Source organism: Haliotis rufescens, unplaced genomic scaffold (genome assembly GCF_023055435.1).
Source record: "Haliotis rufescens isolate VD_foot unplaced genomic scaffold, xgHalRufe1.0.p SCAF_17, whole genome shotgun sequence".
Lineage (NCBI taxonomy): Eukaryota > Metazoa > Mollusca > Gastropoda > Lepetellida > Haliotidae > Haliotis > Haliotis rufescens.
Genome location: NW_025963857.1, coordinates 6,715,419 through 6,785,851, shown reverse-complemented (window position 1 = coordinate 6,785,851; position 70,433 = coordinate 6,715,419). Strand labels below are relative to the sequence as shown.

The window sequence follows — 70,433 nt, the reverse complement described above, 5'->3', positions numbered from 1 at the left end:
AGTAATTCAACAATGTGGATTCAAGCAAGGACAACTGTATATTTCGAAACGTCGCTATTACAGTAAAATTGAGGTTTTGATCGATAAATTGTGCCTGTTTTCTAAATCCAATCTCTTTTATGTGAGTGAGAAGGTGGTTATGGTTTTTACGCCGCTTTTAGCAATATTCCAGCAATGTCACGGCGGGGGACACCAGAAGTGGGCTTCACACATTGTAGTGAGTGAGTGAGTATGGTTGTTAAAAGAGGCGCGAAACCCTTTTACTCACTCACTCAGATAAGACGAAATTTGGTGACATGGTGACAAGGGTGGCCGCAGGGTGGCTGAACATGTTCCTCGTCACGCGTATGTCCCGCTTCGATTGCCAACATGAGGACAAAGTGTGAAGCCTGCATGATGGGGACACGATGGGGACACTTCGGTTTTATTGCTCTGTCGAACACAGATTATACGACTGTTGTACATATCCAACTTAATAGCCACTTGTCATTGCAGAATGATTCATATATCAGGCCATATAACAAGTGAATTATAGAAGAAATACAGCAAGCCCATGGGCCAACGTCATCACGACAATGTTTAAAACATTGTTCAACTGTCAAGTACGTTTTTATCATCGAAAGCTGCGGTGTGCGTCTAAATGCCTGGTGAAGGGTCCTTAGACGCAACAAATATATAGATTTTACGGCATTCGTTGTAATTTATTATAAACATAAGCGTGGCAAATGCAATTTTATGGAAAGAATGAAAGTCTTCTTCAACTCGTGCAAATATGTTTTTCAGACTTCACTCATCAGATATGCGTCGTCAGCATGACATGGTCTCTATGTTGTTTGTTGGTCTGAGAGGAAACTATGCTTGTAATTTCTTACGTCATGTATACACCATGGCCCACTTGCACAAAGCGATCTTAGCGCTAAGACTATTGTAAGCCTATGTTAAAGTATGGGAGTTACGATCATCTTAGCGCTAAGATCGCTTTTTGCAAGAGGGCCAATATCGTTTGAACTTCTGCGGAAGGAGGCCACGAATGCGGCCTTACGGCACACTAGAAAGTGCCCCCAAACTCAACATGACCATGTTGCCGCTTGGTGTTGAAATTACAAGGCACATTATATACTTGGGTCAGGCCACAGGAGCTTAATAAACATTCTAAATTACATAACCAAGGCTGCTGAATATTGGAGTTTACGTTAGCATCCATCTTAATACACTGATATATTAGAGTCGCAAACTTCTTTTGTTGAGATCGGGGGGGGGGGGGGGGGGGGGGGGGGGGGGGGGGGTCCTGCCTAATTCGCCATAGACCATAAAAGATTGAGTTGATAATGTTAAACCAGCCGCTAATGTAAGGGATTTATAATGGACTTTTTCAACCATGTTCAAACATTCAAATCCCCACACTTCCGCGCCGTACAATAAGATTGGTAACACCATAACAACAAATGCTTTAATAATACAATCGAGTGGGAAATTGATATTGCGGGATTTCCTCAGGAGACAGTACATACATTTTGTGCCATTCTCGATTAAAGTTTTGACGGCATGTCCAAATTACCTATTTTTATTGAATTTTATGCCTATATAATCATAGAAGTCTACCGTTTCTAATTCGTTATTGTCGAAAATGAAGGGGGCGAGTTTTCTCTTTGTAGTACCACTGCCAAAAACAACAACTTTAGTTTTAGATATGTTAACCGTTAGTTTCCATTTTCGACAGTATAATAAGAATGCGTTTAAAGACGTTTGTAGAGATCCCGGGTCGGTACCAAATAGAACTACGGCATCAGTGTACAGCAGTAACAGGAGTTGTACACAGAGAGTAAATGTTTCCTCTGACGGCGTTAACTTGACACCTCGATAACAGTTTTCTATCAACCACCCCTCGAAGTCGATATGGAATATCGAAAATAGTAGGGGAGATATATTTTCTCCCTGGCGAACTCCAGTGTAACTTGGGGAGAAGTTAGAAGTATGTTTGCCTATTTGAACACATGACTTAATGTCACTATACATGTTTTTAACTAATGTTAAAAATTTACCCGTAATTCCAGAATTTAACGATTTTGACCACAGACATACCCTCCAGACATTATCAAAAGCTTTTGAATAGTCAAGGAATACACAAAATAATTTCTCTTTATTATTTTTAGTAATACTGTATATTTTTTATCATATTTAATACAAAAATATTGTCAATTGTAGAAAAATCCCTTATGAAATCCAGCTTGGGCTGGCGATAATATGTTATTCACATTTAAATAGTTAGTTAATCTAGTGTAAAATACCAGTAAATAAACTCAGTATTGTGACAGGTAAATAAGAAGCAGGGTCTAGCGGGTCACTCTTTCTCTTGTATATAGACTTAATAATACCAGTGTATGGGAATAATACCCGTGGTGAATACAAGATTGAATAGCGATGTGAGTAGGGGCAATAACAACTCAAATGCGTCAAATAAATAATTATTATCTATCAAATCTAACCCACAGGCTTTATTTCGTTTCAAAGATCTAATTCCCTCTTTTATTTCTTCTGATGATATAACTTTATTCAGTACAGTTATGTCATAGTTATCTGGTTCAGTAACGTCTATTAACTCATCATCATCATATCTTGTAGAATTGATGTCCTTAAAAAATTCGTAAAATCTGTCTACATCCGGGATAGGTCCATCATTAGTGTTGTCTGTCCCGTTCAATATTTTCCATAACTCTTTTGGGGAAGCTTCAGCTTTTCTCCTTAGTTGGGTGCTAATTTCCTTTTTGTGTTCATTAATTTGTCTTGTGAGACACTTTTTATAAATCTTTGCGACTTGACGATATTGTAATCTAGTCCTTTCGGTTCCAAATTTCCTTGCGAGTTTTCTGATTTTTGGAGTAGTTTTTACGCATTAATCTGCGGCGAGTGCTGATTCAGCGAGTTAAGTTATAGCGTCTATTTGATCTGCATCTATGTGTCTACAGAATACCTCTGCTTTATCTTCACCATACCAGAACCAGCATGAGCGTGAACAAAACTCCCGCTACAATGTCCCTTTACACTGCTGGTTACACTGCTGTAGGCGATTCTTTCAGCCTGGTTGCATGTGCACTGGTGTCAGGGTAACTTGTTACATCTATATTTAGGAAACCAGTTTCTTTAACACATAATGAATGCAGCAGCAGGTTAGCAGGTAAGGCAAATCATTTAAATAATGTAGATGTTTGCCAGGCATGAATGAACACTGAATCTACACGGGGACACCCAGTGTAACAAAGTATTCATTGTATCAAGAAGCTATGTTTTGAGAAGGCAAATATGGCAAACTACATATCAGCAAATATTACTTCAGTTTGTCTGGTATCTGGCCATGGATTATATACGCAATCGAAATATTCAATACAGTGCTGAATAGGCTATAGAACACTATGGGATTCAACAGGTGACAAATGTATGGGATTTTGTTTTTGGAAACAGGATATTTTTTGGCCACCGATTCAAACCACTCATTTCTCTCTCTCTGGAGGGTGAAGACGAACAATTAAAGCTTCTTTTCCTAAAACATTGTTTTTGGACATTACGCATGTCCAGCGATGAATTGTATAAAAACCTTATAATTATATATTTGGCTTTTGTGTGGGTGCATGCGTGCATGCGTGCGTGCGTGCGTGCGTGCGTGCGTGCGTGCGTGCGTGCGTGTGTCCGTGCATGTGTGCGTGCGCGCGCGTGTGTGTGTCCGTGCATGTGTGCGTGCGTGCGTGTGTATCCGTGCATGTGTGCGTGCGTGCGCGCGTGTGTGTGTGAAGGTGTGAAGGGCAGTGTGATTAAACAAAAAAGTCCCTACAAATCCGTACATACCACGTTTGGCAACGTTATGGTCAATCACATTAAAATCAGACCTTAGTTCTCGCTATCGCTAAACAAAGATCTGAGGACATCCCATTACGGGTCATGTCAGAACGACCTTTCATCCGATCAGTCAAAGCGTCGCTTACCAGATCATGAAAGTGACAGTCGGAATGTGTTTTCTAATCATTCAACCTCGAAAACATTAACACGGGGTATTCCGAACGACAGTTATGGCCCGTACGACGGATTCCGTCAAAATCATGATCTTTCTCTCACTTCCGTGGGATAAACATTTGAACGGAAGATACGGGGAAAGCACTGCCATACAATCTCAACCATATATTAGACATTACGGAATGTTTTGTTTGTTCAGTTTTCAAAAATTTAATTGAGAGCTGTGTCATTACATTTTTCAAGCGTAGTCTGAAATGGAAGTCGCCTGGTTGAAACGAGTGTCGCAAAGCCCGAGAAAGCTGCTTTCTAATTGGCTGATGACATCTCGTTAGTAATTTCAGTGGTGGGTCAAAGTTCGCGAAAGTTCGTTCCGACGTGACCCGTTATGGGATGTCCTCAGGTCTTTGTGTAGCGGCAGCGAGAACTTAGATTTAATTTTGATGAGATTGCGTTATGGTGGAACCGAAGTGATGATACATATGGCATAACCTATACTATTTGAGTGAGTGAGTGAGTGAGTTGGGTTTAAAGCCGCTTTTAACAGTATTACAGTTATATCACGGCGTGTCAGCTTAATGTTGGAGGAAAGCCCGAAGTGATGCAGGTCTCAGACGTTTACCACTTCGGTGAAACCCACGAGCACGGGTATGGTGCTGACTAACCTAGAAACATAATCGGGGTGAACCGGGATTCGAACCCACAATCATAGGTTTCTGGCGTGCCCAAGGGACGCAACTCTGCACAGCGAATCGCGGCGCCTTAGACGACTGGGCCACCCGTGCCCCCTATACTATTTGAAAACGCAAGCGTAAATCACGTTCTTCCTGTTTTGATCTTTAAAAGGGTTAACATGAACCCAGGATGGGAAGTTTGAGATATATGTTTCAGTTGACACCAACATCAAGGGAAGAAGTGGGCACGGGTGACCCAGGCGTCTAAGGCGCAGAGTTGCGTCCATTGGGCACGCCAGAAACCTATGACTGTAGAATGCAATCCCAGTTCGCCCCGATTAAGCTTCTAGATTTGTCAGCACAAGAGCCGTGCTCATGGGTTTCACCAACGTCTGAGAACTGCAGCACGTCGGGCTCCCACGTTAAGCTGACACGCCGTGATATAACTGGATTACTTTTCAAAGCGGCGTTAAAACTCAACTCACTCAATTTGCGACGAGAGCCCAAACATCCTCGAACAGCCCAACCCTCATAAACATGACATTTGTCATACAAAAGCTTTACTAAGTTTTACTATTATGTTAAATAATGTAAAATATCATTAAAGATTTTGGTAAAACCTTATTTAAAAGGCCATTTTGTGTTTCATAGTGTGTTCGGCTTGTAAATACCATCACACATTTAGCATACATGATTTTAATGTGCTAAGCATAGTTATATAAAGACAGTTATTAGATGACTCGACCAGCATGGTATGACAATATTTAAAAATACTTGTCTTTCACCAAATTTTACTTACGATGATAGGTACGTCACAGTTTAATTTAAATTTTCACTTTCATTTCCTAACCATTTAAACCTGAATACACATTAATCACTCACTCACACATGAAAATAAGTGTTATACAGAAGTTTTCCATTTGCAAAATCACGAAAGGCGTTACTAACCCTAAAAACAGGTTATTTAAAAAATGGAACTTCACCCTGAAAAATAATAATATAAATGAGAAAGAGGATCGAACATTGACCCATTACTGTTAGTCGGTAACGAGGTAGCGAGGTGTTGTTCGTGGCCTGAACAATCAACGCTGTTGAAATGACTTCGATAAGGTCGTCGGTAATCCAATAAGGCTAACTTTGTCGTGTCATTGTGCTTTGTGGGCCAGATTGGTTTCACCGCGTCTCTTGAATCCATGCGCGAAATTCTATGATACTTTTGTCAATCCAACACGCTACATATCGTACTTGTGGTTTAGTGTCACCGCCGCCGCCTTCGTGACACCTGGGTCCACTTGCACAAAGCAACATTAGCGCTAAGATGATCGTAACTCCCATACACTAACATAGGCTTACGTTAGTTAGCGCTAAGATCGCTTTGTACAAGTGGGCCCTGTTGTATATTATCCTCGGCAGATAGCGGTTAATGCCCCTCCACGCATGATAAAATACATTTTAAAGGAGTACTTCACTGTGGACTGTTTTTTTCTAATTATTTATTACCATAGACGCCATCATCCGAATAGACACGGGGCAGGGTCCAACACTGGTTACGCCAAGACAGTTGATACGCGCTTGTTATGCACAGTGTTTGTCTTGTAATCTGACGGTAGGAGTGGTACTACCGCTGATTATGCCCCAGTGTATTCAAATCATTCACTGAGCATTAGGCATCTTCCTGAAGCAAGGGAGTTAACAGACTTTAAAAGTCCAGTTTCCACCCTTGCCGAACTAGGCTGTAATTCCTGGGCTCGATCGTAGCGCCACCAGTGGTAATTACGAGTCATGTCCCTTGTGAGCCTCTCCTATGGACCAATCAGATTCCACCTCTGTTATCACTTGCATTTGTATCAAACAAAATGGCGGCGCCCAGTCTAGACGATTTGATCGATAATCAAGTTCTATAGTGTTATAAAACGGGTCTTACATCGCGAAGTGCATCAAATTGCGTGAGCACCTTAATTAAAAACATGAGAAGATTTGGAAAATATTTGTTGACAGCGAGATGGCGGTGTACATGCTTTGCAAAACCTGCAATCGACTGAAATATGCACTACAGATTACTGACCGGATTTCGATTTCGTTGCACGATTTTTATTGGACTATGCATAGACTCGTTAGTCCAGCTAAATACTCCATAATACCAGCCTAGTTCGGCAAGTGTGGAAACTGGACTTTAATAGTCAGTTAACTCTCATGCCTCGGGAAGATGAGCATTAGGTTAATGACGACAAATACACAGGTGTAGCGTTATACCATGAAGCGTGGATGACAAAAAAGTGCCAGGGTTGTTGTATAATGTCAGCATATTGGCATCCATGATTTGACCTAGACAAAGTATAGTATTACAGTCATCTAATGATATGGTATTTTTATTCATTAAGAATTAATGAATAAATGCGTATTGCACCTTCATGTGTCTGTATTTAACAAACCCATATACTACTCAAAGCTTGCTAAGGATCACCATATTAAAAGGTAATAAGTCAAATTGTGTGCATCTGTTGAAATAGCCAAAGGCAATATAGCATGAAGACATGTTAAATAACAAAAGTCCGTTGGCATGTGCCACACAATGCCGACAAATAAAATGTGACCCATAAAATCACGTCAAAATGAGAGCCAAAACCAAAACCAAAATCGTGAAAAAATCACGAAAACCAATTCATTGTCCAAAAAACAAATCTCAGTATATATGATCCACGTGATGGTACCACGCCTGGTACCAACGTCACAAGCTCCCAATAAGTGTCTGGATGGATGCGCAAGGGACAATATGTCAATGAGTGTGGTGGCAGGCACGATGTGATGACGTCTCGCTTCCTTCAGGAGAAACCTGTCTTCCCGCTGTGTGATTGAACGCTGTCGACCACCTGCATGTCGCTGGGTAGCTTGGCCCACTTGCACAAAGCCATCTTAGCGCTAAGATGAGCGTAACTCCCATGCTTTAACATAGGCTTACAATAGTCGTAGCGCTAAGATCCCTTTGTGCAAGTGGGCCCTGATCCAAACGTCTGGTATCGATTCAATGCCCTTCTGGTAACACATTGGTTGACACCAAGGATGTTTTGAAAGTGACGTTATGTTAACCCAGTTCCAAGCATGGCTTTGCATCTGCAAATTCTTGGGTGGTCGAACGACGTCTTTGACGCTGACGGGGCATAAGTGCATTCAGTTTATTTTTTTTATAGTTAGTTGGTAATTCAATTTGCTTCTATTTGTGAGGGCGGGCGGGTAGCCTAGTGGTTAAAGCGTTCGCTCGCCACGCCGAAGACCCGGGTTCGATACCCTACATGGGTACAATGTGTGAAGCCCATTTCTGGTGTCCCCCGCCGTGATATTGCTGGAATATTGCTAAAAGCGGCGTAAAACCATACTCACTCACTCACTCACTCTATTTGTGAGCAGTGCTCCTTTAATAAATACGTTTACAAACGAATTAAAGTGAAGATTGTATTGCATGTGTCAACAGCGGGGTAGGCCGGGATGTACGAGCTGCATGAGCTTGTACGCCACGTGACCGGAGGTCAATAACGAATTTATCAAAACAAGCTATAAAGAATTATTCTTCTGAAATATGTGTCCCCGCTTTCGGAAACTCGTAATGCGAACAGGGTCAATGTTCCCCTACCCCCACCGTCTATACTACTCTATGACGTCATAATATCCGTGCGGGTTATTACAAGACCGCGACTGGCCAATGAAGTACAGTAAACTACGGTTCGTTATAAACGTGGTTTACTGTACTTCATTGGCCAGTCGTGGTCTTGTAATATTTTTTAAAGCAAATTGGCAAAGGTGGGTTATCACAGTATAACGACTCAGTTGGGAATCGACCCCCGTTATTCTGTGTAACCAGCGAACACCTTACCCTGTATGCCACATCACCAACCCGACCCGTGAAGATCCGGGTTAGAATAGGTCTTCAGCAACCCATGCTTCTCATAAGAGGCGGCTATGCTAGTCGTAAGATGCGACTAACGGGATCGGTTGATCAACCTCGCTGACTTGATTGATGCATGTCATCGTATCCCAAATGCGTGGATCGATGCTCAAGATGTCAGTCACTGGATTGTCTGGTCCAGACAAGGTTTACAGACCGCTGTCATATAGCTGGAATATTGCTGAGTGCGGCGTTAAACAACAACCAAACTTACAAACAAACCATCACCAGCCCGGTGAGAGTGTGACGTCACGCTTAATCTGTTCAGGTAAATCAGGGATCCCCATATAGTGTTCATTGGACCTCAGATGACATTCCCAGACAGGCCACATTCCATGACAAACGTATATTGAGCGAGAACAAGAGTAGTATCATCGTTAACTGGTAGTGCTGTCCCTGCTATTCTCACAAACTTTTTTGTTTTGTTTTGTGAAATCTGAAGCCACATATTTTTGTATCCTATGATCTACTTCAAGGGTAGTAGAATTTGTGGGACGGTGTACTTTACAAACGTGAATGTTTCGTTGTACTTGACTGTTATAGAAGGCGGTTGGAAGTACAAGTAAGGCGGTCCCCGTGAAGATTCCGGGGTAGAACAGGTCTTCAGCAACCCATGCTTGCCGTAAAAGGTGACTCTGCTTGTCGTAAAAGGCGACTAACGGGATCAGGTGGTCAGGCTCGCTGACTTGGTTGATGCATGTCATTGTATCCCAATTGCGTGGATCGATGCTCATGATATCAGTCACAGGAATGTCTGGTCCAGACTTGATTATTTACAGACCGCCGTCATATAGCTGGAATATTGTTGAGTGCGGCGTTAAACAACAAATCAACCAACCAACCAACCAAGTAAGGCGGAGCCGAGTTTTCTATTTACAGGGCAGTACATTAATACCCAGATAATATACAAACATCGATGTTGATATGTTTGTTACAAATAATCATATATTAAAAGTATCGACGACATATACCCTTAAATGGTAGACGAAGACAATGGTGAATCTGTGTTATAGTGTGGGAGTTACGCCAATCGTAACCTTGAGATCACTTTGTGGAACACGGCCCCCAAAAAACAGTTGAGGTGTGACTAGGGCTAGTTCAGGTCATAACCTTCAATGTCAACCAATGTAGCCATAAATATCATTAGATCCGGTGTAGAATAGGTCTTCAGTGAAAGCTTGCTGTAAAAGGCGACTATGCTTGTCGTAAGAGGCGACTAAGGGGTGGTCAAGCTCACTGACTTGGTTGATGCATGTCATCGTATCCTAATTACGTGGATCGATGCTCATTATATCAATCACTGGATTGTCCGGTCCAAACCGCCGTCATATAGCTGAGTTCGGCGTTAAAACAACAACCAAACGTACGTAATTGAACCACTGGCCTTATCGGATCTAACTTCATCCTGCAACATCCCAGACGACGACTCCCTCAATGTAAGCAATCACAGAACTCAATCTTTGCCGGGGCTTTCACCTGAAGATTACAGTTACATATCGTGCAACTTGAGAAAGTTAAATAACATTGAAATTAAGAATAGTTATACCTATGTGTCCAGCTCAACCATAGGGACCGAGCATTTGATACACTAGGAGGCTGAGTACCTTTGTTTATAAACAGCTTGCAACAATGTATGTTTTTTGTGTGGCATACCAGAATATCAAATGGACGGTCCCTTAGAAGCCTTCGACATCCTGAACTCAGAATTAACTCATTAAATTACGGGTCAAAAAAGGTTTCGTGAACTGAAACAACTTCACAATGTATGCGACAATCTTGGGCAATATGCTTTGGCCAAGGACGACCAAGGAGTCACCAGCACCTTCTTATGCTATTTATAAAAACCTGAAGTGTCCATTCCAAAGATTCCAGCGGCAGCACATTGAGGGACATAGCTTAAGAACAGTCCATGAAACAGAACATTTGGCTGAATATGACCAAACTGTCTTCTGGAGAATATTATTAACTCCAAAAGAAAATCCCCGACTCCAAGAGCTGGATCGGATATTTCATTTGATAGCGTATCAACCCTGCATGATCCATAGGACATTGCCATTTCTTGGGGGAACTACTTTGATGCCTTGTGGCAGTAGGTGATTCATCCTTTGATTCTGAACACAAATGGTCTGTTGAAAAGGTAAAACGTTTGCAGTGAGCGAGTTGGGTTTCACGCCGCTTTTGACAGTATTCCAGTTATGTCACGGCGCGTCAGTTTAATGTAAGAGGAATTCCGAGGTGATGCGGGTCTTAGACATTTACCGCTTTGGTGAAATGGTACTGACAAACCTAGAAGCATAATCGGGGCAAACCGTAGCTACGGCACTGGATAGTGGACACATTTGATGGGGATACAGATGCTATGCTTGGTAACATGGATCCTGAGGATCTGACTGTGTACTTTCTCCATGGTCACCCGTAGGACATTGACCACTAGTCACTCTATGTGACTGTCGGATACTTTCTTCTTTCCATATAAACGTAACTATTAAAAGTTATATTTTAAATAATTGTATTGTTAATTTTCTGTGGTGCTTTGTATTCTTATATCTCTTAATCTGTTGAAGAATATAAAACTCTCACTCGCTCATCTCTAAAGAGTACTGCTATTTAAACGGAACACACATTTCATGATTATTGTACTTGACAACTATATGACTGCGCATGGTGCAATATGAAGGATTATATTAAGCCTGTTGCCATTATAGTTGAGCGTATCATTTCTTAGTCGCTGGTGCAGGAAAGTAGTATCAAATCACTGATCTATTACGATTACTTCCGTCACATACAGATACAACTCTGCACTCGAAATATTGGCTAACATATTATCCTTCACAACGAATATATAATCATAAACGAAAAGATGACATAAACGAATACTGTGGACACTGTTGACATGGCACTCTGCTATTTTCCAGCTATATGAAGGTGTCCTATTAATAATCGAGTCTGGACCAGACAGTCCAGTGATTGATATCATGAGCATCGATCTACGTAGTTGGGATACAATGACATGCATCAACCAAATCAAGGAGGCTGACTATCTGATCCCATTAGTTGCCTCTTGCAGGGGTTGCTGACCATCTATTCTGACCCGGATCTTCACGGGCGACCCGTGTCTCCAGGAGAGAGCATATTGGAGTTTATGCTCAGATTATCAAACCTTGTAAAAACAACAAAAACTCAGATTAAATAAACTTGTTTTCTTTTCCAAGAGAACCCTGACGATCCCATTGTGATCCCTCTAAACATGAACAAAATAAGGGAATACATTCAGATATACTTTTCTGGTTATTGTGTAAATATAGCAGGTATACATTTTGATTCTTTATCATGAACGGAAACACTGACTACACGTAACAGGACATGAGATCTTCTTACATACCATTCATAACATGAAATACACACTGAATCTGATTAATACATTGTCTGGTTACTCTACCTGTTCCATCTCTGATGACAATATAGTTACCGTATCCACCCTAGTTAGGGCCCCGTTCCACAAAGCGATCTTAGGGCTAAGTTGATTGTAACTCACTAAGTATGCGATCTTAAATTTTTGTTACGATCAGCCGCCCGTTCCACAAAGCAATCTTAACTAAGAGAGTTGTAAGTTAAGATCAAAATGCTAAGTTGCCCCGGACCAACTTAGGATTGCTAAAATCGATCTTAAATATTGTACCATAACAACAAAGATGGCGACTTTTATTATGGTGTGCAAGGAAATGCGTCGTCTGCTAAACATGACCAAGGGAAAATTTCGTATCTTTATGGCTGAAGATTCCGATCTTTGTTAAGATCGGCTACTTAAGAACTTGTAAAGTTACAATCACCCTAAGATCGCTTTGTGGAACGGTTGTAAACTTTAGCTAAGACAATGAACATGTTGTTTATGCCTAGGTCACACTGATTGGAGGCATTTGTGAACCTGGAAAAATGGACGACTATTAAAACAATGTGCGGGATTGAAGGTGATGGGAAAAGCTACACAAGACCTCTTGAATGCAACCAGTTGTTTAAGCCATGCACATGCAATACATGACAAGTACGTCAGCATCAATTGCTTCATTCCAGATGCAAATGAACTGCACTCTTGGAAGTACTAATGTTTTTTAAATATATTTATCTCGTATTATCCGCTGACCCGTCAATAATGTGGCTGAGTAAATATAGTACTGAGTATATTATATAAGTGATTCTGTCTTCTGTAAAAACAACTATGTATTAACACACACACCATAATGTAACGTTTTGTCTTAACAGGGGACACTTTTATACAAACATGACTTAAATTATGAGTTGGTTGGGGGTGGGGTGATTATCAGAGCAGGGTACAAATATTTTGAGTATTTTCAGAAGGTATCCTCTAGTGTTAAATTTACGGAAGACTCAACACTCTCATGTAATATGTGATTACATAACATAATAGCTGTTCGTAAAGATGTGAACAACAGTCAAAAAGGAATATGAACACAATGTTATTTAGAAAGTGGTCAAATGTACCAAATGTTACATTTGGGACAACACTTTCTCAGTAAAGTACAGGTTCTCGTACTTTTGGGGGTTGAGTCCGATCCAGGATACGAACCCACACTGCCAGAGTGAGGCACCAAATCACCAGCGATCTAACCCACCCAGCCACCGAGACTTCTACAATAATGAAAGTCCGACAACTGGTAGTCATATCTTCAACTGACATAAACCAGAGTACCAGAGATACAGACCTTCACCTTACATGGGGGAGTTAACATCTGAGAGAGAGTTTTACCCCAAGCAAAATAATGGATGCAAATAATTCCCATTGCAATTCCAGGAGTACCCATAAACGTACACCTTAATCCGAATGGTAGAATGCATGTTACAACACAAACTTCTATTCCGATAGCCTCACAAAGTGAGTGGGTAAGTGAGTTGGGTTTAACGTCACTTTTAACAGTATTCCAGTTATATCACGCCCAAAGTGCAGTCGTAAGACTGTGCTAAAGTATGTGAGTGACGTCATCTTCCGGGAGGCCCGTCGCCCTTGGTGCTGAATATCACTCTCCAGAGTTCAATTTAGAGGTATTTTAACATTATATTTGGATATTGCAATAACATAAAACAAAGGCTTAAGCACTAAGTACTCTTCCTTCTTATTGGTCCTCAGTAAAACATGAAATTCAATCAGTCAGGCTGAGGAATCAAATTATATAAGGTAATCAGTGACACAAAGACATCAAATTAGTGTGTATATATAACTATAACTATAACACTTATTTGATGTATATATGTATTAACATGAATTGGAAATTAATCATTCCAATTTGGGAATTTTTATAATATTTTCTGCAGACTTGGGGCCGAATATCAGCCTTGGACCAAGTTTCAAAATTCAGACAGAGCGAATTTCGGCGCCTTAGACGACTGGGCCACCCGTGCCCCTACACGCCAAAGGCTTGTGAGTGTAGGCAATGACATCGATAAAACTCTTGTAGATCACGTGAAGCATGGCCCATGTCACCAGCCTTGGACTACATTATGTATTATTGAGATTACACAGGACACGAAAGTAGATAGATGATAAGATCTAGCTAAATCCCTGATGAACCAATGTACTTTAAAAAATATATTTGAACATATTAGATTTATCTACACACAAATCTAAACATTTATATTAAAAACATAAATTTCACAAGTCAACAACATGCTGACATTATATGAGTGCTTCCTACAATATTTGACACATTTCACGTTCATGATTTCAGAATGTTCAGTCTTAATAAAAAGTCCTATGGAAATTTCAAATCAGCGTGTCATTGTTCATCTTCCAGAGGCAAGGGAGTCAACTGTCTATAAAAGTCCAGTTTCCACTTTTAAAGTCAGTTAACTCACTTTCCCCAGGAAGATGGTCTTTGTTGTAAAGGCAATATTTATAACTAAACATAGCTATGTTGTTTTAAAAAAGAAAACAACTATATCATTGCAGCCAAGGACACAACACGAATGAGCAAGTCAAAATTTTACATCGCATCAGCAATATTGCAGCAATACCGGACACAACGCTAGATGTCAAAACATGAGTGAGTGAGGTAAACATCATCTAAAGAGTATTGAAAATGTCACAATTTTAATTTTTATTTGGAGATGGAACGTTTCAAAATTTTATAAAAAAAAGAAGTTACATACGATGGCAGGGTAAGCAAAATATGATACAGTCCTCAGGCCAATCACACCGCCCTCCTCCCCTAAATTGGTTTACCAGTCCCAGATGGTGAAATATTGCACGAAGTTTATAAACATTACAAATTTACCCATCAGACAGTTTTCACATCCTATGGGTTTTCAGATCTAAGGGCTCAGTCACGCATTCAGGGTTTTTACGGCCGTCCTTGATAGGACCATTTCCGATTAAATTAGTCAAAAGTCTGATCCAGATCCTGTGATTCCTGGCGGGAAATTCACAAACAATCCGATATTGTTCAGGAAGTGTCCCGATTCAGCCGTTTCCAGTCGAATTCGTCTCAATTTACCCATTCTTAATCCGAATCTGATCCGATTTTTATCTTCCGCATGGTAAAAAAACGACCGAATCTGTCCCGACAGCGTCCCGATTCTCCTGAAAGCGATCTGCCAGAGATCAGATAGTGACCGGAGAGTGAACCGACAAAGACGGTTCGCATTCGGCAAAATCTGGACGCAGTCTGGACTCAATCGACAAGAAACGGCAATGAACAATACATGCCTGTTCATCACGACAGCGTCCCGATCCACAGGACACCGTCCAGGCAACACAGGACATTGTTACGATTTTGATCCCATACAGCAGAATCTGTCACGACATTCACGATTGTAATCCGACTAGACAAAATCGGCTGAGTTTCCCGAATGTTACGGGGCGCACCATACTGTCGGGAGTGCTTGGCCGACCTCTCTGGACCTTTCCTGATCTGTAGGACTCTGTTACGAACGTATACGACTGTGTTTAGACAATGATAGGACATTCCAGATCATTGAGGATAGTTCACTGTTCGTGTCGTAGCGCTGTCTGATCTCAAAAGGGAGCCATAATTGGCACTGTGTGAACCTGGCCTAACTCCAGTCTCCAGTAGAAACTATTATAAATTGTAGCAGGATCCCGTAGGTTGTATACCACAAGCTGAGGGACAAAAAAAACCCCATGTACCCCTCGTGATCCTGCTACAACGAATTTATCTTACCGACATGTTTTAATGTGACACTGCAAAGGAATCAGAAAGGAATAGAAAACAGCTGTTCCATTGAGCTGAGGTAAACTTGTGCTGTCACGTGACTTCCACATGCGGCTTTTCACTTTGAAGCGGGGTATAAGGGATTTATTCTGCCTGTCAGAAATCCACGTGCAGCCTGTATTGCTCGTGGCGGGGTATAAGGGATATATTCTACCCCTGAGAAATTTATTACCCTTCAAGGTGATGTACAAAGTATTTTATCTAGGTCACATGGACCAATCAGATCTCATCATTCTGACATGGAGGTATGATAAGTTGCATTATTGTACAACAGACAGACAACTGCACAGCTGAACAAAATATGATGTCATCATGAGAAGAAGCATTCAGGCCATCATTCAGCTTCCTCAGTCCTAGATAATGAACGAGACCATGACGGATGCTGCACAAACAGGCCACAACATAAGCTGACTCCACATTCAGACAGGTGAGGTACCTACAAATGGTAATGGAGGGAGACAGGATTGCCGACCTGAAGAAGTTCTCTGCAGTTTGGGGTTTTATCAGCATATATACTTGGTGAACAGTTCTTGGTTACAAACAACCCATTCATGATATATCTCGAAATCTGATTATCAAAACGCCTTCATCATGTGATACACATTGTGCATTTTCAGTTGCATTAATAATGGGGAATTTCACCTTGATCAGATGGCATTAGTTAGAATTTGGAAAACTATTCTTGGCCATGAATAGTTCAGAAGAATGTGGGTGTCAAATCCTATTTTTAACCATTTTTTCATCCCAAAACATCCATTTTTAAAACACTGTATTATGTGTGGCAATAAAAATCACACACATTCCTAAGGAAAGACAGATGTACTGAGAAATGCACTGGAGAAACCACTGGCTCTCATTTACCTTAAATATTTGGATTTTTCAGTCTGACTGATTTAATTTCATGTTTTGAAAACAGGATCAATTAGGAAAAAGAGTTTTTAGTTCTTTGTTTGATATTATTGCACTGAATGCAATCTCCAAATATATAGTTAAAATACCCATTAATTGAAGAAAGTAAGAACTTTAAAGAAATCCCTATTTAGAACAAAATTTAAAATCCCAATGTTTCTGTCAGGGGCAGTTGGTGCAGAATTGCTGATACATCCCTAGTGGTGTCAGGACTGTATCAAACCATCACAAGTCTACACCTGATCAGGGCCCCTGCTCGACAAAGTGACTGTATAGCGCTACGACTGTCTGTTGTAAGGCTGCGTTAAAGTATGTGAGATATGATCATTTTCCGGGGGGGCCCCAGTCGCCGCAAATCAGTCTACAGAGGTATTTTAACATTATATATGGAGATTGCAATAATATAAAACAGAGCACTAAGTACTCTTCCTTGTTATTGGTCTTCAGTAAAACATGAAATTCGGTCAGTCAGGTTGAAGGATCAACGTAAATAACATAATCAGTGACGTACAGGCTGCCTCCACAGAGACCTCAAATTAAATTAAAATTATATTTACATTAACTTTCTAATTCCAATTTGGGAATTTTTATAATATTTGTTGCAGACTTGGGGCGATTATTGGCCTTGGAAGGGGTCTAGATGGGCCCCTGCACCCCTATCATCAGTGGAAATATACACAAGGACATTGAGCAGAGGCACTTTGACTGCACATCACCCTTGTCAGTGTAATTGATATAAATTCATACAAACTGAGTAGTTCATTCAATGAAATGAGATTTTCAGCATAAAAGCCTAGAAATGACACCTCAGTGAAACGAGAAAGTGGAAGGATTTCTAGTATTTGCGCCTGTAAGTTATGAAGATTCTTGGGCCATCCTGTACTCGTGGACACTGCCCTTGAGGACGGCCTTCTGACTGGGAGGGCCTTGTGTTGTTGTGGTCCCCTCCGTCCGGGATCCATCACTTGCAGAGTCAGTACCAGGTGTGCCATAGCCTCCTCCTCCTGGTGTCTCCAGGTGAAACACGTCCTGCAAATAGGACACGTTTTTGTTGCAACATTGATATAATTTGGATATAAGTCTAGAGTGATTTAGTGAGGGTGATTGAATGTGAGTGAGTGAGTGAGTGAGTGAGTGAGTGAGTGAGTGAGTGAGTGAGTGAGTGAGCGAAATATATTTGTGTGACAATATGAAATATGCCTTACGACCGCTCATTATGCCGACATCACATAAAACACAATGATGTCATGATGTCTGCACATGCCATCCGATCGACTTGTACAGGTTTTTACAAGACAAGATTTTATTACGATAAGTGATAATGAGTGAGTTTATGATGGACACACTTCCGCTGTCTAACGGTGACCTGGATGTGGTTCAAGACTGGACCAGGCATACTGGTGGTTCATAGCAAAACAAGGATCCACTCTACTGGCCTGTTGCCAAGTATATTGACCCTTACCACTCCTGATCACCCTACAAGCCTCCCACATCATCAATACGGGTTTGTATACACCAAATGCCTCCATCCCATGTGAATACATACAACCATTATGAGGTGCATCTTCCTGAGGCAAGGGAATTAACTGACTGTTAAATTCCAGTTCCACCCTTGACGAACCATGCTGGAATTTCTGGGCTCGATCATAGCGCCAGTGGCAATAATGAGTTTTGTCCCTTTCATGTCCCTCCTATATCTCTTATATCACTTGCATTTGCCTCAAATAAAATGTTGTCGCACAGTGAAGATGATCTGATCAATAATCAAGATGTATTTTGTGATAAAATGGGTCTTACTTCACACAGTACATCAAATCACGTGAGTACCTTGATTGAAAACATGAAAAGATTTGGAAAGTATCTGTTGACCCAAAGTCGACGGTGCACATGTTTTGCAAATCCTGCAGTTTACGAACCGTAAACTGTTCGCCAAGGGTGGAAACTGAACTTTTATAGTTAACTCCCTTGCCTCAGGAAGATGTTTGAGGTATAGTTATGAGACAACAATGCAACAAAGGCCATACTGGTGGCTGCTTGCTCTTCACATAGCTTTGGTAGGGTTGACATGAAATAGAGCTCATTTGAATTCTATGACTATAAATGGCCTCATTTCATTAGCTTGCTACAATTTGACACACATCACTACTACACTGCACAGCAGTCCTATGTGTTCACGGATGATGGAGGGAGGTAGTGTATACAGATCCATGAAGTATTCAGCATGCGCCTCCCAGGGTGCTAGAAGTAACCCTGACAGTAACATGACACTCACCCCAGGGCCGACATTGGCAGAGTTCTTGCCTCCTAGGCTTACCACCCGACCATCAGCATAGAACAGCAGGTTCAAACCAGTTCTTCCATCATCCCCACCTGCAGGAAACACATTTGGATTCATCTTCCTGATTTTCACTCATTCATTAAAAACTTGATAATGGAGTGAACAAAGTGGGAAAGGCATAAGGGTTATGACAGCATCGAGGCTTCTGAATACTCAGTACGCGTGAACAAAGCATTTAAAGAAGCATATTATATTTTGAAAACACACATAAACAGACAATTCCAAATGAAAATAAGAAAAGTCATGCTGTATATGTTGTGGATATTTTACACTCTCATTTCTGAGTGCCATGGCACTTAAAGGAACATTTGTCCTCTGTGTGGGGTTTCTTATTTTAGCGAGACTGAAATTTCTAAATCAAGGGGTTAAAACAAATAAAGAAATGCTCCAGAAAGGTTCCATCTTATTGGCTAACAAACCAAAACATTTTGATTGGGCGTTCAAAAGTTGCTAAAGGCTCGCCTGTTTTGACCTCCTGGAGGTATTGTATGACAGTAATAGATCATTTTTGAACGAATTTACGATGCTATCATCAATATTCCAGCAACATTGTGTAGAAAATCAGGAACTGTGATTGAGTGCTTTAACCACCAGGCGGACTAACTGACCCTGAAATTAGTTTAAAATATTACAAAAGTAAACTGACCACACAAGCCGTAAGGCCTGAACACCCTCCTCTCAGTCAACACAGAAAGTGTCAAGTCCTTGCGGAACAGGAATTCTCGCACCACCCCATCCCCTCCCGTGTGGCGCCCCCTACCGCCCGTGCCACGGTTCAGATGGAAGCAGCGGACAACGATGGGGTATCTGGAAGAAAACAAACACACATTTATCACGTTCACATTGTTATTTACTGATGGAACAATATATTTTAAGTAAATGAAGATAGCACCTCATTAAATCAGACAGCACGTCACAAAACAAAGATCTGTGGACATCCGATTACGGGTCATATCACGTCTTCTTAAGAACTTGATGAAAAGTTGACATTAGCCAATCAGAAAGCAGCTTTCTCCAGCATTACAGCACTAGTTTCAAACTGGTGACTTCCATTCCAGACTATGCTTTGAAAAATATTTCTAAAAAATCTTTCAAACTTAAAAACTGATCAAAAGAACATTCTGGAAATTGTAATAGATGGCTGAGATTGTATGGCAGTATTTATCACGGGCTATGTGAAATATTTTTCTTTTAAATGTTTATACCATATTGAGGCAAGAGATTTTGACAGAGTGTCATTCTGAATACTCTGCATTAACCTTTTCGAGGCTGCATGATTAGAAAACAAACTCCAACTGTCACTTCCTGATCAGATAAGTGATGCTCTGATGACCGGCAACGGGATGTCCTCTGATCTTTGCTTAGCGGTAGTGAGAACTAAGATCTGATCTAAGGAGACCATGGTGTCAGTGCCATTACACAACACTCACTCACTCACTGATGGTCTGCACCCCACTCATAACATAAAACATATTCACCATTAGCCATGAGACCAAAGTCTGAATTCAGTAAATGCCTCTTGCACTTGTAAGCTAAGCCTTTGCTATAGCTCAAATGGATAGAATTACAACACGCCCCACAAATTATCAAGCAAAATGTCACTGTAATATGATAATGCCCTCATTTTCCTTAATCACTGGCCATTATGAATCAGGTGTCCATATGACGTCGTAGCTGCATACCATTACTGCCTATAATACATTGGTTGTTTTTGTTGGGTTGTTTAACCTTTAGCCTGCTGAATTATTTTCACACTTCTTACCCCTGCCTGCTGGATTAATTTTAGCATAAGGCGCTCTAAAGAGGGTGGGTGATTTCAAACAGTCGGTGCCTCATTAAACAAGGGCCAATTGAAGAAATATTTTGCACATTTATTCCTGATAGAAAACTACACAATTCTATATAAAAATATCCTGATGTTTTCAATCATACCAAGGTTAAGATCTAAGCGAACACAAAATTTGTAAATTTTCTTGAACTTACCTGAATTGCGTTATTGATGGTGGTTTGCATTTCATGCTAGGAACCTTTTAATATCGTAACATTTGTGCAAATTGATTTCAATAATCATATCTCCGATATCTTAATTTTAATTCAGTAAAAATTCAGGTTTTATAATCAGCATATATCAGCGCGATGGTAAATTATGAACCATTTCAGTGAATTTATTATCTAAACGTTAAACAGAAAAATAACTTAATTTTCGAGGTCATCATGTCGGTTGGAGAAATATGAATATTCGGGTTAATCTGACGTGTCATGTTATAAAATTTGCAGGAAACAATTAATGACTTATAAATATTCACTTATCCTAATTTCAAGCGTTTTGGTTGAATATTTACGATATACAAAAATAAACAACCCGTGTCATGATGCTAGCAGACGTCCTAAAATCAAACATGGCGCGCTTCGCCTGACCTCCGCATAACTTATTGCTATTTTAATATCAACAAAGTTTACATTGCCTTTATAAATCAGATGCACGGGGATGGACACCTCTGTCGAATGGGTTCGACGTTAGCGTGCAGAGCTTTAAAAGATATTGTCACATTGAGGACAAATTTCTATCCATTTAGCAATAAAAACAGTAATGCTATTTGTTGGGGCATTATAATTTGCAGAAGCCCCTGGTCTGACAGTACTTTGGAAAATAAGGCCTTGAAAATCCCATCAGACATATGAATGTTAGGAAAGCATCTCTACTGTGGAACAGACTAATACTTGGTGGATGGACATGAAGGAACACACATTTTGAAACTAAGTTTCTTTTTTAAAATCCTTCTCTTGAGACTGTTTTATGTCTGTTTCAGTTCACTCTGTCAGCTGCAATATGTAAACATTAAATGTAAAAGGTTAGTAAAATGTCGCTCCCCTGTATTTTGGATATAACTAATTTCAAGCAATCCTTTTCTTGTTGTATATACCTAAAATCCATCCACCAACATTTCGTTCACATCCCTGAATGTTTAGAGAAGGTACAAAACCCTGAATTCTCCAGCTTACCTCCTCTCTACAATTTCTGGGTCTGTGATTCGGGTGTTTGTCATATGGCTGTGAATACCGCTGTGACCATCCCATGTCGGGCCCTGAATAGAAGATGAGAAATGATGATGACGATGATGATGATGATGATGATGATGATGATGATGATAAAGAAGAAGATGATGATGGCGTATCAGCTTGATGCGGGAGAAAGGCTGGAAGTGATGCAGGCCTTAGATGATTACTTTGATGAAACCCATGAGCATTGGTATGGTGCTGACAAACCTAGAAACATAATCGGGGTGAACTGTGATTCGAACCCACAATCATAGGTTTCTGGAGTGCCCAAGGGATACAACTCTGCACGGTGAATTGTGGTGTCCCCGACGAAGGTGATGACAATGGTTCCTGGTTCCTGGTAAGATCAAAGGTCCAAAGCAACCTATGCTGGTCGTAAGAGAGGACGAAATGGATCTGGAGGTCAGGCATTGAGACATGGTTGTTTGTATGTCATCCTATATCAATTGCATGGATTAATGCTCAGGATATCAATCACTGGATTGTCAGGACCATATTCGACTCTTTACAGACTGCCATCATGTTGCTGGAATATTGGTGAGTGCATTGTTATCAAACAAATAAAGTATTATCAGATTTTTTAAATAGGACTTCAGCAAAGGTTTAATTTCCTTTCATTCTATACATGTTTCAGCTTGAACACTGCTGGCCAGGTTGTTACTCCTTTTCCTTGTGGGTAAGGGGAAAAAGAACATGCAAGACCAAAACTATATAATGGTCTTCACTGAAGTAACATAAATAGAGGACTTACCGCCCCCGCTCCCCCTGCTACGGTCTCGTAGTAGCCGACGTTGGAGTCTCCGAATGTAATGTTGTTCATGCAGCCCTGGAACAAAGACAGGTTGTCATCGTTGCACGAAAGACAGCATCTTAATCAAATGTACAATTCTTGTAAACACATGTCTCAAAACCTTCATTTGTCCGGAAAAAAAACTGAGGTCATTATAACAGTGCAGTTTTCAACATCTCCTTCACTGTCTGGCCAAAGCAGAATCACCAAATTAAAACGTTCTAGCATATTTGCAAGGCTGAAAGAGATCATAGCATTGTCATTCTTAAAGAATGAAACGTGAAAGAATCTATCTAATTTACAAATTTGGCAGGACTAACTAATTGAACCCCATGTGCGCCCTTCAGAGGTCCACAAGGTTAGATGGCTTTCAATGACCAAAGCAATCGACAACTGTGCGAAATCATTGCCGGCACTTATTGCAATGTTAGAAGCCAATAGGGACACGGACATCATGGCAGACTCCCTACTACGACAGTTGACGACATACAAGTTTAGATTCATGACCGCGTTTTTTCAGGACCTATTTGGTATGATAGGCATAGTTAGTAAGACACTACAGACTCGTGACTTGAACTAGGGGGACATGAAGAACACAATTGTTGCTTTCTTGGATGGACTTAAAGGACAGTACTTGACAAACCAACATACAGACCTAAATTACGAGCATTCTTGACCGAAACCGAAATACAGATGAATTTGAAAATGTGACAATGATGAGATCGCATCGCGACAAGACACTGACTGATAGAGCTAGGCAATGTGCAAGAATACTGTTTGACAATGTGACTGACAAGTTTCCAGACAATGAATTGTATTCTGCGTTTGGAACCTTTGACCCGACAAATTTCCCTGACAAAGCTTTTGACCTTTCGACGTATGGGGATGAGAGTATTTCTAGGTTAGGTATCCATTATGGCAGCAGACGACAAGGACATACCCCCATCGACAAAGACCAATTAGAATGAGAATGGGGAATATTTCGGCCTTTAATCTTCAACAATTACAGAAGGTTGACATATGGACAGCTACTGAGTAAAGTGCATGCTTCCAAATTGACCAGTAACTTCCCAAATATTGTTAAACTCATGGAGATCGGTCGTGTTTTGCCCGTGTCCAGTGTAGAATGTGAGAGGGGTTTTTCGAAACAAAACCTCATTAAGACGCGACTGAGATGTAGACTAACGATGGAGACACTCGACAGACTTATGTGTATATCGCTTTGTGGACCCAAATTGACGGATTTTGACCCAACACCGACGCTGCGACGCTGGAAGGGTAGACAAAACCGACAGCTTTACAGTGGAAACCGTTCCATAGCTAAATTAGTCAAACCAACATCACGATAGGTTGAAATTGTATGTATCAGATCTGTGTCATTGCATTGTTAATAAATTGTATGTATATCATGTATATATGTTATGAAAGAGGCACTTGAGTGTATTCTTTAATTCATGCATGAACATTCAACAGATATGAGGTGGACGCGGCCAAATGCAAACGTCCGATTGGCAAAAAAATATCCCTGCGTGAAACACTCAGAAAGTAGCATTTATGCAACAATCAGATTGATGTCTTTGAATGAATGTATTCCCCACGCAATGCTTGTGTACCATTACTGCAGATGTTTACCGTTATGACAAATCCAAGTGTAATCAAGATGCTGTTACATCACTCACTGAGTGGAGGGGCATGCAGGGACAACTTACCTGTGTGGAGGGGCCACCTACCTGTGTGGAGAGACAACTTACCTGTGTGGAGGGGCCACCTACCTGTGTGGAGGGGCCACCTACCTGTGTGGAGGGACCACCTACCTGTGTGGAGAGACAACCTACCTGTGTTCAGAGACATGCAGGGACAACTTACCTGTGTGGAAGGACCACCTACCTGTGTGGAGGGACCACCTACCTGTGTGGGGGGACCACCTACCTGTGTGGAGAGACAACTTACCTGTGTGGAGGGACCACCTACCTGTGTGGAGAGACAACTTACCTGTGTGGAGGGACCACCTACCTGTGTGGAGAGACAACTTACCTGTGTGGAGGGACAACCTACCTGTGTGGAGAGACAACTTACGTGTGTGGAGGGACAACCTACCTGTGTAGCAGGGACCATCTACCTGTGTGGAGAGACATGCAGGGATAACTTACCTGTGTGGAGGGACCACTTACCTGTGTGCAGGGATATTCAGGGGCCACCTACCTGTGTGGAAGGACCACCTACCTGTGTGGAGGGACCACCTACCTGTGTAGCGGGATATTCAGGGGCCACCTACCTGTGTGGAGGGACCACCTACCTGTGTGGCAGTGACCACCTACCTGTGTGGAGGGATATTCAGGGACCACCTACCTGTGTGGCAAAGACCACCTACCTGTGTAGAGGGATATTCAGGGACCACCTACCTGTGTGGAGGGATATTTAGGGACCACCTACCTGTGTGGAAGGACCACCTACCTGTGTGGAGGGACCACTTACCTGTGTAGAGGGATATTCAGGGGCCACCTACCTGTGTGGAGGGACCACCTACCTGTGTGGCAGTGACCACCTACCTGTGTGGAGGGATATTCAGGGACCACTTACCTGTGTGGCAAAGACCACCTACCTGTGTAGAGGGATATTCAGGGGCCACCTACCTGTGTGGAGGGACCACCTACCTGTGTGGCAGTGACCACCTACCTGTGTGGAGGGATATTCAGGGACCACTTACCTGTGTGCCAAAGACCACCTACCTGTGTAGAGGGATATTCAGGGACCACCTACCTGTGTGGAGGGATATTCAGGGACCACCTACCTGTGTGGCAAAGACCACCTACCTGTGTAGAGGGATATTCAGGGACCACCTACCTGTGTGGAGGGATATTTAGGGACCACCTACCTGTGTGGAAGGACCACCTACCTGTGTGGAGGGACCACCTACCTGTGTAGAGGGATATTAAGGGGCCACCTACCTGTGTGGAGGGACCACCTACCTGTGTGGCAGTGACCACCTACCTGTGTGGAGGGATATTCAGGGACCACTTACCTGTGTGGCAAAGACCACCTACCTGTGTAGAGGGATATTCAGGGGCCACCTACCTGTGTGGAGGGACCACTTACCTGTGTGGCAGTGACCACCTACCTGTGTGGAGGGATATTCAGGGACCACTTACCTGTGTGGCAAAGACCACCTACCTGTGTAGAGGGATATTCAGGGACCACCTACCTGTGTGGAGGGATATTCAGGGACCACCTACCTGTGTGGCAAAGACCACCTACCTGTGTAGAGGGATATTCAGGGACCACCTACCTGTGTGGAGGGATATTCAGGGGCCACCCACCTGTGTGGAAGGACCACCTACCTGTGTAGAGGGATATTCAGGGGCCACCCACCTGTGTAAAGGGATATTCAGGGGACACCCACCTGTGTGAAGGGACCACCTACCTGTGTGAAGGATATTCAGGGGCCACCTACCTGTGTGGAGGGATATTCAGGGGCCACCTACCTGTGTGGCGGGACCACCTACCTGTGTGGAGGGACCACCTACCTGTGTGGAGGGATATTCAGGGGCCACCTACCTGTGTGGCGGGACCACCTACCTGTGTGAAGGGATATTCAGGGGCCACCTACCTGTGTGGCGGGACCACCTACCTGTGTGGAGGGATATTCAGGGGCCACCTACCTGTGTGGAGGGACCACCTACCTGTGTGGCAGTGACCACCTACCTGTGTAGAGGGACATGCATGGACCACCTACCTGTGTGGGGAGAGACATGAAGGGACCACTCACTGTGTGGAGGGACATGTAGGGACCACATACCTATGTGGAGGGACTGCCTACCTGTGTGGAGGGACTACCTCCCTGTATGGAGGGACATGCAGGGATCCCCTACCTGTGTAGAGAGGTCACCTACCTGGGAGGCTGCACAAACACTGAAGGCTCTCAGCACCACGTCTACAATTCTCTGTGAAGTGAGGACGTTGCCCCCGACAACTGCAGCATGCTCGGATGGGTCCAGGATGCTGCCCTTAGGAATGATGGCGTGCACAGGTTTCAGGCAACCCTAGCAACAGACAAGTGTTCACATAGCAACATGAAGGGAGGGCATCCTAGCAACAAATACTTTACATAGCAACACGAATGGAGGGAACCCTAGCAACAAGCTGTCTACAAAGCAACACGAATGGAGGGTATCCCAGAAATAGACAGTGTTCACATGGATACATGAATGATAGCAACCCTAGCAACAGACAGTGTTCACATGGCTACATTAATGATAGCAACCCTAGCAACAGACAGTGTTCACATGGCTACATGAATGATAGCAACCCTAGCAACAGACAGTGTTCACATGGCTACATGAATGATAGCAACCCTAGCAACAGACAGTATTCACATGGCTGCATGAATGATAGCAACCCTAGCAACAGACATTGTTGACATGGCTACATGAATGATAGCAACCCTTACAACAGTGTTCACATGGCTGCATGAATGATAGCAACCCTAGCAACAGACAGTGTTGACATGGCTACATGAATGATAGCAATCCTAGCAACAGTGTTCACATGGCTATATGAATGATAGCAACCCTAGCAACAGACAGTGTTCATATGGCTACATGAATGACAGCAACCCTAGCAACATACAGTGTTCACATAGCAACATGAATGATAGCAACCCTAGCAAAAGACAGTATTCACATGGCTACATGAATGATAGCAACCCTAGCAACAGACAGTATTCACATGGCTGCATGAATGATAGCAACCCTAGCAAAAGACAGTATTCACATGGCTACATGAATGATAGCAACCCTAGCAACAGACAGTGTTCACATGGCTACATGAATGATAGCAACCCTAGCAACAGACAGTGTTCACAGTGTACATGAACCAGCCTTTAGTTTTTGGGGTTAGGAATGTTTTTTAAGTGTTTCACAGTATTGTCCAAAAAATGTCAGGTTCATCAAGAAACTTAATGAAAGTTACATTTTTTTTCACCTAATGTTATGTACCTGATTCAAGGGCACGTTATGTCCCACCATACAGCGTAGACAGTAGATAAGTCCTGACAGAGTTACCGCCCTTGGAGCATTGCAGTTCCCATGCACCTCACAACCCGTGCCGGAGAAGTCAAACACAGCTGTGCCCTGGGTTGGAGACAAATAAATGGTGGAACTAAATAATAATCGGACCAGAAACATGGGTAACCTGCAAATGATTCAGTTACATCACAGCAACATGTAAATAATTCAGTTATATCACTGCGACCTTGTCAATAATTTCCTTATATCACAGCAACCAGCAAATAATTCAGCTATATCACAGCGACCTGTAAATAATTCAGCTATATCACAGCGACCTGTAAATATTTCAGTCATATCACAGCATCCCGTATTTCATTCAGCTATATCACAGCGACCAGATCAGAATTCCAGTGTTTGAGCAAAATGTTTGATAAACATGCATATGATGACACAGGACCAACCAGATTCCCATGTAACTGCCAGGCTTATATCATTATGGTCTTCTGTGCACAGCATGTCAGCTCCATGTTGGAGGAGGGCTTGAAGTGACAATTGTCCAACACATTTGCCACGTTTGTGAAGGCCATGAGCCAAATATAGATCAGAAAAACCAAGAATCATCAGCTACTAAAATCTGGGATTTGAACACACCCTAGCAAGGCTACAGAACTATGACAATTTCACAGTGTCAGCAGTTTTCTCCATTAGCATGTTATGGAATGAAAAATGACATGTTACCGATTTTGGCAGTTATCTCCACAATAGCAGAACCCAGCAAGGCTATTGCATAATACTCAGCGTAAGCAGTTGTCTCCCCTACCTCCTGTTCATCAATGTCCACTGTCAGGGCTATCTTGCTGCCATCATCCATGTAGTCACACGCGTGAAGCTTTGTGGTGCCGGTCCGCACCTTCGTGTCCCGTGCAATCTCCCGTAGCATGTCACCCACCGCAACCTCTGCATTGTTCTGGAAACAAAAGCAGTGACATATCATGAAACTCCAAATCCTGAAAAAAAATTAATATCAACATGTTAGTTATTAAAGTTCAACCTACTGTATTTTAATATTACACTATTCTAGTTATCATGTTTTATAAGATGATTTAAATAAAAAAGGAGACAGCATGATCCCCCTAAAGATATCGAATATTTTTCCCCCGTAGTTATCTAGTTTCTATTTAACGACATCTGACTGTAATAAGTTATGTGGAAACTAGTGTGGCTCACCTGTATATGTGCCATATAGGCCTGAACCACCTCCAGTCCATACTCATCTATCAGCTCCGATATCAGCTTGATGCCCTGAAACAGGAGGGAAGTGGTGAGATGAAATGGGGCTTAATGTTCTTACACAGCGACGTGAATGCATGTGTGTGTGGCTGATGTACTAGTCCGGACTGATGCCGATGTGGTAGCACACTGAGATACCATGCCACAGTTATCATGAATACCCCACTCAGACACAGTATACTGACTCTGTGCAAACCAGTCCCCTTATTGCTGAGTGCCAAGCAGGGTAACAACACATACCATCTTTTAACGTCTTTTAATATGACATGGCCGGGATCGAAAAGCTGACCTTCTGCTCTCTGGGCGGACGCTCTATCCACTACACCACGGAGACAGTCTCCAGGCAGACACTCTATCCACTACACCACGGAGACAGTCTCCAGGCAGACACTCTATCCACTACACCACGGAGACAGTCTCCAGGCAGACACTCTATCCACTACACCACATGGAGGGTCTCCAGGCAGACACTCTATCCACTACACCACGGAGACAGTCTCCAGGCAGACGCTCTATCTACTACACCACGGAGACAGTCTCCAGGCAGACACTCTATCTACTACACCACGGAGACAGTCTCCAGGCAGACACTCTATCCACTACACCACGGAGACAGTCTCCAGGCAGACACTCTATCCACTACACCACGGAGACAGTCTCCAGGCAGACACTCTATCCACTACACCACGGAGACAGTCTCCAGGCAGACACTCTATCTACTACACCACAGAGACAGTCTCCAGGCAGACGCTCTATCTACTACACCACAGAGAGAGTCTCCAGGCAGACACTCTATCGACTACACCACATGGAGGGTCTCCAGGCAGACACTCTATCCATTACACCACGGAGACAGTCTCCAGGCAGACGCTCTATCTACTACACCACGGAGACAGTCTCCAGGCAGACACTCTATCTATTACACCACGGAGAGGGTCTCCAGGCAGACACTCTATCCACTACACCACGGAGAGGGTCTCCTGGCAGACACTCTATCCACTACACCACGGAGACAGTCTCCAGGCAGACACTCTATCCACTACACCACGGAGACAGTCTTCAGACAGACACTCTATATACTACACAACGGAGACAGTCTCCAGGCAGACACTCTATCTATTACACCACGGAGACAGTCTCAAGGCAGACACTCTATCCACTACACCACATGGAGGGTCTCCAGGCAGACACTCTATCCACTACACCACGGAGACAGTCTCCAGGCAGACACTCTATCCACTACACCACATGGAGGGTCTCCAGGCAGACACTCTATCCACTACGCCACATGGAGGGTCGCCAGGCAGACACTCTATATACTACACCACGGAGACAGTCTCCAGGCAGACGCTCTATCCACTACACCACATGGAGGGTCGCCAGGCAGACACTCTATATACTACACCACGGAGACAGTCTCCAGGCAGACACTCTTTCTATTACACCAAGGAGAGGGTCTCCAGGCAGACACTCTATCCACTACACCACGGAGACAGTCTTCAGGCAGACACTCTATCCACTACACCACGGAGACAGTCTCCAGGCAGACTCTCTATATACTACACCACGGAGACAATCTCCAGGCAGACATTCTATCCACTACACCACGGAGACGGTCTCCAGGCAGACACTCTATCCACTACACCACGGAGACAATCTCCAGGCAGACTCTCACACAGTGAGTGAGTGAGTGTTTTATCAAGGCATGTCAGCTTAATGTGGGTGGAGTCATCTCCAGGGCCAATCAGTGCTTCTAAATCATAACCAGATTAAACAGGTAAAGCAGTAATGATTGATTACAATGATCTGCCGTGATTATTTACCACTATGATCTGCCATGATTGATTACAATGATCTGCAATGATTGTCTACAATGATTTGCCATGATTGATAACAATAATCTACCATGATTGATTACAATGATCTGCAGTGATTGTTTACAATGATCCGAAATGATTGATTACAATGATCTGCCATGATTGATAACAATAATCTACCACGATTGATTACAATGATTTGCACTGATTGATAACAATAATCTACCATGATTGATTACAATGATCTGCACTGATTGTTTACCACAATGATCTGCCATGATTGACTACAATGATCTGCCATGATTGATAACAATAATCTACCATGATTGATTACAATGATCTGCACTGATTGTTTACCACAATGATCTGCCATGATTGACTTCAATGATCTGCCATGATTGAAAACAATAATCTACCATGATTGACTACAATGATCTGCCATGATTGATAACAATAATCTACCATGATTGATTACAATGATCTGCCATGATTTATAACAATAATCTACCATGATTGATTACAATGATCTGCACTGATTGTTTACCACAATGATCTGCCATGATTGACTACAATTATCTGCCATGATTGATAACAATAATCTACCATGATTGACTACAAAGATCTGCCATGATTGATAACAATAATATACCATGATTGATTACAATGATCTGCCATGATTTATAACAATAGTCTACCATGATTGATTACAATGATCTGCACTGATTGTTTACCACAATGATCTGCCATGATTGGTTACAATGATCTGCAGTGATTGATTACAATGATCTGCAATGATTGAAAACAATGATCTGCAGTGATTGATTACAATGATCTGTCATGATTGATTACAATGATCCATCATGATTGATTACAATGATCTGACATGATTGTTTACAATGATCTGCAGTGATTGATTACAATGATCTGCAGTGAGTGTTTACAATGATCTGCCATGATTGATTACAATGATCTGCACTGATTGTTTACCACAATGATCTGCTATGATTGATTACAATGATCTATCATGATTGATTACAATGATCTGCCATGATTGTTTACAATGATCTGCAGTGATTGATTACAATGATCTGCCTTTACCTTCAACAAGAAAGGTTAATCTCCTACCCTCTGATTGGCTGCAATCTGGGCGCGCAGGTCACTGAGGTTGTCGGCGAGGTTGCGAGAGCCACTACTACCAGGGATCTTCCCAGGGTCCATAAACTTCTCAATCAGAGCTGGAAAGCATGTTGGGGAAGAGTGAGTGAGTGAGTTGGGTCTAATTGAGCTTTGCACAATATTACAGTTATATCGCTTGATGTGGGAGGAAGGCTTGATATGATGCAGGTCTTAGATGTTTACAGGTTTGTGAAACCCACGAGCACAAGTATGATGCTGACAAACCAAGAAACATGATCAGGGTAAAACAGGATTTAAACCCACAATCATAGGTTTCTGGCACATCAAAGGAAAGCAACTCTGCACAGCCAATTGAAGAGGTAAATAAGAGTAAAATGTCTCATTTTAATGAGATATACAAGTTTTAGCAATATTTGCACGGGGAACAAAACAAACTGGCTTTACAGACTGAACCCTTATTGGGAATCAAACCTGGGTCAGTGGTGTGATGAGGCAACCCTTTCACCTTTAGGCTACCTGCCCCCACTTTTTATTATGACAGAACTCACCTTTCTCCATGAAAACTCCCTCCTCCACCACTTTGAAAGACATGAAAACTGCACCCTCCTCCTCTATAGATGTGGAGTTAGCTGGCATGGAGCCTGGAGTTATCCCCCCTATGTCAGCATGGTGACCTCGACTTGCTACAAAGAACACTGGTCTCGCTTCTCCTTCGTAAAATACCTGATCAATAGAAAACAATTCATGTCCATATACAGTAGCACGTCGTTAGTCCAGAGACTGTTCATCCAGACACCTCATCTAGAAGACACCTCACCTAGAAGACACTTATTAGTGATAGAACGCTTACATGTACGCAAAGGGACATTACTCCGTTCATTACTCTGTTCATCTAGAAATTTGCTTATTTCAGTCCTGATTAATGAAATAACAAGCATGAAATACTCATATTCCCCAATAAATACCGCCATTTTCAGTCCAAGTCGTTGCCATGGAAATTCAAAAATATTTTTTCAAAAATTCCAAACTATCAAAAGGCACCAGTTTACCACTAGACCTATATCTGTGCCAAGTTTAGTTAAGATATGTCTCATGGTTTTTGAGGTCTGCTCTGAAAATGAAACATCGCAGACAGACATCACCCATTCCTATATCCCCCTTCCACTTCATTGCTGGGATAATAAACTGAACATAACAAAAGAGGATGAGAGCATCGAGTCCTGTTTGCAGGATGAGGCAGTGAGACACATAACGGCGATGCCGTTCCTTACGGGTGTGATGACGGTGAGGTCCGGAAGATGGCTGCCTCCAGCTGATGGGTGGTTGCTCAGGATCACGTCTCCCTTCCGGAAGTTGTCACCCAGCTGTCTCATCTGGAAATATAAGACACATATGAAATAAATAAAGTTTCAATACAACAATATCACATGAACATTTCATAACCAAAGGCTATTACAGCAGTAAAAATTGAAACATGTTATGATGTATTATGATATTTTATTCTTCTTTCAAATCATTATGATGAATTCTGCTCGCAGTTTTTAGACTAACAATTGAGGGGATCATCAAATCAAAGTTTCAGCTTAATATGCCAAATGGATTCATAGGAGATATGGATGAAAAATAAACAGACAATGAGTGAGTGAGTGAGTGATGTTTTACGCCGCCTTTAGCAATATTACAGCAATATCATGGCAGGCGACACCAGAAATGGTCTTCACATATTGTACCCATGTCGGGAATCAAACCCGGGTCTTTGGTGTGATGAGCGAACGCTTTCACCACTACCCGACTGCCCCAACCATACAATGCACTATGCACCATGTCATATTTGAACATTCATTTCAGGTAGGCTGATAAATACTGATGATATTACGGTTTCAGCATATATATACTTGTTAGAAAAAGTCCTATTTGTACTGGATTGCTTACATGGAGATTAGGACCTGTGAAGATCCGGTTTAGGTCTTCAGTAACCCATGCTTGCCTTAAGAGGCAACTATGCTTGTCGTAAGAGACAACTTATGGGATCAGACTCGCTGACTGTAATCATATCCCAATTGCTTAGAGCGATGCTCATGATGTCAATCACTGGATTGTCTGGTTCAGACTTGATTATTTACAGACCGCCATCATATAGCTGGAAAAATGCTGAGAGCGTCATAAAACAACAAACAAACATGAAGATTTGACATGGTCAGCATGGTCTCCACATGTACAGCGATCCACCAAGGTGTACAGGAACTGACCCAGGTGTACAGGAACTGACCCAGGTGTACAAGAACTCACCAAGGTGTACAGGAACTCACCCAGGTGTACAGGGACTCACCTGATACTGTACAGTCTCCTGCACGGCCCCCAGGTGTACAGGATCTCACCCAGGTGTACAGGAACTGACCCAGGTGTACAGGATCTCACCCAGGTGTACAGGAACTCACCTGATACTGTACAGTCTCCTGCACGGCCACCAGGTGTACAGGATCTCACCCAGGTGTACAGGGACTCACCCAAGTGTACAGGGACTCACTCAGGTGTACAGGATCTCACCCAGGTGTACAGGAACTCACCCAGGTGTACAGGAACTCACCTGATACTGTACAGTCTCCTGCACGGCCACCAGGTGTACAGGATCTCACCAAGGTGTACAGGGACTCACCCAAGTGTACAGGGACTCACTCAGGTGTACAGGATCTCACCCAGGTGTACAAGGACTCACCCAAGTGTACAGGGACTGACTCAGGTGTACAGGGACTCACCCAGGTGTACAGGATCTCACCCAGGTGTACAGGAACTCACCTGATACTGTACAGTCTCCTGCACGGCCACCAGGCGTACAGGATCTCACCCAGGTGTACAGGGACTCACCCAAGTGTACAGGGACTCACTCAGGTGTATAGGGACTCACCCAGGTGTACAGGAACTCACCCAGGTGTACAGGGACTCACCCAGGTGTACAGGAACTCACCCAGGTGTACAGGGACTCACCCAGGTGTACAGGGACTCACCCATTCGTACAGGGACTCACCTGGTACTGTACAGTCTCCTGCATGGCGCCCAGGTGTACAGGGATGTGAGGTGCATTAGCCACCAGTCCACCATCAGGACCAAACATAGCGCAGGAGAAATCCAGTCTTTCCTGTAGGAACAGTTTCATATACAGCCAGGTTAAGAATTACCAGGACAAACATGTCACCAACATCTCAATTTCCCAAAACAAAACAGTTTCTCCTGGCACAATGACTAGAAATGTACTTGTGCCAACATACATCCCAATGAAAGGTACTGTCCACTTGGATTAATCATAATTCCCCTCTGAATAAATATTGCTGTACAATTGTTCAATGTGACAATGATATGGTCTCAAATACGTCTATATATACTGACCTTAATGTTGGTTGAGATGGATGTCCTCTGCAGAACTCTGAAAAAAAGAATTAAAAACTTTTTGATTTTCTTCCACTGGATCACACTGCAGTTAGGATACATACACCCCTGAGAGATTTCTACTGGATCCTGTTGTGTAAGTGTTCTGAGCTGAGCGACACGACACAACACAACACAACACAACACAACAGTTGATAACTAACACTGAGTAATCAGTATAGATCGATCATTGATCAGATATATGTCTACAACAGTGAAGTTAAAAAGATTTCTAACACTACTAGGGGGCACGGGTGGCCCAGTTGTCAAAAGAGCCACGATTCGCTGTGCAGAGTTGCGTCCCTTGGGCACGCCAGAAACCTATGATTCGAATCCCAGTTCGCCCCGATTATGTGTCTAGGTTTGTCAGCACCATACCTGTGCTAGTGGGTTTCACCGAAGTGGTAAATGTCTGAGGCCTACATCACTTCGGGCTTTCCTCCCACATTAAGCTGACACGTCATGATATAACTGGAATACTGTTAAAAGCGGCGTTAAACCCAACTCACTCACTCACTCAATACTACTGTCAATGTCAGAAGCTGCTTTAAGTGGTACTTGCCTGCCCATTTGCTCAGCGATGCTCATGAACCTGTGTGAGAAGATGGACAGTTGTATCGCATCCAGCTCTGTCCCCACAGACTTGTGAAGTCCTTCTCCTATCTGGGACAAAACAAACATACCATATACTTTGAGAATATTAAGTGCAGAACAGTGCACTCATTGGTAAGAGTCCATCAATTCCAATAGGTGTCACCTCACATGATGTTATTTCAATGTTAGGACAAAGACACCGATAGAGACTTGCAATGAAGAGTTAGCTGTTCATATACTTTCATCAATGAAATCAGTTTGTCTCTATTTCTCATGCTTGCCATTAAAGGCGACTTTGCTTGTCATAAGGGGCGACTAACGGGATTGGGTGGTCTGGATCGCTGACTTGGTTGATGCATGTCATCGTGTCCCAAATGCGTGGATCGATGCTCATGATGTCAATCACTTGATTGTCTGGTCCAGACCGACCTCATATTGCTGGAACTACTGAGTGCAGCATTAAACAACTAACAAACAAACAAACAAACTGAGCGCCATGGCATCTTGACCCACAAGGGTATACTATCAAAGGAATGTTTGAGTCCTGTGTGGGCTTTCTTTGTTACAATCAAACTTTTTCAGTTGAGGTGGTTAAGATAGGAATGACATATTTTAGTAAGCTGACATCTTATTGGCTAGAATAGGTCTTCAGCAACATATGCTTGCCGTAAAAGGCGACTATGCTTGGTTGTCTGTTCCAGACTCCATTATTTACAGACCACCATCATATAGCTGGAATATTGATGAGTGCGGCGTTAAACAACAAACAATCAACAACAAACAATTGTCTCTACTTCAGTTTTCTATTTAAGAACATGGATTTAGTTTGAATTTTCACAGTGAAAGCTGTTTTTTCAGAAACATAATAGTGTGTCTGAATGAGTGAGTGAGTGAGTGAGTGAGTGAGTGAGTGTGTGTGTGTGTGTGTGTGTGTGTGTGTTCGTGTGTGTTCGTGTGTACATGCGTGCGCGTGCATGTGCGTTTGTGTGTACATGCGTGTGCGTGTTTCAGAGAGGGAGGACTGATACACCAACAAATACATCCACATGTTGTCCCAATGCTGTGATTTTGTTGAACACCAGGGTAAACAACCCATCTGTTTCCTTCAGTGACCCCCATCTAAGACAGATGAGATGTACACAGGGTGGAGCGTCTGGTTACAGGAGTGACAAACTCCACAGGCTCCAACGTGTACAAAATACAGCAGCACGTATCGTCACAAAGACATCAAAATGGACTCCAGTAACACCTGTTCTGACGTCGCTGCACTGGTTACCACTCAAAGCCAGAATTGAATTCAAAATTCTAACCCTGGCCTACAAATGCTACATGGAAACAGCCCCATTATATCTCACCGAACTACTGCCTAAATACAAGCCTTCCAGATCTCTCCGTTCTCAGAATAACCACCTGTTACAAGTCCCGGAAACCCGTCTCAAAACCTTTGGTCAGAGATCTTTCCAGTTCTGCCCTTCCTCGCTATGGAACAAACGACCATCTGATCTTAAGCTGTCGCCATCGCTTTCATCCTTTAAGGCTCATCTGAAAACACACCTTTTCACACAACACTATCAACTCTACTCCCCCTTTCATTAGCATCACTTGCTAAAACTATGTAGCGCCATCAGCATTAACTTGGTGAATGGAATCTGGCGAAGTATAAATGGACTTATTATTATCAAACTCACCACTATCTCAATGTCCCCCTGCCCAGTGATGGAGGCGGTGCAGGTGGGCTCAATCAGCACAGTGCTGGAACACAGTAGCATATGTATTGAATGGAGGGCAATGTGTTCAACAGTACGACAGTGCGGTGAACATCATTAACAGTACACCTACAGATCAAGGCCCCGTTCCACAAAGCGATCTTAGCGCTACGATCATCGTAAGCCTATGTTAAAGTATGGGAGTTACGATCATCTTAGCGCTAATATCGCTTTGTTGAACGGGGCCCAGTTAACCTCAATGTCATTTACCATCAGCTCAATACTGCACATGAACATTACCAGAGTCTATCCAAAATGTTGGACAAGTTTTGCGAGTGACGGACTACAGTTATAACAAACTATTTCAACAGTCCCCTGTAGTTTGTTGTGGGCAGGTTTTACTGTTTTACAGGTTTTACTAATGGCTCCTGTGCGCACCTGTTGACATCTGTGATAATTGCCGGTCCCTTGATCACATGACCAGCGGTGATGTCATCCATGTGGTACACGGAGGTGTCATGGAAACCGTCTTCAAAGAAACAGCTGGTCATCTAAAACAAGGCAAGGAAACATTTTACTTGAGAATAAATAAGAGATGGAGTAAGTGAGTGAGTGAGTGAGTGAGTGAGTTGGGTTTAACGTCCCTTTTAACAGTATTCCAGATATATCGTGGCTTGTCAGCTTAATGTGGGAGGAAAGCCCTAAGTGATGCAGGTCTCAGAAGTTTACCACTTTGGTGAAACCCACGAACACGGGTGCTGACAAACCTAGAAACATAATCGGGGTGAACTGGGATTTGAACCCACAATCATAGGTTTCTGGCATGCCCAAGGGATGCAACCCTGCACAGTGAATCGCGGTGCCTTAGACAACTGGGCCCCCCATGCCCCCCATGCCCCCCAATAAGAGATGGAAAGGTAATAGATATTATAACATCTACTCTGCTCAGTCAGTATTATGTCACCAATGGTATGTGTGTGTGAGTGTGCATGTGCATGTGTGTGAGTGTGCATGTGCATGTGTGTGAGAGTGAATATGCATTTGTGTGAGTGTGCATGTGGATGGGTGCGAGTGTGCATGTGCATTTGTGTGAGTGTGCATGTGTGTGAGTTAGCATGTGTGTGAGTGTGCAAACTATCCACTGGGGCACGATCATCCACGATGACATGTCATCAATCAAATCACTGAGTCTGACCACCGGATCCATTAGGTCACCTCTTTCAACCAGCATTGGTTGTTGGAGACCAATTCCAACCTGGAATCCCCCCAGTCTGCTCCATCTAATTAAAGAATGCATGGTTTCTTAAGCTTTGTTTTTGTTCGTTGTTTAATGCAACACTCAGCAATATTCCAGCTGTATGACAGCGAATGCAAAAAAATGGAGTCTGGACCAGGCAATCCAGTGATTAATGACATCATGAGCATCAATCCAGGCAATTGGGATACGATGACATGCATCAACCAAGCATAGTCGCCTTTTACGGCAAGCATATGTTGCTGAAGACCTATTCTAGCCAATAAGATGTCAGCTTACTAAAATATTTTTTATTCCTATCTTAACCACCTCAACTTAAAAAGTTTGATTGTAACAAAGAAAGCCCACACAGGACTCAAACATTCCTTTGACAGTATACCCTTGTGGGTCTAGATGCCATGGCGCTCAGTTTGTTTGTTTGTTTGTTGTTTAATGCTGCACTCAGCAGTATTCCAGCTATATGAGGTCGGTCTGGACCAGACAATCAAGTGATTGACATCATGAGCATCAATCCACGCAATTGGGATACGATGACATGCATCAACCAAGTCAGCGAGCCAGACACCCGATGCCGTTAGTCGCCTCTTACGACGAGAATAGTCGCCTTTTACAGCAAACATCGGTTGATGAAGACCTATTATGCCCCGGACCTTCACTGGTAAACGATGGGGTGTATAAAATATCAACAACACTAAATCTTCCAGCAGAGGTTATCACACTGGGGTAACATAGCAGATCTCAATGAGTTTGTTGATGACATCCAATGGGGTTACAATGAAGTCAGCCATCATAGATTACAGAACAATTGTGAGCAATCAGCAACCTGCGGCAAGATTGTAATTTATGCACTGTTGACATAGAACACCATATTTTTTATGTTCTGACTCCTATGCTATGAATCTCATCTGAAATGTTTCATAGTGTCATAGACCTGGGGGATTCTGGGTAAACTATAAAGTCCCTAGCAACCTATGCTTGTCTCCCTGTGGGGATTCTGGGTAAGGGTATAGGTCCCTAGCAACCTATGCTTGTCTTCCTGTGGGGATTCAGGGTGAGATCATAGGTCCCGAGCAACCTATGCTTGTCTTCCTGTGGGGATTCTGGGTAAGGGTATAGGTCCCTAGCAACCTATGCTTGTCTCCCTGTGGGGATTCAGGGTGAGATCATAGGTCCCTAGCAACCTATGCTTGTCTCCCTGTTAGGAGTCCTGGTAAGAGCATAGGTCCCTAGCAACCTATGCTTGTCTCCCTGTGGGGATTCTGGGTAAGGGTATAGGTCCCTAGCAACCTATGCTTGTCTCCCTGTTAGGAGTCCGGGTAAGGGTATAGGTCCCTAGCAACCTATGCTTGTCTCCCTGTTAGGAGTCCGGGTAAGGGTATAGGTCCCTAGCAACCTATGCTTGTCTCCCTGTAAGGAGTCCGGGTAAGGGTATAGGTCCCTAGCAACCTATGCTCCGGGTAAGGGTATAGGTCCCTAGCAACCTATGCTTGTTTTCCTGTGGGGATTCCACGCAAGAATATGAGTGTCCAGTAACCTGGACAACAAATAAATACACAAAGAAATAAACAAACATCATACTTTAATTCATTAAAACCTACAAAGACATTAAAAATGAAAATGTGTGAAACCTGTTGTCTCTTACCCTTCTAGACTTGGCATCACCAGCAGCTTCCTTGACGGCGACGTCTGACGCAGCATGTGACCTGCCGATCCCTCGAACACGGATGTCATCGATCACAACAGCACGATCCTTCAGTGTGAACCCAAACTCTGTGTTGTACCTACAGTACCACAGACCAGGGTGAGTGAGTGAATTGGGTTTTATGCCATGTTTAGCAATATTCCAACAATATCACAAAAGGAGGACCCCAGATGTAGGCTTCACGCATTGTGGGGAAGCGAACCTGGGTTTTCAGTATGAGCGAACGCTTTAACCACTAGACTACCCATTACTATTAGTCACTTTGGTATCTACCTTATATCCCTGTCTGAAAATAATATTTCTTTCACAATGACTTCAAAAAGTTGATATGGTAAGTTGGGGATAGCTCATAATCAGAATGGATGAACTTCATGAGCACCAGTGGTGACAGACCAAGGAACATAATTAGGATAATTTGAACACTAAATAAGCGGATCCTGGCAGGTAAGGGACAGAACTCTGCATCTTTTTCACTTCCAACCTTTGAGTGAGTGAGTTGGGTTTAACGCCGCTTTTAACAGTATTCCAGTTATATCACGGCGTGCCAGCTTAATGTGGGAGGAAAGCCCCAAGTGGTGCAGGTCTAAGACGTTTACCACTTTGGTGAAACCCACGAGCCCGGGTATGGTGCTGACAAACCTAGAAACATAATCGGGGCAAATAGGGATTCGAAACCAACCTTTGAAATATTGCTGACAGACCAAGGTTAATAATTTGGATAATTTGAACACTAAATAAGCGGATCCTGGCAGGTAAGGGACAGAACTCTGCATCTTTAGTTGTCACTTCCAACCTTTGTAATATTGCTGACAGACAAAGGTTCATAATCAGAGTGACTTGAACACTATCAGCTGATCCTGCAGGCAAGGGACACAACTCTGTGCGTGTTGTGAGTACCTACCTATTAAGGAAGGCTGCCCTGAAGTCCCCGTAGCTGCTGGTCTGGGGTGTGGCAGGGTAGGCCTCCGCTGAACACATCAGGGCACAGTCGGTCTTCTGGTAGCGGAGATGCAGGAAGGGCTGGGTCTCAATCTGATGGCTGAGCAGAAACATGTAATGAATGAGTGAGTGAGTGAGTGAGTGAGTTTGATTTTACGCCACTTTTAGCAATATTCCAGCAATATCACGGCGGGGGACACCAGAAAGGGGCTTCACACATTGTACCAATGTCGGGAATTGAACCCGGGTCTTCGGCGTGACGAGCGAACGCTTTAACCACTACGCTACCCGACCGCCCCTGAGGTGAGGTGAGGTGTTTGTGTGTGTGTGTGTGTCTGTGTGTGCTTGAACTAGTCCAGACTAATGCTGATTTTATAGTGCAAGCTCACTGAGATACCATGCCGCAGTGTAAGAAGAATACCCAACTCCGACACAGTATACTGACTCCAACAAGCCGACCAGTCGTTTTAGCCCCTTAATGCCGAGCGCCAGGCAGTGTAACAACGGTAACATCATTTTTTAATGTCTTTCGGTATGAAACGCCTGGGGGTTGGGTTGAAGCCCGGATATACTCTCTCTGGGTGGATGTTCTACCATGAGACCACAGGGAGAGGGGGGAAGGGGGGCTGTTGGATAAATGTCAGGTAATATTCTGCATAGTTTCTCCTTTAACTCACTTAACCACCTCCTTACTCTTGTCCTCTCTACTTCTTGAAAGTGGTCCCCCAAGTAGTAGTCTGTGCACATGCCCCGGCTGTAATGTCTACTGATTCAAATCTACACATTCCCTTGTCAAGGCAACAACATGTCTTTGCATGTAATAATTTGATGATCATAATACTTGTCTCAGACAATCTCAATACAGTTCCATCATTCCCACTTATCATAAACATGATAAAGTCAGGGAAATCTTAGTGACACCCTGTGACAACACCACTATAAACAATTTTAGTTATAGTATTGTTATTTCCAGGTTATTTAGCAAGACAATCACCTTGAATAAATGAATGCTGTATATGAAACTGCCTTGCGCAATACAATTGAAATCAAATTAATCTTGTCAATAGTAATATTCCATTACAAAAAAACTTTTAACCAGGTTTGTACTCTCCTGTTTGCAACAGCAAAAATGGAAAAAAGAGCTGTTTGTACACAACATTGTTCTGTGTGAGTACAGTCTTATGACGCTCTGAGCAATATTCCAGCAATATCACGGCAGGGGACACCAGAAATGGGCTTCACACATTGTACCTATGTGCAGAATCGAACCCGGGTCTTCGGTGTGACGAGCAAACGCTTTAACCACTAGGCTACCCCATCTCATAACCATGTGTTATCTCTGTGAACTGCTCATGTATATAAAAGATATTTGATATTATGATATTTGTAATGCACAAATTAATCAAGCATTATGAATGTAAACCTACCTCTTGAAGCCTTGACTCTTCAGCTCCTCTCTACATTCATCTGACAGGGCTTTAATCCGGCCATCGATGTAGGCGAATGATGCTGCAAACATTGTACATCGTAATAACCTTCAAGGGAGATAAAGTGGACACAATGTATGGATAACATCTTGCCTTCCTTGACAACAGTATAAGGATCTTTACCGAAATGTCGCCTTTACAGTAAATAAAGAAGTTGTTATCCATAAATTGTGTCCAGTTTGTCATCCTTGAACTTCCAAGTAATGCCTGTCAAACAATTCAAGGGAGATAATAATGTGTTTTTCACATTGCCCTGTTATTTATCTACCTAATCATATCTCATCATTGGTACTTCTGTCCAACGTACATATATATGTTTGCCATAATAAGCATGGAGCTTATTAAAAGCATACACTGTTTCCATAGATCAAGTGGTAGCTCAAACATACCCAAATGGAAACCCTTTCCAATAATTGCTACTAGTCACACATATACCTCTACTGTAACAAATATGTTTAAAACATAAATTAATTTACTGTGATGTACTTTTTTTGGCCTTTTTAGGGGTCCTTATTAAAATTACTCATAGAAGTTGGTCAGGGCACTTAATACGGCAGTACGGTAAATCAAATTGACACATGTAACCTTTGATATAGGATTCAGTAAGGTTTGACAGAAATAGGACTCTGTTTAAAGCAATAATGTTAAATTCCCTCAATTCCCTTTCATCATTCCCAAGACTAACACAAGCTATGCAATACTCTGCCATTATCCATCCAACAGGACAGTACAGTAATACAAAAGAAGCATGAAATACTAATATCCCAAGCCAATATGACATGTCTGGTTGCTATGGAAACTAAAAAAATAATGTTTTTAAATATCCCAAACTATCAAAAGGCACCTGTTTACCACTAGACCTATCTATGTGCCAAGTTTGGTGAAGAAATTTTGTATGGTTTTCCATATCTGCTCTGGAAAGGAGCACTATTGTCATTTTCAGTCTAAGTCAAAGTCATTGCATGGAAACTTAAAAAATAAAAAAATTTAAAATCCCAAATTATCAAAAAGCATCAGTTCACCACTAGACCTATCTAAATGCCAATTATGTTAAGATATATCTCATGATTTTTTTAGTTCTGCTCCGGAAATAAAAAGTTATTGATGGACGGACGGACAGCACCCATTCCTACATCCCCCTTCCTCTGCAGGGATAATAACCAATGACTGCTCCATTTTCCCTTTCATCACTTTCCAAGCTAAAAACATATATTCTTGCTATGAGCATCTCAGTTGATACTCATGTAGTACTGCAGGTTTTACTCATGGGGCTTGTCCTGGCATGAAGCCAGTGATGAAACAATGTTATGCATTTCCAATTACTGTTTAAAACAGTAGAGGGATGCTTTCCCTTAGTATCTTTTCTTGACGTCATGACCTGATGCAGCCAGGACTAATACCATGTTATACACTAGAGCTGCATGGTAAACCAGCATACCGCGATATGAAATACTAATGAATACTCATCACAATACATTTTGAAAATACTGGTTTAATGTGTTTTTCAAAATCATCCATATTTTCTTCTTGTTGGCAAAGTTTAGGCAAGTGACAAGTCGAAGGGAAATTCAGAAATTAGCAACTGATTCATGTGTTCGAAAAGCGAAACTTTTCCCGACCAGCTTCCTGCATATAATGTGTCTATAACACATACGTTGCAACAAAAGCAACATCCAACAAAATGGCGGACGACTACGGAGTTGGCGAAAATGATGTTTTTTTTTATTCAGGTTCACAAATTACAGTTCAGAGAATGCATGCAAACTATTGTGGTATCTCAAAACATAATTCATTATTTCAATAAATTGCAATACGAGAGTCAGGCCAATACGCATCACTATTAACACCTACCTGTCTCGTACGTCTTGGCACAGGGTTCCTGAGCTTCGTGTACAACATCTGCTAGGGCCATTCCATAGGCAGACAGGATGCTGGCGTACCTGATGCAGATAGAGGCAGTGAGTGAATAGAGTTTTAATCCAGTCACACAAATAATAGGTTCGATAATTTTCAGTACTAATTCCGATTTTATAGTGCTTGCCCACTGAGATACCATGCCACAGTTTAACATGAATACCCCACTCACAGTATACTGACTCTGAGCCGACCAGTCCTTGTTGTAACCCCTTAACACTAAGCGCGAGGCAGGGTAACAAGTCTTTTGGTATGACACGTCCGGGGAGTGAAACCCATACCTTCCGCTCTCTGGGTGGACGCCCTACCACTACACCACCGAGGCAGTCTCCAGGCTGACTCTCTACCATTAGACCATGGAGGTGGTCTCCGGATGGATGCTCTACCACTCGACCATGAAGGCGGTCTCCAGGTGGACACTCTACCATGAAACCACGGAGGCGTTCACCGGGCGGACGCTCTACAACGAGACCACAGAGGCGGACTCTGGGCAGACGCTCTACCACTAGACCACAGAGGAGGTCTCCAGACGGACCCTCTACCAAGAGGCCACAGAGGAGGTCTATGGGCAGACGCTCTACCACTAGACCACAGAGGAGGTCTCCAGACGGACCCTCTACCAAGAGGCCACAGAGATGGTCTCTGGGCAGACGCTCTACCACTAGACCACAGAGGAGGTCTCCAGACGGACCCTCTACCAAGAGGCCACAGAGATGGTCTCTGGGCAGACGGTCTACCACTAGACCACAGAGGTCTCCAGACGGACCCTCTACCAAGAGGCCACGGAGATGGTCTATCGGCAGAGGCTCTACCACTAGACCACAGAGGAGGTCTCCAGACGGACCCTCTACCAAGAGGCCACAGAGATGGTCTATGGGCAGACGCTCTACCACTAGACCACGGAGGTGGTGTGCGGGCGGATGCTCTACCACAGGACCACAGAGATGGTCTCTGGGCAGACGCTCTACCACTAGACCACGGAGGCAGTCTCTGGGCAGACGCTCTACCACAAGACCACATAGGCAATCTCCAGGCGGATACTCTACCACTAGACTACTAAGGCATTCTCCGGGAGGACTCTCTACTACTAGACTACGGAGGTGGTCTACGGGTTGATGCTCTACCACTAGACCATGGAGGTGGTCTCCGGGCGGACACTCTACCACGAGATCACAGAGGAGGTCTCCAGGCGGACCCTCTACCAAGAGGCCACAGAGACGGTCTCCGGGCAGACGCTCTACCACAGAGGCGGTCTAGAATCACCCCAGGGTGTTATGTTTGTTGTTGTATGGCTACAACTCACTTGTGTATAAACACTCGGCTCATCCCCAGTGACCTTGCAATGGCACATGCATGTTGACCTCCAGCTCCTCCAAAACATGCCAGTAGGTGGCGTGATGTGTCATGACCTTTAGCCTGCAAGGTGCATGATATGATATATAGACAAATGTTTTTACTTGTTGGTTTGCAATTATATTATTATTATATACCATATTATTTATATACCACCGGTATCCAGGTACTGGTATCTACTCAAATGAGGTTTTATTTGTTCCTCATCCAGTGGATCCGTTTGCATTCAGTTATCATTCTCAACTCCCTGGGGAGTATACAACCCAAGCTGCCCAGGGGTGCTGGAAGGTTTGTACATCCACCTCACATATCGGGTACCCTTTCCCTGTTGGGTGAACAGAGTGAGTGAGTTTGGTTTTACGCCGCTTTTAGCAATATTCCAGCAATATCATCGCAGGGGACACCAGAAATGGGCTTCACACATTGTACCCATGTCGGGATTCGAACCCGGGTCTTCGGCGTGACAACGAACGCTTTAACCACTTGGCTACCCGACCGCCCCTGGGTGATCAGAGGCACATTTGGCTTAGTCACTTTCCCAGGGTGACAACACAAGTTTTGACTCTATCAATATGCATGCAATAGGCATGCATTGTTTATCATCCTTTGGGATGGATTTTCTTACTTTTATTGCGTTTCACCTACACATACTGCCAATAAAACTCTCCTTTTTACTTATAAGTTTTGTATGATACTACTACACTTTTCACATACTGTGTTACAATTATTAATGTACAAAAGGTTTTCTTACAATTCAGAACTTGAAATAAAATCAATGTCAAGAGAATGTTACAGCTTTTCCACCTTGGATTCAAATTTTGAACCATCTGATTGTGAAGCCATTGAGATTGTTGTCTGCCACAGGTGTTGTGTGCTGGAGAAGGCTTTAGAAAACTAATGACTTTTAACATACTATTTTTACGTCTGTGTCAGTTACTTTTGTTGGTAGTGATACCTAAACAAAATAAATGTTCAGTTAGTAGGATTTAAGTATCGGCCAGTACACCAACAGACCAGCATGTGAAACCTCCCTGGCTAGTGCCTAGCAGGTCCCAAGATGGGAATGTAGGTGTGTTGGCTGATATACCTCAAACAGTATGTTTATAACCTTGACATGACTTTTAATTCAATACTTGTGTCATGGGATAAAGACATTAAACAACATACGACCTTGAATCATCAGAACCTTACCGAAACCTGAGTCTATGTTATCAAGTTAATCACAAAATTTGAAAATAAACAATTAGCTCCAGCTAAAGAGCAAAAAGTTCTACATGTATAAATTTCTCATGAATATCTTACCTCTGTAAGTGCTCTGATTGGTCGACACATGGCTTCATTAGCAACGCGAATAAATCCCATAGCAACTTCCTCTGCTGTCATTGGCTTCTTTTTGGCATCGCCTGGTTGGGAAGTCAGGAAGTCATTCACCTGGCAATTCAACACGTGATTTCTTCATGTCTACATTGTGTATTCATAAAACCTTCCAGGTAGTGTTGGGAACTACAAGATATATGTACTGCAACATTATTCTCTAATCAGGAAATCTATCTGGATAATTTCATGCTACTGTCCAGATTAACAAGGTTTCACTCTAAATGAATCACCAGGCCATGTGACTACATGTACTAACTGACAGGATTTTGTATTCACTTAATGCCCTACTCACAAGTAATGAAGCTATATGATTGAGACCTATAAATAACTAAGTCTGGACAATATAATGCAGTGATACATATTATGAGCCAGCACAACACTCTATCTACCATATGTCACAGAGTCTGACCACCCAATCCATTCAGTCGTGAATTACGACCACCACAGGCATCTTCCCGAGACAAGAGAGTTAACTGACTTTAAAAGTCCAGTTTCCACCCTTGTCGAACTAGGCTGGAATTACTGGGTTCGATCATAGCGCCACCAGTGGCTATTACCAGTTATGTCCCGTCTAAGCCTCGCCTATTGACCAATCAGATTCCACCTCTCGTATCACTTGCGTTTGCTTCACACAAAATGGTGGCGCCCAGTCAGGACGATCTGATCGATAATCCAGATATATATTGTGATAAAACGTGTCTTACATCGCAAAATGCATTAAATCCCGTGAGCACCTTTATTAAAAACATGAAAAGATTTGGAAAATATCTGCTGGCAACAATTTGGCGGTGCACATGCTTTGCAAATCCTGCAATCGACCGAAATCTGCACGACAGTTAACAAACCGGATTTCTATTTCGGTGCGCGATTTTGATTTGACTATGCATAGACTTGTTAGTCCAGCCAAAATGTAACTCCATAATACCAGCCTAGTTCGGCAAGGGTGGAAACTGGACTTTATAGTCAGTTAACTCCCTTGCCTCCTGGAAGATGACCACAGGTTGCTGGAGATGAATTCAAACACGGAATCCCCATCGGGACAGAAACATGCAGTGAATATTACCTCCTTTGTCAGCTTGGTGAAGGCTTGTAAAGTGGCCTGTTTGTCGAGTGGTTGATCTTCTTTCTCGCCGAAAATACTTGGGAAAAACTCCGGTAGGATCCGGCCTAGACACAAGTTGGCATCGGTGATAGTCAGAGGACCTCCTGTAATATTGAGGTACAGCAATATTTCAGCTAGATCACAGCGGCCTGGAAGTAATCAAGACTGGACCAGACAAACCAGAGATTGGTGTTAGAAGTAGAATTTCATGTTGTACCATGAAACACAATCAACAAAGCCATGCAGTCCAAAACAAATATAGATTACTGGGGCCTCACCCTGGAGTGACAGCTGGGGTGACAATCACCCCAGTATATAATGATATTAGGTAAAATTAATCAACTTAAACTTAGCGAAGTATACATGCTTTTGAATGCAATAAACAATGTTCCCATTTACCAGTAATTACCAGTTTTTTACTGGTAAAATTAGGCTTGGGCCGATAATTCATGTGTCTGCCAGTCCCTGTCCACCGGTAAATAAAGTATCTCATAAATGTTTGGTGTTGAACAAAATATCGGCGATATTCATGTAAGTATAATTTTTTCAACGAAGTCAGCTTGTCTTTTATCATCTGGGTTTCCCCTTGTCTATTTTTAGTACAAGGAGAAAAAATTTCGCTTTGCTTCAAGGTTAAATACATATTTGTAGTGACTTTGTCTTGAAATTTAATAAAAGAGAGAAAATTGTGACTGAACTTTGTGTGAATGATTGTTTGTTTGTTGTTTAATGCCGCACTCAGCAATATTCCAGGTATATGTGCTTCTAAATGCCTATCAAAGACTTTGCTCCCACAACCGTTTCAGTAAGTCTCACCTTTCTTGTAGCACACAGGCCCGGGATGTGCCCCAGCAGACTCTGGTCCTACCACAAACATCCCTGACCGGAAAAACAGCATGGAGCCTCCACCTGCTGCCACCGTGTTGATGTCCAGCTGGAGTGAGTGAGTGAGTGAGTGAGTGAGTGAGTGAGTGAGTGAGTGAGTGAGTGAGTGAGTGGGTGGGTATGGGAGTGAGTGAGTGAGTGAGTGAGTGAGTGAGTGAGTGGGTGGGTGGGTATGTGAGTGAGTGAGTGAGTGAGTGAGTGAGTATGTGAGTGAGTGAACGAGTGGGTTAGTGAGTGAGTGAGTGAGTGAGTGAGTGAGTGAGTGGGTGGGTATGGGAGTGAGTGAGTGAGTGAGTGGGTGGGTATGGGAGTGAGTGAGTGAGTGAGTGGGTTTTGGAGTGAGTGAGTGGGTTTTGGAGTGAGTGAGTGAGTGGGTGGGTATGGAAATGAGCGAGTGAGTGGATATTAAAGTGTGTGCGTAGGTGAGTGAGTATGTGGGTGAGTGAGGGAGTGATCAGGTTGGTAGGAATGGGAATGAGTGAGTGAGTGAGTGGTAGGGAGAGTGAGTGAGTGAGTGGGTATGTGAGTGGGTATGTGAGTGAGTGAGTGAGTGAGTGAGTGAGTGAGTGAGTGAGTGAGTGAGTGAGTTGGGTTTGGGGTACTTTTAACACTTTTCTGGCACATCACAGTGGAGGCAACCCTGTTACTGGTACTTCAGCACAAGGTGCTAACGCTATAATCCCTGTGTATTTTGACGTGCCACTCCCACTAATAACTACCTTAATACCAAATTTCATTATCAGTTTCTTGGAAGAAGATTCTTATACTATTTTTCAGAATTTGAATTTAGTTGAATCTTTCTTTTTTCAAACTATGATTTGGATTTGAATGCCTTGAACAAATCTCAGATCAAGATGCAAAACATCCTCCTTGGGGGTCACCCTGTCAGAAGTTAATGGATGCCTTATGTTCACTTGTTCCTGGACAAAGAAACTTACTCCATCATAAAAATGAATGAATAGCATCTTACAGTTCATTTTCATTTATACATGTTCTGTACATATACCAACATCGTTTTGGATCCATGCATGAACTCACAACATAATACTCGCATCGTGTCATAAATAACTGCAAAGTAATGAAACTTAATTCCGCAAAACATTCCACCCTCTAAAGAAACACACAATGAGATTATCAAGGTCAGAGAAAATTGACATGTTTCTGATGTTTGTAACTTATTTATTGTTTAGGAAAGAACGACCTACTTGAGGAGCCTGGATGGTGACGCCTGCTGTGGTGGTTTCAAACACGTGTTCGAACTGACCCGCATAGCGACTCACATCTGTTGATGTTCCTTGAAATACAATACATGCATATAGTTACTCTTTGCAAGATCTCGCTACAGGATCAGCCTGTTCCAATTGGGTAAATGTCTGTAAGTTGCTCGTCTGCCTGTGTGTGTGTGAATTGGGATTAATCTACGTTTAAGCAATATTCCAGCATTACCACAGCCAGAGACATTAGAAATGACCTTCACACTTTGTAACCATTTTGGGAATTGAACCCAAGACCTTGGGTGTGATAAGCAAAAACCTTTACTGTGTGATTAGGTCACACCATCATCCCAACAATTAACAAAGAATGAATGAATATTGCAGATTACACTTCGGTAAAGGTTTGATTGTTTGTTTGTTATTTAACGCAGTACACAGCAATATTCCAGCTACATGACAGCGATCTGTAAACAATCAAGTCTGGACCAGACAATCCAGTGATTGACATTATGAGCATCGATCTATGCAATTGGGAAACGATGACATGCATCAGCGAGTCGATCCCCATAGTCGTGACTTACAAGCATGGGTTGCTGAAGACCAATTCTAACCCAGATCTTCATGGTCTTCAGTAATTGTACTACTACTTGCGACAACACACAACTGAGATCTTAGCCTATATCTAGTCTTCCCTGAAGGTCATAAATCATATTTGAAGGTTGTATGTCATATCTGATCGTCATTAGTCATTAGTCTAACATAACAGACAACAGAGTTACCTCCCATACCAAAACCTATCACGGCCCTGCCTGTTACTTTTTAACGTAACAGGCAATAGAGTTACCTCCCACATCGAATCCTACGATAGTCCTACCTGTAACTTGTTAATGCAACAGACAACAGATTTACCTCCTATGTCAAATCCTTTGACAGCCCTGCCTGTAACTGTCTCTATATTGCTAAAATAATGCTGATGCGATGTTGAATTATAACTCACTCACTGTAACCTTCTAATGTAACAGACAACAGAGTTACCTACCATGTCGAATCCTGTGACGGCCCTGCCTGTAACGGTCTCTATATGGCTGAAATAATGCCGATACAACGTTAAATTTTAACTCACTCACCATAACTGTCTAAGGTAACAGACAACAGAGTTACCTCCCATATCAAATCCGATGACAGCCCTGCCTGTAACTGTCTAACATAACAGACAACAGAGTTACCTCCCATATCAAATCTGATGACAGCCCTGCCTGTAACTGTCTAACGTCACAGACAACAGAGTTACCTCCCATATCAAATCTGATGACAGCCCTGCCTGTAACTGTCTAACGTAACAGACAACAGAGTTACCTCCCATATCAAATCCGATGAGAGCCCTGCCTGTAACTATCTAACATAACAGACAACAGAGTTACCTCCCATATCAAATCCGTTGATAGCCCTGCCTGTAACTGTCTAACATAACAGACAACAGAGTTACCTCCCATATCAAATCCGATGACAGCCCTGCCTGTATTGGCACTGTAGGAGGTGAGGGCGTAACCTACCACTCCACCTGCTGGACCCGACAGGATGGCCCGTGACCCGTTGAACCTGGCACCACAAACAGCAAACACTTGTCAATAGCAACACTTTCAGAAACCCTTTCTATGTAAGGGCTAAGTCAAACTTTAACATAGTTATAAAAAATATAATATAATAAAAAATATTCTTCACTAAGCATAGTCAGTTAAAAATGTAAGTTTGACCCCAATATTTACAAGTAACACCCTTATAAAATGATGATATTTACATGGTACATATCTTGCAGTGTCAAAAACATAATTAGGAACAATACTTGAATAGTTTTGCTATTACAGGGAAAAGAACAACAATTATTTCTAAAATGTCAATTTTGAGAATATTCCAAGAAACATACTTTTGAACTGGTGTTAAACCTCCTTCAGACTGCATGAAAAGCACTTTGGTGTTCTGAAACAAAACACAAACATAAATTATCAATACTAACAATGTGGTTCAGTGTTTTTCTTAAAAACTGACACACAATCAACCAATACCAATGGTGAGTACCTATACTGACCCTAAATGCCCAAAAGGTTTTCCTCCATTGGAGTGAGTGAGTTGGGTTTAACGCCGCTTTTAACAGTATTACAGTTACATCGCAGCGTGTCAGCTTAATGTGGGAGGAAAGCCCGAAGTGATGCAGGTCTCAGACGTTTACCACTTCGGTGAAACCCATGAGCACGGGTATGGTGCTGACAAACCTAGAAACATAATCGGGGTGAATCGGGATTCGAACCCACAATCATAGGTTTCTGGCACGTCCGAAGGGACAAAACTCTGCACAGCGAATCGTGGCGCCTTAGACAACTGGGCCACCCGTGCCCCCTCCTCCATTGGAGGTGAAGGGGTAGCCACGTGGATAATGTGTATGTTCATCTTACCACATGGGTACAACGTAGGGGTGTTTGTCTTTATAGACATTGATAACCGCGAACTTAATATCAATCAATTATCGATAAATATCGGAGAAGGAACGTTTAGCAAAAATGCAAGAAAGTCTCGAAAGAAATCAACAGATTTCACACCATGGTGAGCAGTGACACATTTATACAAGGATTACTTAGTGGACATTTAGATATAACAAAAACAGTTGCTTTCTGTCTTCGACAATTGAGATTAATGACAATGACAAGTCTGTTTCAGTAGATGTAAACTTTATTTCATCACAATAGTTTATGTGAGTTATTATCGATGATAACAGTTTCATATCGATAATCAGAATATTTCTTCCCATTAAAGTAGACACAAGTTATGGATAACAACTTCTTCGTTTACTTTAAATGTGTGAAAACGGTATAAGGATATATACTGAAATGTCGCCTGTACAGTAAATAAAAAAGTTGTTATCCATAAATTGTGTCTACTTTGTCAACTTTTAAGTTATGCCTATGAAACAAATTTCTTCCCATGAACAATAATTCCGATTATCAAACTTTTCAGCCAGCCTAAGAACAAAGTGTAACCCATGTGTGTGCTGTCGATATACCGTATTCGACGTAATAAGCCCTTTGCAATTATAAGCGCCCATGGCGATATTTGCTATTGACAAGCAAACAATCTCAATTAGCACCCCTTCCAATTGATCAATGTACAGAAGACTTAAATTTATTTGTGTATAATACGCACTCGATCATGTGTTAAATGCACCCTTAATTATAGGCAATTAGATTCTGGAAAAATACAATTGTCGCATATAAACATTTCAGGCTGTCAGCATAAACCAGGAAATTAACGATCTATCAACTCTGGGATATTTTCACCAAAATAATATTCTAATAAGAGCCCCCTATTTCTAATTTTGAGAGCACCCTGGGCGCTTTTTATGTAGAATACGGTAATGCTTGAATATTGTTACAAATGGCATGATAGCATACCCTACATTCCATAAGGGTTGCTAGTGGTCCAGTGGTTAAAGCGTTCATTGATACTGGTGTCAACTCCTCACATGGCCCCAATGCTTGGAGTCCACCAGGGGTTGGAAAGAAACTCCAGAAACAAACAAGCACACATGGCCAGTGGGATGTTTACTAGTCCTCCAAAAATAAGAAGACTTTCAAATTTCAATCTTTAACGTGACATACATCGTTCATATATTGAGACCAAACACATTCATCAGGTGAATTTAAAAAATGAGAACAACATTTATTACAAGGACTTAAAAGGTTGTGACAGATATCTAGCACAGTGATGGGGAATGGAGAGGACCGTAGATCATTTACAGCATGTGTAATAAAACTTTACGACAAAGTATAGGTAATAATATAATAATAATACCATCATGATGTAATTTCTACAAGACTCAAGCCTACAGCGAGTGTTAATTTCTATAGCTGTGTCTGCTGGTGGAATATATCTAGAATATGGCTAACAGTGGCAGAAACCACACCCACTCACTATTCTTCATCCACAAAGGGGTGTGTCGTAAGAGGCGACCATGCTTGTTATAAGAGGCGACCAACGGGATCGGGTGGTCAGGCTTGCTGACATGGTTGATGCATGTCATCGTATCCCATTTGCCTAGATCGATGTTCATGGTGTCAGTTACTGGATTGTCTGGTCCAGACTTGTTTATTTACAGACCGCTGTCATATAGCTGGAATATTGCAGAGTGCGGCGTTAAACAAACAAACAAACAAACAAACAAACAAAAAGGGGCGTGAGTGTGACATGTCCAGTGACATATATGGAAGTCAGATATCATACCTTGCAACCTCCAGTGAAGCCTGACGAGAAGCCGGCGACATATCTCATGATGCAGGGTGTGAGGTAGGCATCGGCACATGCTGAGGAGAAACGTAGCAGGATATCAGCAACATGTATCTGTATCAGTCATCCTCGATACACCATGGGACATTTCATACTATTCACAGCAACATAGGGGCATTGGTGGCCAAGTTGTTTCAGGGGACGTAATTCGTTGCGCAGAGTTGCCTCCCTTGGGCACGTCAGAAACCTATGATTGTGGGTTCGACATAGTTCGTTGCGCAGAGTTGCCTCCCTTGAAACCTATGATTGTGGGTTCGAATCACAGTTTGCTCCGATTAGGCTAAAAATGTTCAAATTTTTTTGTGCATTGTGTTTAAGTATTAGGATTTTTACATTTTTTTAAAAATGAAAATAAAAACAAAACGTGCGGCAGACTTTATGATGATGCGGATGGTGCCTGAGAACCAAGACTATTATTTTTTTTAGCCTTATGTTTCTAGGTTTGTCAGCACCATACCCTTGATCGTGGGTTTCACCAAAGTGGTAAAGGTCTCAGACCTGCATCACTTCGGGCTTTCCTCCCACATTAAGCTGACAAGCCATGATATAACTGGAATATCGTTCAATTGGTGAAACCCAAATTACTCACTCACTCACAGATATATATTTGGGGAGTAACCAACAAACTACAAGGATATACTGATTATCTGTACCCAGTGAATAAACGGTCTGAGCCATGGTCTCATGTTGTTGCTTTGTGATATGGTAACGTCACATCATCGAAGCAACAGGTTCACTTTGACTTTCATACATATTTCTTTTTGTATAATGATAAACACGACTCCGAGGTTTTGGTTGACACAGTAAAACCTGAGGGACGCTGTCCCGAGTTCGCAAGACTTAGGGTGTTAGCGCAAAGTTTTATTAGCCAAGTCACTGCTGCCTGACGGTTTTACTACGGAGAGGAGAGTTTTTTCTGACTTATGAACTGTCGCAAAAACATTTATTTATATTTGTTTACTGTTGTGTATAAAAGTGTGGTAAGAGTCAAAAGAAATGCTTGAAAACTATATCTGGCCAGGAAATATACATGGTACCTTCTAATGAACCACCTTCAAACAGTTCTGATGTCTAGTAGTTAGAGTGCCTGAATACTGACCTAGAGGTTGTGGGTTAGATTCGCATCACCCCTAATCAAAAAGTTTCAATTCTTGTCTTCCATTTTACAACATTGGATGTCCAAACTACATCTGCTGCTCAATTCATTAGGAAAATATAAAACCTCACGCCGGGTCTTAAAACCAAACTCAAGTAAAACCTCCTGAGACTCGTTGAAGGTTATTACGAAGAAACAAGTAAACGTCCAAAACAATGGTGACTGTCTGTGATACGTTTATAATGATCAGGAATTGTGTATTGATGTTTGTTGTTTAACCCTGCACTCAGCAATAAGCTAGCTATATTCATATAGGAGCAATGCCTCACATCGTCGGAGTCAATGGTGATGTATTTTGTCACCTCTTTTTGCAAGCATAGGTAACTGGGGACATTTATAAACCTGGCTCCCTACAGGCCAGTAAATCTGTCATACTTTGTAGCTAACTATTATCGGAGTATTATTATGTGTAAGACATTTAGCTCACTATTCTCTGAGCAGTATAATGTACAACAACTTGTAGCTCACAATTCTGAGTAGTATAATGTATAACTCCTTGTAGCTCACTATTCTCTGAGTACTATAATCTACAACACTTTGTAGCTCACTATTGTCTGAGTATTCTCAACTACAATACTTTGTAGTTCACTATTCTCTGTGCGGCGTAAAACAACAAACCAAAACCAATATTTTCTGAGTATTCTAAACTACAATACTTTGTAGCTCACTATTCTCTGAGTATTCTAAATTAAAATTCTTCGTAGCTCACTATTCTCTGAGTATTCTAAACTACAATACTTTGTAGTTCACTATTCTCTGAGTAGTATAATGTACAACACCTTGTAGCTCACTATTCTCTGAGTATTCTAAACTATAATACTTTGTAGCACACTATTCTCTGAGTATTGTAAACTATAATACTTTGTAGCACACAATTCTCTGAGTATTGTAAACTATAACACTTTGTAGCACACTATTCTCTGAGTATTATAAACTACAATACTTTGTAGCTAACTATTCTCTGAGTATTGTAAACTATAATACTTTGTAGCTAACTATTCTCTGAGTATTCTAAACTATAATACTTTGTAGCACACTATTCTCTGAGTGTTATAAACTACAATAATTTGTAGCTCACTATTCTCTGAGTATTGTAAACTATAATACTTTGTAGCACATTATTCTCTGAGTATTGTAAACTATAATACTTTGTAGCACACTATTCTGAGTATTGTAAACTATAATACTTTGTAGCACACTATTCTCTGAGTATTGTAAACTATAACACTTTGTAGCTCACTATGCTCTGAGTATTGTAAACTATAATACTTTGTAGCTCAACATTCTTTCAGTATTACATTTTGTTCTGTCTGGGTGTAACAGGGAAAGTCAATATACCCACCAGTAAATCCACGGGGGACCATCCTCACCATCGGCATGACGTCCGAGGACAGAGACACGTGGGTGAAACCCATCTCCCTGGCCAGTTGCCCGACCTGCCTCTCATGGAGGTCACAGCTGAAGAATATATTCAACAGGTGTACAAACATGTGTCCCAAGATGCTGACTTGTTAGAAAAGTGTGTGAGTGAGTTTGGATTAAAGCTGCCGTATTTCAGACCAAAATAAACATTGCTAATCTGGGATTCATGCCAATGAATTTAATTTGTTCACTCACTCTTTTCGAAAAATACACTCTTGATAAGAAACACATTTTTTATTTCATGATCAGATTCAGCTGATGAGGTTAACAGAGGCAAGATTAATATATTCACTGACCCATCACCACCAACCCACCCACATACTCAGTCACCCACTCCAACTACTCACTCACTCATCAACTCACTCACTCACTCCAACCATTCACTTACTCACTCCAGCTAAACACTCACTCACTCAGCCACTCACTCCAACTACTCACTCACCCACTCACTCCAACTAGTCACTCACTCACTGCAACTACTCACTCACTCACTCCAACTACTCACTCACCCACTCACTCCAACTACTCACTCACTCACTCACTCAGTCCAATGACTCACTCACTCACTCCAACTCCTCACTTACTCATTCACTCCAACCACTCACTCACTCCAACCACTCACTCACTCCAACTACTCACTAACTCCAACTACTCACTTACTCACTCACTCCAACCACTCACTCACTCACTCACTCACTCCAACCACTCACTAACTCACTCACTCACTCCAACCACTCACTCACTCCAACTACTCACTCATTCACTCACTCACTCCAACTACTCACTTACTCACTCACTCAGACCACTCACTCACTCACTCACTCCAACCACTCACTCACTCCAACTACTCACTTACTCACTCACTCACTCCAACTACTCACTTACTCACTCACTCCAACCACTCACTCACTCACTCACTCCAACCACTCACTCACTCCAACTACTCACTCACTCACTCCAACTACTCACTTACTCACTCACTCCAACCACTCACTCACTCACTCACTCCAACCACCCACTCACTCCAACTACTCATTTACTCACTCACTCACTCCAACTACTCACTTACTCACTCACTCCAACCACTTACTCACTCACTCACTCCAACCACTCACTCACTCCAACTACTCATTTACTCACTCACTCACTCCAACTACTCACTTACTCACTCACTCCAACCACTTACTCACTCACTCACTCCAACTACTCATTTACTCACTCACTCCAACTACTCACTTACTCACTCACTCCAACCACTCACTCACTCACTCACTCCAACTACTCACTTACTCACTCACTCCAACCACTCACTTACTCCAACTACTCACTTACTCACTCACTCAGTCCAACCACTCACTCCAACCACTCACTCACTCCAACTACTCACTTACTCACTCACTCACTCCAACTACTCACTCACTCCAACTACTCACTTACTCCAAACACTCACTCACTCCAACCTCTCACTCACTCCAACTACTCACTTACTCACTCACTCACTCCAACTACTCACTTACTCACTCACTCACTCCAACTACTCACTTACTCACTCACTCCAACTACTCACTCACTCACTCACTCCAACCACTCACTCACTCCAACTACTCACTCACTCACTCACTCCAACCACTCACTCACTCCAACTACTCACTCACTCACTCACTCCAACCACTCACTCACTCCAACTACTCACTTACTCACTCACTCAGACCACTCACTCACTCACTCACTCCAACCACTCACTCACTCCAACTACTCACTTACTCACTCACTCACTCCAACTACTCACTTACTCACTCACTCCAACCACTCACTCACTCACTCACTCCAACCACTCACTCACTCCAACTACTCATTTACTCACTCACTCACTCCAACTACTCACTTACTCACTCACTCCAACCACTCACTCACTCACTCACTCCAACCACTCACTTACTCACTCACTCACTCCAACCACTCACTCACTCCAACTACTCACTCACTCACTCCAACTACTCACTTACTCACTCACTCCAACCACTCACTCACTCCAACCACTCACTCACTCCAACCACTCACTCACTCCAACTACTCACTCACTCCAACCACTCACTCACTCCAACTACTCACTTACTCACTCACTCCAACCACTCACTTACTCCAACTACTCACTTACTCACTCACTCAGTCCAACCACTCACTCACTCCAACTACTCACTCACTCAAACTACTCACTTACTCACTCACTCCAACCACTCACTCACTCACTCACTCCAACCACTCACTTACTCACTCACTCACTCCAACCACTCACTCACTCCAACTACTCACTCACTCACTCCAACTACTTACTTACTCACTCACTCCAACCACTCACTTACTCCAACTACTCACTTACTCACTCACTCAGTCCAACCACTCACTCACTCCAACTACTCACTCACTCACTCACTCCAACCACTCACTCACTCCAACTACTCACTTACTCACTCACTCCAACCACTCACTCACTCCAACTACTCACTTACTCACTCACTCACTCCAACCACTCACTCACTCCAACCACTCACTCACTCCAACTACTCACTTACTCACTCACTCCAACCACTCACTTACTCCAACTACTCACTTACTCACTCACTCCAACTACTCACTCACTCACTCCAACTACTCACTTACTCACTCACTCAGTCCAACCACTCACTTACTCCAACTACTCACTTACTCACTCACTCAGTCCAACCACTAACTCCAACCACTCACTCACTCCAACTACTCACTTACTCACTCACTCACTCCAACTACTCACTCACTCCAACTACTCACTTACTCACTCACTCCAACTACTCACTTACTCACTCACTCCAACTACTCACTCACTCACTCCAACCACTCACTCACTCCAACCACTCACTCACTCACTCCAACCACTCACTCACTCCAACTACTCATTTACTCACTCACTCACTCCAACTACTCACTTACTCACTCACTCCAACCACTCACTCACTCCAACCACTCACTTACTCACTCACTCACTCCAACCACTCACTCACTCCAACTACTCACTCACTCACTCCAACTACTCACTTACTCACTCACTCCAACCACTCACTTACTCCAACTACTCACTTACTCACTCACTCACTCCAACCACTCACTCACTCCAACCACTCACTCACTCCAACTACTCACTTACTCACTCACTCCAACCACTCACTCACTCACTCCAACTACTCACTTACTCACTCACTCAGTCCAACCACTCACTCACTCCAACTACTCACTTACTCACTCACTCACTCCAACCACTCACTCACTCCAACTACTCACTTACTCACTCACTCCAACCACTCACTCACTTACTCACTCACTCAATCCAACCACTCACTCCAACCACTCACTCACTTACTCACTCACTTACTCCAACTACTCACTTACTCACTCACTCACTCCAACCACTCACTCACTCCAACCACTCACTCACTCCAACTACTCACTTACTCACTCACTCCAACCACTCACTCACTCACTCATTCACTCACTTACTCACTCACTCACTCCAACCACTCACTCACTCCAACCACTCACTCACTCCAACTACTCACTTACTCACTCACTCCAACTACTCACTCACTCACTCCAACCACTCACTCACTTACTCACTCACTTACTCCAACTACTCACTTACTCACTCACTCACTCCAACCACTCACTCACTCCAACCACTCACTCACTCCAACTACTCACTTACTCACTCACTCCAACCACTCACTCACTCACTCATTCACTCACTTACTCACTCACTCACTCCAACCACTCACTCAGTCCAACCACTCACTCACTCCAACTACTCACTTACTCACTCACTCCAACTACTCACTCACTCACTCCAACTACTCACTTACTCACTCACTCAGTCCAACCACTCACTTACTCCAACTACTCACTTACTCACTCACTCCAACTACTCACTTACTCACTCACTCACTCCAACCACTCACTCACTCCAACTACTCACTTACTCACTCACTCACTCCAACTACTCACTCACTCCAACTACTCACTTACTCCAAACACTCACTCACTCCAACCTCTCACTCACTCCAACTACTCACTCACTCACTCACTCCAACCACTCACTCACTCCAACTACTCACTCACTCCAACTACTCACTTACTCACTCACTCACTCCAACTACTCACTTACTCACTTACTCCAACTACTCACTTACTCACTCACTCACTCCAACCACTCACTCACTCCAACTACTCACTTACTCACTCACTCACTCCAACTACTCACTCACTCCAACTACTCACTTACTCCAAACACTCACTCACTCCAACCTCTAACTCACTCCAACTACTCACTTACTCACTCACTCCAACCACTCACTCACTCCAACTACTCACTTACTCACTTACTCCAACTACTCACTTACTCACTCACTCAGTCCAACCACTCACTCCAACCACTCACTCACTCCAACTACTCACTTACTCACTCACTCACTCCAACTACTCACTCACTCCAACTACTCACTTACTCCAAACACTCACTCACTCCAACCTCTCACTCACTCCAACTACTCACTTACTCACTCACTCCAACTACTCACTTACTCACTCATTCACTCCAACTACTCACTCACTCACTCACTCCAACTACTCACTCACTCCAACTACTCACTTACTCACTCACTCCAACTACTCACTTACTCACTCACTCCAACTACTCACTCACTCCAACCACTCACTCACTCCAACTACTCACTTACTCACTCACTCCAACCACTCACTCACTCCAACTACTCACTTACTCACTCACTCCAACTACTCACTTACTCACTCACTCCAACTACTCACTCACTCCAACCACTCACTCACTCCAACCACTCACTCACTCCAACTACTCACTCACTCACTCACTCCAACCACTCACTCACTCCAACTACTCACTTACTCACTCACTCCAACCACTCACTCACTCCAACCACTCACTCACTCCAACTACTCACTTACTCACTCACTCAGTCCAACCACTCACTCACTCACTCACTCCAACCACTCACTTGCTCACTCACTCCAACCACTCACTCACTCCAACCACTCACTTGCTCACTCACTCCAACCACTCACTCACTCCAACCACTCACTCACTCACTCCAACTACTTACTCACTCCAACCACTCACTCACTCACTCCAACCACTCACTCACACAGTCCAACCACTCACTCACTCACTTACTCCAACCACTCACTCACTCACTCACTCCAACTACTCACTTACTCACTCCAACCACTCACTCACTCACTCACTCCAACCACTCACTTGCTCACTCACTCCAACCACTCACTCACTCCAACCACTCACTTGCTCACTCACTCCAACCACTCACTCACTCCAACTACTCACTCACTCACTCCAACTACTTACTCACTCACTCCAACCACTTACTCACTCCAACCACTCACTCACTCCAACCACTCACTCCAACTACTCACTTGCTCACTCACTCCAAGTACTCACTCACTCACTCCAACTACTCACTCACCCACTCACTCACTCCAACTACTCAACCACTCACTCACTCACTCACCCACCCACTCACTCCAACTACTCACGTGTAGGAGTGCATGAACACGACGGCGAGACTCTTGATGCCCTTGGTTAGCAGTTCCTGGAGATCAGCTTTAAGTTTACCCACATTCACCTCCTCCCAGATCTCCAGCTAAAGGAGGAATAGTGAAATTGTTATGTTGTTTTTTAGGATATGAAATCAAATCACAGTAGGGTACACATGTACACCTTCACACATGGTATACATGCTGGAAATTCAACTTGGGTCTTGGATGTGATGAGAAAAAGCTCTATCCACAAGGCAACTTCACCATCATATCAAATAAAAGACAAAAATACCATGGTTAATAATAACAATATTGAGCAACTTGACGTCAGCTCAGGAAAGATATCAGACACAATTCAGTTATTATTATTAAAACAGTCCCCTGACCTCCTCGCCTGTGGTCCCGGTGACCTTGTGATATGACCTGTCCAGTTGACACACGTCCTGCTGCAGGACCAGCCTCTCCTCCACCTCCACCACCTCCTCGTACAGCTTGTCTGGCATCACGATTTTCTGGAGACACACCGGACTCATCGTCACACACCAGACATATCATGACACTGGACACAGAGCTACAGAAAAGCTGCGTATATGCATAAAATACACCCAAAAACTATTCAAAACCCAATTACTTTCAATTAACTTGCATACAGAAACACCTGCATTAAATGGAAAACTCAATTTTTGAAAACGGCACGCGTAAATACCCAATGAGGCCTTTTTAGCATTTGTACAACATGTTACTTTTGTTAACTGCTGGTTAGATTATTTAGAGTAAAGAGTAACATGCTTCTCGACTGGATGCTGTTTAATCAACAATCATAAAAGGTAGGCAACTATGTGCACTCTAGATATAACTTTCACAACAGAACTAATTTCCGAAAAACACAATGAGATAATTTACTTTTCGAGTCAATTTAAATTTAGAACTGTTATATACATCTAAAACCAGAAAACATTATTTCATTTTTTTTAATCTCAAAATGCTTACTCATTTAGGGAAAAAAACCAAGAGTGAAAAAAATATTGGTTACCCAATGAAAAATGTAATAACCCAATTAAAATAGAAATTTTCGAGTAAAAAATCATTGCTCAAAAAGTTATCTGGAGCTCTGCGGACATATCGTTATCGAACATATTGTCATACTGGATGTACTCATCACACCAGATAAACTTTCTCAACATGGAGATATTTATTCCGTCTTCCAAAGTACAATAAAACAGGTTAACTCTAACATCATAGGTGTTAGACAATGCTTGAAAGGCGACTAGGCTCAGGGATAATTATAAGTCCATGCAAGTTCAATTTATGTTGCTATTTGTCTGCTCACTCTATTTTAATGATGTACATAAATTTTGCAGTTAAATCTTCAATTTTCTCAAATAAACCACTGACAATATTTAACAAGAGTTTGCCTGTAACGTGGCTATATCCCTCGTCCCTGTTGCAGAATTTATGACATAATTATATCTGAACAAACCCTAACCTTTTTGAACCGAGGTGGAACTTGTCAAGGAAATTGTAAAAAAAAGAAGAGTTTGGAACCTAAGTCCATCTTGTTGCCATGGAAACGTAAAAAATAAAAATTTCAAAAATGTCTAAATAGCAAAAGGCACCAGTTCAGCATGTACTTGACAGACCTGCAAAGTTTGATGAAAAAATATTGAACGGTTTCTGAGTTATGCTCCGGAAACGAAACGTGACGGACGGACGGAGCCTGTTTCTATATCCCCGCCAACTTTGTTGGGCGGGGGATAATAATTTACCAGATCAAATATGTGTGGCCGTGACTGGTTGCCGATATGGAGCAGATCCCTGAAGCCCTTGGTGATGACGAGTGCCATCCTCTCCCCCTTCCTCTCCAGCAGGGCGTTGGTCGCTACTGTTGTCCCCATCCGTATCCAGTCTATCAGAGACGTGTCTATTGGGTCGGCTGCAGGACATGGCTTTCCTGTATACTGGAATACATTCATAACTGTGTAAACGATATTGTCATACTTTAGGTAACAAAAATGGAATCTGAGGGCCTTGGTGAGCTAAAAAACACCTGAGGTGTAATTCAATATTTTGACGAAAATGTACCATATGCAGAGGTCCAGATAACTTTTTGAGCAATTGAGTTGATACTCCAGGGTTTCTATTTTAATTGGGTTATTACATTTTTCATTGGGTAACCAATATTATTTCGCATCAAAGGCTTGGATTTTGCCTAGAAGACTAGCGAACAGCCTGGTAGGAATCCCCGACTCTTGCAGCCAGCATGGAGCACAATAAGCCGCTCACCCCTGCCAAGTGGCAATTTCCTGGCACAGAAATCAGAAGAGGAGCTAGGGAACCATTGTGTTCCTGTGGTATGGGAAAATTTGAAGACGTTGCAAATAATTGACTACGCGTCGAGTGATGTTTTCATTGTTTCAGGTAAAGCAATCACGCATCTATGGTTTGCTCAGCAAGCCTTATGTCACTTTCGCACATGAAACTCACCCACCTGGCTGTTCTATGAGCGACTGGTCCTCCCTGGTATGGGATGGCGAAAAATGTCAACAATATGATGATCGTTTGTTAAACAATTTTTTTATTCGGGTGTCAAAAATTATGAGACAAACCATCAGAGTTGGTCTGTCCAATTCATGTCGCTGTGCAAATTTTGGATTTGTTGCAATTATTAGATTTTGAGTTAGTGAGCAATTCATCGGTCTCAGATGGAATCAAACGGACTGTAGGTATGTATAGATTTTCATAAAACACATAAAACAAACTAACATCATTTTTAATGATTGTTACATTTCATGAACATCTGTTTATTTTTACGCACAAATACCTCGTGATAGGTTCCTACCTGACAGCAGCTGTTGCAATATGAAACAACAACACTACCGTATTCGACGTAATACGCGCCCAGGGCGCTCTCAAAATTAGAAATAGGGGGCTCTTATTAGAATATTATTTTGGTGGAAAAAAAGAGAGTTGAAAGATAAATTTCGTGGTTTATGGTGACAGCCTGAAATGTTTATGTACGACAGATAAATTTTTCCAGAATTTAATTGCCCATAATTAAAGGTGCATATAACACACGAGTGTGCATATGCGCGAATAAAAAAGTCTTGTGTACATTGATCAATCGGAAGGGGTGCTAATTAGGATTGTTTACTAGCCAATATATCAGCAAATATCGCCGTGGGTGCTTATTAGAGCGGGGCGCTTATTACGTTGAATACGGAATTATAATGGCCATATTTTGACAAAATTACTGAAAGGCTATCATAACAGCATTTATAAGGCCAATTACATTGCTCATTGACATATTGATGTTTAACTTGTCTCTTTAATATGTCAAAGCTATAGCTGTGACAGCTTGTTTATTTGCAATATCAATTATTTTGTGTAATAAATGATAAAGTGAAGAGGAAAAGCAGAGATGTCTTTTCTGTTAGACTTGTTCATAGCATGTCATCGATCTCAACTGCGTAGATTGATGCTCATGATGTCAATCACTGGATTGGCTGGTCCAGACTTGATTATTTTACAGACCACCGTCATATAGATGGAATATTGCCAAGTGTGGCGTTAAACCACAAGCAAACAAACAAAAACATAGTTGTGTTCTTGCCAGTGTTCGTAGAGTTACAAAGCTGACAAAGGCTCAACTTATAATGAACTTTTCATGCTAAAAACACCATTTAACCTTAAATGGGCCCCATCAGATTCATACACGTATTTCAGCATTCGTCTTCCAACACAATCAATGATGTACATAAATGTGGACATTATGAAATGTCTTTCAATCTAGAGGGTCAATACATCTTATTGCTATAAATTTATTTGTTCACCAATTCAACTCAACACCCTTAATTTAAACATATGTGAACAGCACGACACATCCCCAAACGAGCCTCAATAAGTTTTGGACCATAGTCACCTCTTCTAGGATGCGCCTGATGCCTTCCCTTGGTGCGTCATCGTAATTGGCGGGGTCCTCCGACAGCAGCTTCAACACCCGAATCTCATTATTCGGGCATCGGGCCCAGACGTCAGTGAATGTGCCCCCACGATCAATGGCAAATTGGAACAGTGACGGCATTGATACTTCGTCAGCCATATTGTCAGGTACCAATAGGTACTTGAATAGTTACCTCCCCTTATTCAGATTCAGTGCAGGTGACAGAATCGTGTCAAGTATGGTGGCCGAGAGGGGACATCGCTTTCTCGCTTTCTCGCTCTATCGCTCTATCGCTCTATCGCTTTCTCGCTCTATCGCTTTCTCGCTCTATCGCTTTCTCGCTTTCTCGCTCTCTCGCTCTCTCGCTTTCTCGCTCTATCGCTTTATCGCTTTCTCGCTCTATCGCTTCCACTAATGACTAACCATAGACTAACCATAGTCATATAAAGGAATCGGTTGTTCTTTAACTTCTTTTGAATACTAGTATGTACTGTAAACCTTGAAATTATCATTGGAGTTAATTATAAATGCAAACAAATTAGCGTAGACTTAATTACCGCATTCGACGTAATAAGCGCCCAGGGCGCTCTCAAAATAAGAATATTATTTTGGTGAAAAGAAAGTTGAGTTGAAAGATTAAATGTTTATGTACGACAGATACTTTTTCCCGAATTTAATTGCCCATAATTAAGTGTGCATATAACGAGTGCTTATTATAAGCGAATAAATAAGTCTTGTGTACATTAATCAATCGGAAGGGGTGCTAATTGGGATTGTTCACTTACCAATATATTAGCAAACATTGCCGTGGGCGTTTATTAGAGCGGGGCGCTTATTACGTCGACTACGGTAATTATACTTTGCATTTATGTCTCAGAAATGACCGTTGATAAAACGGCCTCACTGAACACTTTGAATAGCGGAAATACCAACTTGAATATAAAACCAATCAACTATCTATTTCCACATTACGGTTACTGAGAACAATATGTCATCCAAAAACTAGAAATTACATAATGGACATCCGGTAGTATTACCATTGCTTGGGTGGGGACTTCCACTTTGATGACATCTACTCCGCAAACAGAATAAGCATTGATATAAGCGTTGTTTTTAGGAAAACATTATTGCTTTTTAGGAAGTACGTACTACTCAGCGCTATTGAGCGGTGTTATTTGCTATTTGTTTTGATAACTTGGCCCGGGGGCGGGGGATCGAATAGCTAAATAGGGCCATAAATCAATCAAATTCTTTTTACGCAGAAATACGTGGATTGTTATAAGAGCACATATGTCTGTACTGTTAAATTATATTTAAGTTGACAGTGAGATAATTTCAACATTCCGTCCATATAATTTGAAATGCGACTTGGAAAAATCTCAGCTCTCTTTTGTATGATTTAACACCCCCCCCCCCCCCCCCCCACACACACACACACACACACACTGAGGACAATGACACACACACACACACACACACACACACACACTGAGGACAATTCATGAATGTTGTTTTACGTATATACTTTTTATCGTATAGAAACACATAACGCATGCGACCCATATCGTGGCCAAGAGGGAATATTACTATACCACGAGAAAGCGATAGAGCGAGAAAGCGAGAAAGCGAGAAAGCGATAGAGCGAGAAAGCGATAAAGCGAGAAAGCGAGAAAGCGATAGAGCGAGAAAGCGATAAAGCGAGAAAGCGAGAAAGCGAGAAAGCGATGTTCTCTCTCGGCCACCATAGTCAAGCGTCAAATACATGCGTTGTAGTCGTCAAAGGCTCCGTGCACGAACTCACTTGATGAGATGTGTGTTTGTGAACATATATTTATGTAATGTATTGTTTGTATAAAATGATAATAACGAATGCGAAAAGTGTGTTCTGTTATACTTGAGAATGTGTTTACAATCAGAGACCATATTATAATATTATGTGGTCTCTGTTTATATATGTTTGTTTGATGTTTACGCCGCACTCAGCAATATGCCAGCTATATGATTGCGGTCTGTAAATAATTGAGTTTGAACCGGACGATCCATTGACGACATCATGAGCATCGATCCACTCATTTGGGATTTCGATGACATGCATCAACCAAGTCAGCGAGCCTGACCACCCGATCTAGTTAGTCGCCTCCTACGACAAGCATAGTCGCCTTTTACGGCAGGCATAAGTTGCTAAAGACCTATTCTACTCTGGATTTTCACGGGTCTACAATTGTATTTAATCGTTAGATGTTTCGATGTAATCATCAGATGTTTCGGGTACAGTGTTCATTACAAAACATTCATGTACATATGTTTATGAATTTATGTATGTATGTAAATGTATGAAACATGAGGGATATGATAAGGGATATATAGTGAATGTATGTTACACAAGCCATGCATGGCAATGTAATCTTCAGATGTGTTAGTTTATTTGTTGTTTAACGCCGCACACCAGCACTATTCCAGCTAAATGATTGCGGTCTGTAAATAATCGAGTCTGAAACGGACAATCAATTGATGAGCATCATAAGATGACATCATGAGCATCGATCCACTCATTTGGGATTTCGATGACATGCATCAAACAAGTCAACGAGCCAGAGCACCCTATCCCGTTAGTCGCCTCTTACGACAAGCATAATCGCCACTATATGGTAAGGTTCGCACAACATTCATGCGGTGGTAAGGTTCGTACAACATTCATGCACTGGTAGGTTCGCACAACATTCATGCGCTGGTAAGGTTCGCACAACATTCATGCACTGGTAAGGTTCGCACAACATTGATGCGCTGGTAAGGTTCGCACAACATTCAT

At 42.5% G+C, this 70,433-nt stretch overlaps 1 protein-coding gene across 1 annotated transcript; it reads right to left on the bottom strand.

The window, feature by feature from the left end:
- Positions 1-15,560: 15,560 nt before the first annotated feature.
- On the bottom strand, positions 15,561-67,791 carry LOC124140110 (5-oxoprolinase-like). The gene is made up of 34 exons (XM_048397465.1): positions 67,604-67,791; positions 65,451-65,642; positions 64,071-64,196; positions 63,682-63,788; positions 57,992-58,107; positions 55,431-55,510; positions 53,083-53,135; positions 52,645-52,757; positions 51,150-51,238; positions 49,876-49,993; positions 49,021-49,163; positions 47,883-48,011; positions 46,531-46,643; positions 45,165-45,253; positions 43,254-43,335; positions 41,789-41,926; positions 40,828-40,966; positions 38,369-38,481; positions 37,913-37,976; positions 36,193-36,293; positions 35,592-35,628; positions 35,233-35,343; positions 33,479-33,580; positions 32,756-32,930; positions 32,196-32,305; positions 29,191-29,265; positions 28,784-28,930; positions 27,952-28,086; positions 26,848-26,997; positions 22,919-22,993; positions 22,111-22,193; positions 19,754-19,914; positions 19,042-19,139; positions 15,561-17,798 (listed from the first exon to the last, which is right to left on the bottom strand). The coding sequence occupies exons 1-34, from the start codon at positions 67,781-67,783 to the stop codon at positions 17,625-17,627; spliced, it is 3,918 nt and encodes a 1,305-aa protein (XP_048253422.1). The 5' UTR covers positions 67,784-67,791; the 3' UTR covers positions 15,561-17,624.
- Positions 67,792-70,433: the final 2,642 nt, after the last annotated feature.

Bases quoted from the DNA above. Each gene is read 5' to 3' on its own strand.
- LOC124140110 (XM_048397465.1), bottom strand. From the start codon at position 67,783: ATGGCTGACGAAGTATCAATGCCGTCACTGTTCCAATTTGCCATTGAT. The intron at 43,336-45,164 runs GTAGGTGTTAAT...CAATGTTTGCAG, and splicing joins TGCCAAGACGTACGAGACAG to CATCATTCGCCTACATCGAT. The intron at 26,998-27,951 runs GTACATAACATT...GTCTGTTGCTAG, and splicing joins ATAACGTGCCCTTGAATCAG to GGTTGCCTGAAACCTGTGCA.